This window comes from Triticum urartu, chromosome 3A, assembly GCF_056163025.1.
Source record: "Triticum urartu cultivar PI428250 chromosome 3A, HENAU_Tu73, whole genome shotgun sequence".
NCBI lineage: Eukaryota > Viridiplantae > Streptophyta > Magnoliopsida > Poales > Poaceae > Triticum > Triticum urartu.
Window position 1 is genome coordinate 583,502,225 of NC_141875.1, and position 72,089 is coordinate 583,574,313.

Sequence of the window (72,089 nt, forward strand, 5' to 3'; positions counted from 1 at the left end):
CAATGATCTTAAAAGCTTCAATTTCAATAGGGGTAAGATGATTGTAGTACGGTTGAAGGATGTCTTCAACTTCTGCTGCTGGAACTTGATCTTTCGCGGCCTTCTTGATCTTATCACCGTCGTTGGTTTCCCCAAGATCTTCTCTCTTCATCTCTATCTTCATTAGCCAAGCATCGTCACCCGCCTTGTTGGAGGGGGCGACATGATGCCTGGCCTTGAAAACTCTGGCAGAAAACAGCTCAAAACAAAAACATGTGATTTTGCCGTGGTACAGTGGTCAAAACCTTTGGGAAATTATATCATGAATTTTTACCGACCAAAAGAAGTATTGTGTAAGAAAACGGAGTCCGAAAGGCACACGAGGTGGCCACAAGGCAAGGGGGCACGCCCTCCATCCTTGTGGTCTCCTCGTGTCTCCTTCGGACTACTTTTAATTTTCCTAATTTTTTAAATTTTCCAAAACGGAGAAAAATTGCTATTGGAAATGTTTTGAAGTCGGTTTACTTACTGTACCACATACCTATTCCTTTTCGGAGTCTGAAACATTCTGGAAAGTGTCCCTTATGTACCCCTCCGTTGTTATGGTATTAATTATATTGGTCTCAACATTTATGGGAGTACCTGAGATATAATGGTTGATTCTTTGACCGTTTACCACCTTTGGATTTGTGCCTTCGGCGTCGTTGATTTTGATGGCACCGAAATGATAGACCTCCTCGATAATGTAAGGGCCTTCCCATTTAGAGAGAAGTTTTCCTGCAAAAAATCATAAACGAGAGTTGTACAGCAAAATGTGATCACCTACATTAAACTCATGCTTTTGTTTCCTCTTGTCATGCCATCTTTTAACATTTTCTTTAAATAACTTAGCACTCTCATAGGCTTGGGTTCTCCATTCATCAAGCGAGCTTATGTCAAATGACCTCTTCTCACCGGCAAGTTTGAAATCATAATTGAGCTCTTTAATAGCCCAATAAGCTTTATGTTCTAGTTCAAGAGGTAAGTGACATGCTTTTTGTCGTGGTTTTGTCATAGCAGATGTCCTTGTGGAAGGACTTAGTCGTGGAGCCATCGCTACGGGTTAGCTTAAAGGGGTTAAACCGGACAAGGGACACGAGGGTTTTTATACTAGTTCTGACCCTTCGATGAAGGTAAAAGCCTACGTCTAGTTGTGTTTGGTATTGCTTGGGTTTCGGTGACCAGGGAGCGAATCCGCTTTGCCTGGCTCTTTAGTTGTTGTCTGTTGTCCCTAAACCGCGGCCGGGTTGTCCCTTTATATACATAGGTTGACGTCCGCCGGTTTACAGAGTCCCGACGCCGGATCATAAACGTGTCCGGCTCAGTCTCTATCCTTCATATCTTACAATGCAAGTTACATGAGAAAGTCGGTTCACATCTATAGGCCTTAACTCGCCTTTGGGCCTTGGGCCTCCGTAAAGCGCCATCACCCTTACATCTTCATGGGCTTATAATCTTCATAGAGTTAATCCGGCAACTCCTGGCCGGTTTACGTCCAGTAGTAATATCCCCAACATTAGGCCCCAGATTGATTTGGACTTGTTCATGTCAATCTTCAATACTTAGAAAAATTCTTCCCTTGCATCTTCACCTTGATCTTGTAAACCGCCGTGACGTCACACTCTAGGATCATGATAAATCGCCTTGACGTCACTCTGTTATTTAAAAATGATACATCTCACCTTCAGTTAATGACCTTCCGACAATCAAGGTGACCGCTCCGTTAGATATCCAATATTCAGGCTCCTCGATTCTCGTGCCTGTCACCTCCCCCTTTACCTTATAAATAGGGCCAAGGGTCATTTCCTTTTTTCCCTCCGTCTCTTTGCTTCTTCTTCCTCCTCGCGACGCCCCTGCCTTCGAGCGTCGCCACCGTTGTCGAACTTCACCTCTGCATCACCAATGGCTTCTGCATCGACCTGGTCGCACCAGATAAACGCGGCGCACCTCCGCTTCCTCAACAACTGTTGCAAGCCCTTCCTTTTCCCTGTGTAGATCCATTAGGGTTCCCGCGTGTTCATGTTGCTCTTCGTCAGCCCATAGATGACAATGCTTGATCTCAACGTGTTCTACATCGCAGCCATGTCACTCCTTACCTCGTCCATTTAAACCAAGCCTAATAACTTGATCTGAACCTTGTGTGAACTGCTTCGGGACGAAACCTTCCCAATATTTTTCCTTTTCCCAACTTACGGTAGATCTAAAATTTCAACGCAATCTTGTGAAACCTGTTTTACCTTACTTAGTCATTCTTGCCTTAGATCTGTACCTTCTTTACCACATAGGCGGTTTACCTTTGTAGAAAGCAATCTATCACATACCATTAGTCCCCTTGTAAACCGGCAATCCCTTTATCTCTATTGTCATACTCCGGTTTAATAATATGTGTATATCTCTTTTTCCACTTATCGCTTTGTCATTCATAATTGTATCATCCTCCGGTTTACCAATTTCACATACTTGGATTCCTTTGTCCTGTTGCACCTTATGCATCACTATGAATGAATTGTAAACCAGCTTTTCTTTCCAGCTTTTCACTTGCAATGGCCAAGTAGTTTTATTCCTACAACTGGGCTCCCTCCCGGGTTATAGAGGAGCAATTGGATGGAATGGTCAAGATCGACACTTTACCAAAGAAGAATGAAATCCGGTGGCGAGTTCCTGGGCCGGAAAATCCTCCTACCCCTAAGCAGTGTGAGGTAGTGGTGTTTGTTGATCACATAGGCCGTGGTTTCAAACTGCCCGGATCAAAGTTTTTCCGGGATGTGCTAGCCAGCTTTCAACTCCACCCTCAAGATATTGGACCCAACTCGGTATCCAATATATTCAACTTTCAAGTTTTCTGTGAAGTGTACTTACAAGAAGAGCCAACTGTTGAGTTGTTCCAAGATTTATTCCATTTGAACCACTGTACTGAGTTTGTAGATGGCCCCAATACTGAACTTGGTGGCATCTCTATTCAGAAAAGAAAAGAGGTTGAATTCCCTCATGCCAAGCTGCACAGTCACCCCAAAGAATGGAAACAAACTTGGTTCTACTGTAGAGACACCTCCCCTGAAGATGAGAACCCTCTGCCGGGTTACCGTGCCCACCGGCTTGCCAATACTCATCCACTTCCACAACGACTAAGTACCCAGGAAAGGGCTCCATACACACCTCAACTCGCCAAGCTGAGAGCCTTCTTGGCCAATGGTTTAACAGGTGTAGACTTTGTCCGTTGCTGGATATCCTGGAGTATCTTGCCGCTAAGTCGCCGCTCCAACTTAATGTGCGAGTATACTGGTGAAGTAGAAGACTCCCAACGTCATATCAATATTCAGCTAACAGATGAAGAAGTCACTGAGGCTATCAAGAAAATATTAAATGAATAGGAAGTTGTCTGTTGTCAAATCAGATTAAGCCCCTTTTACACGCAAAACAAACCGCCCGTCGTAAGTATTGTTCTTCCGCTTTACACTTGATATCTTTAGACTGTACAATCTTTGAATACCCTTCTGCTTATTTTTAAATAGGGTGATGATCCGTTCTGGAAGAAGAAACCTCAAGAGAAAGCGGTAGAGCCTTCCCGCCCTAAAACAAAAGCCGTCAAGAAAACCACAAAGCGGAAGGCACCTGAACGCATCAGTATAGAACTGGATGACGACCCGGATGAACCGGAAGTTGAGGTAGAACTTGATTCACTTGGTTCCCTTTTCATGCATCTCATTGACAATGATACTTATCAGGAGGACGTTGAGGGCAGCCAAGCTGACGATGCGGAGGTAATTATCCTTTCCTCCGGTTTAGACTCTCTGCTAACACAAAAAATCCGTCAAGCGGTCCGGAAAGTAAGCTTTTCTCATCCTCTTGCTCACTTGGATCCAACATTTATTTTGAAGAAACAGCAGCACGAAGCTCGCCGCACAACCCGGCACAGCGGTCAAAAGGTCACATCGACCGGTTTATCGGACACCCCGGTTCGAAAACGCCGATCTGAGGTCTCACCCACTTCTGACACTTCTTATCCCAAGGCAGGCTATTTCCGACAACCCCTTAATTCGTCCGATTCAAATTATCAGGTGACATCTCCTTCATCCTCTGGCGAGTCAACAGTGACCCAACTCCCTCCTCTCAAAACCGTAGCTGGGTAAGTACTTCGCCCCCTTCTTTTGATGTTTCATACTTTATATGCTATGCTAACCTTTGCATCTTGTTCTGTTCAGAGCCAAAGCCAGATCCGGTAAAAAGGCTCAGGTGAATAATCCGCCCGAAGACCAGGTGGTTATTGAACCGGAGCAAACTGCGGAACCGGAGGGCCCAAATGCTGAGGCCACATTTGATGAACCACCCCCTCAAGATCATAACACTGATGAACAAGCAGAAGCTGATATAGCTGTGCCTGATGATGAACCGGCAAATCCAATCCGGACCAACGACAGACCTTCTAGTCCAGTGAGAACTGCTGACACTCCATCAACTCCAAAAAAGGCTGTTGGAGACAAAGAAGGCGAGGTTATCATTACTGGTATTGGTCACACCTCTCCTGGCCATCCTGTTATTTTGGCAAAACATAGTGCCAAGGAAGAGCGTGCTGTTATGGAGAAAGGCAAGCGGAGCACTGATTTATCCAGCTATGCCCATCTTAGTGCTCAAGAACTGCACTTTGGTTTCCTAAACCGTCTTCACTCAAACCGTGATTATGAAGCCGGTCTGGTGAATCTTATGCAGGAGCGCTATGAGGTATTTTCATCACCTTCCCTTTCGTAAATCCAATTTGTAAATAGCAACTCAAGTAGCCCCCAAGGGCCGGTTTATGATGATAATCATAAATCGGGACATTGTAATATCTCAATCCTTGCATGCTTATCCTCCATATGTCAGGTGATCCTTGGAAACAAACCGGTACTTTATCATTGTATTCCTGTAGTTTTTATCGGTGTAGCCCCCCAAGGGCCGGTTTATCTTTCCAAGGTAAACTGGGTCTTGAATCAATGCTTCAACTTTGAACAGATGTACATTAGCCCCCAAGTGTCAAAGATAATGCTTGCATTGTACTTGAGACTTGCAAAAAATATGTTGATGATAGAGCAAATAGGCATTAGCCCCCAAGTACAAAGTGCATAACTTGTTATACGCTTGGTACTTCATAGCCCATTGATGATATATCTTGCCTGTGTAGGCCGAGCTGAGTAAGAAGGATGCTCAAACCGCGGACCTTCAGGAGAATGTTAAATCTCAGCAAGCAGAAGCTTCCAAGGCCAAGGAAGAGCTGACAAATGCCTTAGCAGCCATGGAGAAGCTGAAAGAAACCTTGAACAAAGAGCGTGCAGACTAGGAGACAGAAAAGGCCGGTTTAACAAAGAAGGCCGAAGACATAGAAGCAGCCCTGAAGTCGGTGGTTGAAGAACTGACCGGCTTAAAGCGGCAGATTAACGCTATGACTTCTGCTGTGTTTGGTGAGTACCCTCTTATGAAGTTGTTCTAATTCATAATATCTTATCAATGACCGGTTTACTGATGTTTCACCATGACAGGGACCCGCATTACTCATCTGGGCTCCAACATGCGGATGAAGCTAAAAGCGGCCTACACTTTGATAGAACAGTTGTATTCTAGATCCTAGCGAGCGATTTGCACGGCAGCTTATAACAAGCCTCCTCCGATGCTGATAAAAGAAACCATCGAAAAGCTGGCCATGCTCCCTGCCCGGTTGGATGAACTAAAGCGATCAGCCGCAAGGTCTGGTCACTGACCGCACTAATTTGGGCTAAGGCGTGGATTCCAGATCTTGAACTGGCAGATATCGTGAAAGGCTATCCTGGTGTGAAGGAAGACGGTTCATATTTCAATAATGACGATCTCCGAAGGCTGACAAAGGAGATGCGGCCTATAGCAAGAAAATTGGCGGATGACATAGATCTATCTCATTTCCAGCCGGTTTATGATTTTGAGGGAAAAAGACAGCCCGCGCCGATTCATAATGTAGAAGATCTTGTCCCGCCAATCCGTAAGCATACTTACGCTCCTGACATTGACCCTTCCAACCTTATTCATGAAGAAGCCATTTTTCAAGCCTTAACTGGAATTGATTGGTCAACAATTGATTTCCAGCGACTGGGTAGGGATGAGGAGAATGCGACCGCTCAAGATGACCCTCAATCTTCAAGCCATCCAGAGGAGGAATCATAAACCAGAGGCCGGTTTATCATTTGCAGTCTGCCACTCTTATTAAAACAATTGTTCAATTTGGGCTATTAAAGCGCCTTGTAATAGGATAGCGTGAACACTTTATCTATCATGCCATCGAGCATGTTTGTCTCGCTTGATACTGAGAACTTGCCATGCCTTTGGGATTTATATGCATAGTCCATTATGGCTTTTATTTAACTTGCTCCTGTAGATAAAAACTTGAAAGTGTCCTAGTGGTTTACCACTGGACGGGTCATGATGCCCAAAATATATACATAACTTGGATGGATAACCAAGATTGTAATAACCAGATATAAAATAGATGATACATGTGATATATCTTGTTGGCTGTCCAACCGTTGGTATAGTAAGGGTGAAAACGCCAACCTGGAGTATTGATGACTCCTTTCCCTCTTGCCGGTTATGATAACCACCGGTTTGTTCGTATAATGCTGGTGACATCTAGTCAAAACCATACCGGAGCAACTTACTGTCGGTTTAGAACTGATCATGTACTAACAACTGAGCATTGAAAGCCACGCCGGGTTGTAATAAACACTGGTTTATCAAAAAATATTCACAAATCCCTTATCAAGATTTGTGTAAAAACAGCAAATCCAAAAGAAATATGCAAGGCTTTTCATGGGCTACCAGGCCCTAAATCAAGGCTTTTCATGGGCTACCAGGCCCTAAATCAAGGCTTTTCATGGGATGCCAGGCCGCTGAGCTAAACCATTTTGCAAAGCCTTTTAAGATGGACCTCAATCTTTAACCAATCACCGTTTTAACTTTGACAAGTTTAGGGTCTATGAGATTGACTTGCCAAACGTTCGATGGGTCATACCAAGTTTACCTGGACGGAGTGGCTTACTTAAAGAGGTAGGATAACCCGGGTTTTTAGGTGAATACACCTGGCTTCCAAGCCTAGCTTGATGGCCTAATACAAGGGTGCAAGCTCGTTGTTCTTTGAGAAGCAAGGAGCCCCTAAGTAATATTTGAGCTATGCTCAATGGTCACCTATGTTTGAGTTGCGCTTTATGCAACAGACTCTCTTTGGTTCCACATAATTTCCTTTTGGCTTTAAGCCTATCAAAAGGTGTGGCTATGGTGTAAATACAACCAAGCCCCCTAGTGATTTCCCTTTTTGGTTTTGAACCGATCAAAAGGTGTAGCTATGGTACGGATATGACCAAGCCCCCTAGTGATTTCCTTCATATCTGTGTGGCTTTATGGGCTGGGTTAATAGAACTCCGCTTTGTAAGTAGAAGCCCCCATGGAACCACACATGATGTAAAAAGAACAGAGACCCCGCTTTAGTTGAGGCTCCGCTTTATTATATAATATATACATTGTCATAAGTATGTACATAAGAAGAGCCTGTGGCTCAAGTATAGTAAGGCCGAAGAAGAGCTATATTCCACGGCCGCTGGGTCTCCTCCTCCGATTTGCGTGAGTCTTTGTGCTCTCGAACATCGATGAGGTAGTATGACCCGCTGCGTAGATTTTTGCTAACCACAAAAGGTCCTTCCCAAGGTGGGGATAACTTGTGCATATCAGTCTAATCCTAGATGAGCCGGAGCACTAGATCGTCTTCTTGAAAAGTTCTGGTCTTAACCCGTCGGCTGTGATAACGTCAGAGATCTTGCTGATAAATCGCTGAACGTGTTGCTGCTAAATCACGCTCCTCATCTAACAGGTCCAGTGAGTCCTGACGTGCTTTCTCATTCTCAGCTTCAACGTAAGCCGCCACACGGGGTGAGTCATGACGGATGTCACTAGGGAGAACCGCCTCTGCTCTGTAAACCATGAAGAAAGGCGTGTAACCCGTAGACCTGTTTGGTGTGGTGTTGATACTCCATAAAATGAAAGGTAACCCCTCCACCCAACAACCCGGCGTCCGCTTTAAAGGAACCATAAGTTGGGGTTTGATACCTCTCAAAATTTCTTGATTTGCCCTCTCTACTTCACCATTAGACTGGGGGTGAGCCACTGATGCTACATCAAGCCGGATGTGCTCACGTTGAAAAAATTCCTCCATATCTCCTTTGGACAGATTAGTACCATTATCAGTTATAATGCTGTGTGGAAAACCAAACCGGAATATCAAAATGCCAAGGGGCGCCCTTTCTCATTATCATCTACCGCCCATTTCTTCATCATCTGCTGCTGCCTTAAGTGCGTAAAGTAGGCTCAGCTTCTTAGGTTTCTAAATATCTTGTAGTAGCCAAAGGTAGTCCAGTCCGCTTGTTAGATTGATTTAATGAATTGAACCTCCATGGCTACATCACACTTACTAACTGGCTCTACCTCTACCCACTTGGTAAACTTGTTAACCGCCACCAACAGGTGGGTCTTTTTGTCCTTGGATCTCTTAAAGGGTCCAACCATATCGAGCCCCCAAGTTGCAAACAGCCAAGTGATTGGAATCATCCTCAACTCCTGAGCCGGGACATGAGCGCGGCGTGCAAATTTCTGACAACCGTCACACCTTTTTACTAAATCCTTAGCGTCAGCATGAGCCGTCAACCAGTAGAAGCCGTGACAAAAAGCCTTAGCCACCAAGGACTTTGAACCGGCATAGTGACCACAATCTCCTTCGTGGATCTCACGCAAAATCCCACAACCTTCCTAAGGAGATACACAATGCTAAATCGCCCCTTTCACGCTGTAATGATGTAACTCCCCATTGATAATGGTCATTGACTTGGATAGCCAGATTATCTGTCGGGCCAAGGTTTCATCCTCTGGTAACTCGCCCCAGTTCATGTAAGCCAGGTACGGGACTGTCTAATCTGGTATAACATGCAAAGTTGCCACCAACTGGGCCTTCGGGTCAGGAATAGGCAACTCCTCCTTTGTGGGTAGTTTGACCGACGGATTATGAAGTATGTCGAGGAAGACATTAGGTGGCACCGGTTTACGCTGAGAGCCTAGACGACTCAAAGCGTCCGCCGCTTCATTCTTTCGCCGGTCTATATGGTCAACTTGATAACCTTTGAAATGACAAGCCACTATGTCCACCTCCCGTCGATATGCAACCATTAGTGGATCCTTGGAATCCCAAGTGCCAGATACCTGCTAAGCCACCAGGTCCGAATCACCGAAGCACTTAACCCGGCTTAAGTTCATCTCTTTAGACATCCGCAGACTGTGGAGTAAGGCCTCATACTCAGCTCCATTGTTAGTACAAGGGAACATTAAGCGGAGAATATAACAAAACTTGTCACCTCGTGGGGAAGTTAATATGACTCCAGCCCCCGAGCCCTCCAATTGCCTGGACCCATCAAAGTGAATAGTCCAATAAGTGTTGTCTAGCTTTTCCTCTGGCGCCTGCAACTCGGTCCAATCATTGATGAAGTCCACGAGTGCTTGAGATTTGATCGTTGTGCGAGGTGTATATTTGAGTCGATGAGGTCCAAGCTCAATAGCCCACTTGGCAATCTGGCCAGTTGCTTCTCTGTTTTGAATGATATCTCCCAGAGGGGCTGAACTGACCACTGTGATAGGATGACCCTGAAAATAATGCTTGAGCTTCCGGCTTGCCATAAACACCCCATACACCAGCTTCTGCCAATGCGGATACCTCTGCTTTGATTCGATAAGCACCTCACTGATATAATAAACCGGCCCTTGAACTGAATACTCCTTTCCAGCCTCCTTGCGCTCCACAACAATAGCCACACTAACAGCCCGGGCATTAGCAGCCACATATAGCAGTAAAGGCTCTTTATCGACCAGAGCCGCAAGGACAGGAAGTTCAGCTAACTGCCTCTTCAAATCCTTAAACGCTTTATCAGCCGCATCGCTCCAGACAAAGTCATCCGTTTTCTTTAACATCTAATATAAAGGGATAGCCTTCTCCCCAAGATGACTGATAAACCGGCCCAAAGCTGCAATCCGGCCCGCCAGATGCTGAACGTCATTGATACATGTCGGTTTAGCCAGAGAGGTGATAGCTGTGATCTTCTCCGGATTAGCCTCAATGCCCCTGTTAGACACCAGAAAACCTGAGAGCTTGCCTGCCGAACACCAAAGACACATTTGTCCGGATTAAGCATCATCTTATAAACCCAAAGGTTGTCAAAAGTTTCTCTCAAGTCATCTATCAATGTTTCCTCCTTCCTGGACTTTGCCACAATATCATCCACATATGCATGAACATTGCGCCCAATCTGCTTATGAAGACAATTCCGAACACAGCGTTGAGAAGTCACCTGGGCACTCTTGAGCCCAAAGGGCATGGAGACATAGCAGAAGGCTCCAAAGGGGGTTATAAAAGCTGTCTTCTCCTGGTCCTTAACTGCCATTTTGATCTGATGATAACCAGAGTAAGCATCCAAAAACACAAACGGTCACAACCCGCCGTAGCATCAATAATCTGATCAATACGAGGGAGGGCAAAGGGATCTGCTGGACAAGACTTGTTCAAATCTGTGTAGTCCACACACAGGTGCCAAGTGCCATTTTTCTTAAGAACCAGCACCGGATTAGCCAGCCACTCCGGGTGAAAAACCTCCACAATAAACCATGCGGCCAACAATCGAGCTACCTCCTCACCAATAGCCTTACGTCTTTCTTCGTTGAAACGGCGGAGAAACAGCCTGACCGGTTTAAACTTAGGATCTATATTAAGTGTGTGCTCAGCAAGTTCCCTCGGTACACCTGGCATGTCAGAAGGCTTCCATGCAAAGATGTCCCAGTTCTCACGGATGAACTCAATGAGCGCGCTTTCCTATTTGGGATCCAGGTTAGCGCCGATGCTGAACTACTTGGATGAATCGCCAGGAACAAAATCAACCATCTTAGTGTCTGTAGCCGATTTAAACTTCAGTGCCGGATCATGCTCTGTAGTTGGCTTCTTCAGAGAAGTCATATCTGCCGGATCAACATTGTCCTTATAGAACTTCAGCTCCTCTGTGGCACAAACCGATTCAGCATAAGCCGCATCACTCTCTTCACACTCTAAAGCGATCTTCCTGCTCCCATGTACTGTGATGGTCCCCTTATGACCCGTCATCTTAAGCTGTAGATACACATAACACAGCCTTGCCATGAACTTGGCATAAGCCGGTCGTCTGAACAGGGCATGATACGGACTCTTGATTTTCACCACTTCAAAAGTCAACGTTTTTTATCTTGAGTCATGATCCTCTCCAAAAGCCACCTCTAGGGCTATTTTGCCCACTGGATATGCAGACTTACCAGGCACCACACCATGAAAAACGGTGTTCGACGGTTTAAGATTCTTATCTGTCAATCCCATACGGCGGAAGGTATCATAGTAAAGGATATTGATACTACTTCCCCATCCATAAGCACCTTGGTGAACTTATACCCCCCAACTTGAGGTGCCACCACTAAGGCCAGATGACCCGGATTATCAACCCGGGGTGGGTGATCCTCTCGACTCCATAAAATTAGTTGCTCAGACCATCGCAAATACTAAGGCACTGCCGGTTCAACAGAGTTCACGACCCTCTTGTGAAGCCTCTGATCACGCTTACACAAGCTAGTGGTGAAGACATGATACTGCCCACTGTTCAACTGCTTCAGATTGCTCTGATAACCCGACTGCTGCTGCTGCTGATTCCCCTGATGGTTATAACCTCCCTGATTGCCCTGGTTCCCTTGATTGCCATGTTCGGTTTGATTGCCTTGGAATCCTGAACCGGAGTTGCTGCCTCCATAACCCGGCCCATGAAAACCACCTCCTGAACCGCCGGGCGGGCCATTGTCGTATTGAAACATATTGGAGTTCTTGAACTCTCGCATGATAGAAACAATCCTTCCAAAGATGTGAAGCTGGCCTCTCCTTCGATCCATGCTTTGGACAAGGTTGATTTAACAGGCGCTCCAAATTGGGGCCTGAGCCTCCGCCCCTCTGGGGCGGTTAACCCTTACGACGCTGGCCGTTATCCTGAGCATTGGTGTTGGCCACAAAGTCCAAACTATTGTATGCCTTGTGCTTGCCATTATTCCCATGACCTACCGGATTGTGCTACTGCCCCTTGGTATTGTCGTTCTTTTTCCCCTTCCCCGGTTTGTCATCCTCAGACTCGGGGTCTTTAGTACTATCTGAATCGGCATATTTCACCAAAGCAGCCATAAGGGTTGACATGTCATTGTAGTGATGTTTGAGCCTCCCTAGCTTCAGCTTTAATGGCATAAACCGGCAATTGCCTTCCAATGTTAAAACTGGTGTATCCGCGTTGATGCGGTCTGATGAATGCAGAATGGCTGAGACTTGCTTCACCCAATGGGTCGTAGACTCCCCCTCTTCCTGAACACAAGCGGCTAGGTCCATAATTGACATGGGATGCTTACATGTATCCTTGAAATTCTGGATAAACCGGCACTTCAACTCAGCCCATGACGCAATGGAGTTAGCCGGTAGGCTCTTTAACCAGGTACGGGCCATTCCTTCCAACATCATGGTGAAATACTTAGCACACACCGCTTCATCCACATCCAGCATCTCCATTGCCATCTCATAACTCTCAACCTATGACTCTGGTTGCAAATTGGCAGTGTAGTTGGGTACCTTGCGAGGGCCTTTGAAATCTTTGGGCAGTCGTACATTGCGCAAGGCTGGGGTGAGGCAGGGCACCCCCAAAGAACTGAAGACCACCCCTAGCTCCACTGAAGCGGTAGGGCGAACCGGAGTAAGATGACGAGCCGCATGCTATGCTGCTAACTCGGCTTCTCGACGTGCACGACCATGATCCACCACATCATGCGCATTAGCACCGCCACCTGCCGGGTTATGCCCTCGCGGCGAGTTACGGTGACGTGCACTGCTTGACACGGCCAGTTCATCCTCAACGTGCCTGTTGTAGCTCCGACTCGGACGGGGGGTGGAGTGAATCCTCTCGCGACTATGCGAATAAGCCTGTTGTTGGTTTAAAGCTGTTTGAAGGAGCTCTCTGGCCCGTCGTGTCTCAATTGCCACTGGTGACTCGTCGTCAGTTGGGAGGGCGGCCAATCGTGAAGCGGCAGCCACAATGATATCCAATGGGTTGCAGTAATGCCCCGGGGGCGTCGGAACGTACTGTGGCACAATGTTGTTCTGATGAGGCGGGTTCATCGCCCACGGCTGAACCGGCGCTCCTGTTCCCGGTGCCTCAGTCCGGTTTATCACCGGCTGGTTACTGATTCCCGCTCCTGGTGTGTTGAAGAGGTTCCTTGGCTCATAACCCGGCGGGAGGTGCGACCAGTATCTCCTCCTCATGACATCATCTGAGGCACTCTGATCCAGCCTAAGCCGGTAGGCCAGAGCTTCTAACTCAGCCCGTTCTGTAGCCATCCTGGCGTTCTCTCCTGCCAGGTCTGCCTTAGCCTGAGCTATCTGATCCTTCACCTTCGCAATCTCTGCATTGTGCTGATCCCAGTTTGCTGCCTCCACCTCTGCTGCCAACAATGTTGCCAAGGTGTCGAACAAATCAGACAAAACCTGAGCCGGAGGCGGTGGCGAGCCCCCTGCTCCTGTTGGCGTTGTTGTTGCTGAACCGGAGAGCATTGCCGAGGCGGTAGAAGAGTGTTGCGCTGGTTGTGTACCGGTCATGAAGACCGCGACCCGGCTTGGCAGATCGAGGGGTCCGGAATACTGTTGCCATCGGAACCTCCACTAATCCGACCGTCCTGCAGCTGATACAGCGACTCGGTTTCTCCGGTTGAAGACTCGTCATCGGAACGGATAAGGGTTTCTCCTTCAGATGCCGGTCCATCCTCATACTCCGCTCCATGGATGACACCTACGAAAACATAGCTTACTGCGAGCAGAACTTGGGCAGGGCTTGCACGCTGAGCCGTCTCAATGATGTCGGTGCAGGTGTCCGGCTCAGGGGCCAGTTCACCGATCTTGCCGATGAAGACGTGAATCCCGCCAAAGGGGACCTGGTACCCATATTCAATTGAACCGGCCTCGGGACCCCATCCTGCGTCATCGATGTAGAGCTTGCCATGATGACTCTTAGTCATCCGGCCCACATCATATCCCTTGAGTCCTTCCAAGCTGCCCTTCAAGAACTCGAAACCATCATGCGATAGCCCCACGATGGGTGCCAACTGTCATGGTTTTGTCACGGCAGATGTCCTTGTGAAAGGACTTAGTCGTGGAGCCATCGCTACGGGTTAGCTTAAAGGGGTTAAACCGGACAAGGGACAAGAGGGTTTTTATACTAGTTCGGCCCCTTTGATGAAGGTAAAAGCCTACGTCTAGTTGTGTTTGGTATTGCTAGGGTTTCGATGACCAGGGAGCGAATCCGCTTTGCCTGGCTCTCGAGTTGTTGTCTGTTTTCCCTAAACCGCGGTTGGGCCGTCCCTTTATATACACAGGTTGACGCCCGCCGGTTTACAGAGTCCCGACGCCGGATCATAAACGTGTCTGGCTTAGTCTCTATCCTTCCTATCTTACAATGCAAGTTACATGAGAAAGTCGGTTCACATCTATAGGCCTTAACTCGCCTTTGGGCCTTGGGCCTCCGTAAAGCGACATCACCCTTACGTCTTCATGGGCTTCTAATCTTCATAGAGTTAATCCGGCAACTCCTGGCCGGTTTACGTCCAGTAGTAATATCCCCAACATTAGGCCCCAGATTGATTTGGACTTGTTCATGTCAATCTTCAATACTTAGAAAAATTCTTCCCTTGCATCTTCACCTTGATCTTGTAAAACGTCGTGACGTCACACTCCAGGATCATGATAAATCGCCTTGACGTCACTCTGTTATTTAAAAATGATACATCTCACACCCATGGCCGTATACTCATGAGCCAGTTCGGACAGCTGCCGCATACATGGAAGATTCCACAAGACTTGGTGATCAAGACAAGGACTCCTCCCCACCGGCGTATTCGGCTAGGACTCTTGTTATCCTAGGCCTCTGGTGCATTATATAAACCGAGGCCAGGCTAGTCGATAGATCATATACAACAATCATACCATAGGCTAGCTTCTAGGGTTTTAGCCTCTATGATCTCGTGGTAGATCAACTCTTGTAATACTCATATCATCAATATCAATCAAGCAGGACGTAGGTTGTTACCTCCATCAAGAGGGCCCGAACCTGGGTAATATCGTGTCCCCTGCCTCCTGTTACCATCGATCCTAGACGCACAGCTCGGGACCCCCTACCCGAGATCCGCCAGTTTTGACACCGACATTGGTGCTTTCGTTGAGAGTTCCACTATGTGATCGGCAAAAGGATCAATGGCTCGCCCGCAGGTCAACTACGACGCCGGCATCTTCGTCGCCGGCTCGACTGGTCACCTTGGCTTGACCGAGGACCGTGCTCCATCTCCGATCGTCATGTTCGGACGGGGGCCTTCTTCAACATCAACTCCGATCTCTATCATGATAATAGAGGAGTCATCCATGGAGCTCGAGGGCTCAACGTCAACATTGCCCTCGGGCGGCCGTGCTATTTTTATGGACAGCAAACTTGTATTCACCATCACCACCTCCTCAAGCGTCGGTTTGACGATTGCTTCGGTGGAATAGTGCAGGATTACGTCTACAACAGCCATGCAAAATTTCATCGAGTTCCGATGGCTGAATCTCCGACAATATATGATATACCGGAGTCCTATCAAATTTGGACGGGAATCTGGATGAGTTTAGGGCGTGGCCTCCAGAGCCCAGCTCGGAGGTCCTTTGGAAGATCCAACTATTCATATACTGCGGAATTCCCATATCTACCACCCCTCCAAAATTTCAGCTCGATGCGACGCTTCAAACTCCGGGAACCTTCCGATGAGTGGACCAATTTTCGGATCAATTTTCTGCGCGAATACGGATCGGACCCAAATTCATGTTTCTTTATGAACGTGATATTGGACAACCCTTTTAGAGGAATTCTCTTCTAGGGTATTGTGCGTTGTTTTTAAACACGTGCCCATAAATTTTTAAGCCTCCCCTGAGGTCATCTTCATCATCATGCTGGTGTCAAACCAGTCCGGCATTATTGCTCCAAAACTGCCGACCTGCGCTAGACACGTCGTCACTTTGTTGAGCCGAGCTCAACTTCTTCAGATCATCATCTCGGCAAGCCGAACAAGAGTCCGGCATCGCGAAGGATAAATCATCACCAACATCGCCGCCCCACGGATTACACGGAGCGGGCATACCGGCATCGCCGCACGGTCACTTCATCAAGCCGGCATCGACCACGTCACGACCTGCATCGGCAGGGCCGCACTATTGCTTCTTCAATCTGGTGTCCATCATGACGACCTACTTCAACTCATCGGCTGACATCGAGGCTTCAACATCTCGGCTGGACCGGGGACTTCGCCATATCTTCATCAACCTACTCCGGAGACTTCGGCGTCACTAGCCGACCAGCTCCGTCACATTAGATGGACCGAGGGCTTTGCCTCGGCGAGCCAACCTTTGCCAGCATCACCATACCGTCGCTTTATCGCCCATCAGGCAATGGGTGTGCGGATCGAGTCCCAATTTTTGGAATCACCTTTCTTTGGATTGCTACAACAAATAAACCAGGTGCTATTAATCCTAGTACTTTTTGCTTGTTTGGGTTCATTTTTCCCAAGGAATTATTACTCTGGTTTGTCCATTATATGCACACAGGTCTATCAAATGGTGGCTGCATTAATGACGGTCGCATGGCGGTTCGGTCAGTTTCCGTACATAGTCCGGCCAACGCCGTATCCAGAACTCGGACCGACCTGTGAATTCAGGCTTCGCCACGCCTTTACCGCATCACGCCGACGCACTGCATCGACATTGACTTCGGCGCCAGGCCATATTTCTTTTATTACTCACTTTGCATAAATTATTTATTATGCAACTATTTTTTTATTATTACTATTATCTCCGGTTTGCACTATTTTTTGTGCACAGGAAAATGATCCCGCCGGACTATATCCTTTGATGTCACCTCGGCTGGACGGGGGGCTTTGTCAACACTTCATTACCCCTTGCCGGGGACTTCGGCATCACTCTGCCAGCCTGCATTGACCGTGCTATGTCACCACTTCGGAGTGCCGAGCTCTTTGCTCCGCCACCTCGGGACCGGCTTGGGGGATGGAACCTTGTCCCGCATCAAGCTCGGGCTGCGTCATCAATACCGAACACATTAACCAGCTAAGTTTCCTTCATCCTCAAAGTTTTAAATTTTTAACTTGTGTTCGGCTCGACCAAGCATTATACTTTTTTGGAAAAAAGTTGCTTGTAAAAAAATTTCCTTGTCCAAACTTTGTTTATGACACACAAATTCAAATACCCCGTTTACTTGGGGGCTTCCTTTATGAAGCTTTTCCTCTTGCATATGATTATACTTGTACGGCTTCGTTCCTTGTTCGTGTATTATGCCACAATATGCACCATATTGACTTAAGCGATTTGCAAGCTGGGTTGCCTCGCTCCTATGTTTACCCCTACATTCCCGATTGTTCGGCTAGGGAGTAAAGGGAGCACCTCTGCGATTGTCACGATCGGGTCATCCGAGCCGGACCTCAAACTGGGTGAAGCCAAAAGCTAGCGCTCTTATTGTTTTCAATGATGGTCGGCACACAACGTAACTCATGAGTACAAAAAATCTATTGCACAAGTCTCATAGTAACAATGAGCACCGAAGAAAGGTATCGATGGGGGTACTATTTTCTTCGAAGATGCTTCTTACACTTCGCCGGTAATATAGCATAAGTTCCCTGAGCGTGCTTTGTCTGTTACAGCCTTATGGCCTGATTGCCTGGTTATTGGAAACACCGTCGATATTCTCGACAGGTAGAGTACATAACACTTTTCGGTCCTTGACCGAAGAGGGAGAAGCCGACGGTCGGTTAAGACGCGTTTAAAGTTCGGGTGAACACATATATGATATAAGTACTTTGGTACATACAATCATTATACATAAAATTCTTTTACCCAAGTCACTTGGGGGCTCTTAAATTTATATGAGCCGTTTTATAATAAGTGTTCTTCTTCTTAGTCGTTGCAAAGTTATTATTATTATTGTTATTATTTATCATTCCTTCTTTCGACACAAGTATGTGGTCACTAGCTGAGGAGCCTAATTTCTCTCTCAAAGCCGCTAGAGTTTAGTTTGCTAAACTAGCCTAATGAAAAGTACTCCGCCTTCGGAATAGGAGGTTGAAGCCGTAGGCTGACCCGCTTGAAGCCTTGAGATAGGATGTGTCATGTTAAAGCACGACAGAAGCATTTTTTTCTAAACATTTTCACATTGGTACCGAACACTTGATCTTGTTCGGACGTCAGGTTTTCACTGACGTTTTTTGGTTTTCCAAGCCTATGGCACTTTTAAACTATTTGTGTGTTTCCAACATTAGTCTCGTAGTGCAATGCCGGACACCTGTAGAGATTCGGCAAAAACACTCTCGGATATTGTCATATATGCATCGGTTTTGAATTGTGTCTTCGGCCAATAGTTGGGTTGCCCGGATCCTGTGCTTGCCTCCTACGTTCCACTTTGTTTGGCTAGGTGTGCAAAGGGAGAACCACTTCGATTGTGATTCCACCTCGCATGGTAAAGCACCTCAGTGGAGAAAGCCGAAAACTGACTGTCACAATAGGCATAAACTGGTCAGCGATCCGATGACTATGTTAAATGACGGGCCGTTCATAACATTGGCCGAAGTGTTTACGGCTTGACCTCGGATGTCGCCGAGCACTAACTGGGGGCTCATAGCTAGCTTCCCCAGTTTAAAACTCCTATGACTAAGCGAAAGTTATAAACCCCGCATATCTGATTGCCTCGTTTCCGCTAACACAACCACCTTCAGGCACCGAGACGTCGGCTAAGGGTTGTTTTGTTATTGCGGAAACAACCTGCGTAGTATCTAGCAAGGGGTAGATGTCGACGATGGGCCACTTTCAACTGATAAACGGTCGCAATGGAGTCAAAATAATGATGTAAAGTACTTGGATACATAGAATCATTACGCAGAATCTGTGATTTTACTCTGGATATCGAGACTTAATTCGGCCACCCGTGCCCACATTAAGGCTCAGGGGCTACTGGGCTTTGCGCTCATTATTTACAAATATTAAAGGGGCACATCGATCCCTTGATCTGGTGTTGCCACCCAACCAGTGTCTCGGGGGCTACTGCATTGCCTATTCAATGCAGAAAATTCAGAGGGCTCAGTGTTCGGCTTGATCGAACTATGGGAAGCGCGTCTTCAGACAGCAATAAGTACCATCTGGACCTATCTGGCATCAAGCTATATATCAAGGCGACTTCTCACGACCCTCTCTCAGGGGGCCCGTTCGCCGATCACTATTATTTCTAATATATTACACTGCGTTTTTATTCCTATGTATGCTGCCGAGCTAGGAGTTGATCCTCGGGCCAATTTCGCGCATCGACCTGAGTCTCAGGGGCTACTGGGAACAGTGGTTTTATGCTTGCCTTTAGGTGCATCTCGGGTTTTAGACTGATACATGCCTTGAGGGCTACTGGCTATACATCGGCAGAGAATAAACTGCACCAGTTAAAAATATTCACAAAAAATCAGCCCGCGGTGGGGGTGGTGCACCACCTTGGAAGCAGTCCGGCATAAAGCCCGGGCGCTAGCAGCTAGCTCCATAGAGGCCATTTCTGGCATTAAGCTCGGCTAAACTCCTTCAACTTTTTTGGATCAAGATGATCTATGACATCTTGAATATAGTCCGGCGTTGGAGCTTGGACACAGTCCGGCGTTGGAGCTCGGATACATTTCGACGTTGGAGCTCGGAAGCAGTCCGACATTGGTGCTCAGCTGCAAAAGATACCTCGAATGCAGTTAGAGCTCGGATGCAAGAAGACACTGCCTCCCGGGAACAACTTCAAACCCGAGGTGTGGCATAAAAATAACAAGGCATTGATAAAGGCCGGAAACTTAAAGGGGCTCCTTGGATACCCGACGTGTAAACTCGTCGAATGCATTTCGGCGATCCTCAAGATCGAAGATGAGAAGATTTGTTGAACCAGTTTTCAAGACCGACAACCGAAGATGAAGAACAGTTCGGAAGAATCGAGGAGCGTCCCTAACTTGAAGACCGGTTCAGGGGGCTACTGATGGTGTCCTGGACCAGGGGGTACTCACCATGTCGTCTCCCGATCTGTTAGATTGGGCCGAGTACCCCCATGGCCGTATACTCATGGACCAGTTCGGACAGCTGCCGCATACATGGAAGATTCCACAAGACTTGGTGATCAAGATAAGGACTCCTCCCTACCAGCGTATTCGGCTAGGACTCTTGTTATCCTAGGCCTCTGGTGCATTATATAAACCGAGGCCAGGCCAGTCGATAGATCATATACAACAATCATACCATAGGCTAGCTTCTAGGGTTTTAGCCTCTACGATCTCGTGGTAGATCAACTCTTGTAATACTCATATCATCAATATCAATCAAGCAGGACGTAGGGTGTTACCTCCATCAAGAGGGCCCGAACCTGGGTAATATCGTGTCCCCTGCCTCCTGTTACCATCGATCCTAGACGCACAGCTCGGGACCCCCTACCCGAGATCTGCCAGTTTTCACACCGACATTGGTGCTTTCGTTGAGAGTTTCGCTGTGTGATCGGCAAAAGGATCAATGGCTCGCCCGCAGGTCAACTGCGACGCCGGCATCTTCGTCGCCGGCTCGACTGGTCACCTTGGCTCGACCGAGGACCGTGCTCCATCTCCGATCGTCAGGTTCGGACAGGGGCCTTCTTCAACATCAACTCCGATCTCTATCATGATCATAGAGGAGTCATCCATGGAGCTCGAGGGCTCAACGTCAACATTGCCCTCGGGCGGCCGTGCTATTTTTATGGACAGCGAACTTGTATTCGCCGTCACCACCTCCTCGAGCGTCGGTTTGATGATTGCTTCCGTAGAATAGTGCGGGATTACGTGTACAATAGCCATGCAAAATTTCATCAAGTTCCGATGGAGGAATCTCCGACAATCTATGATATACCGGAGCCCTGTCAAATCTGGACAGGAATCTGGACGAGTTTAGGGCGTGGCCACCAGAGCCCATCTCGGAGGTCCTTTGGAAGATCCAACCGTTCATATACTGCGGAATTCCCATATCTACCACCCCTCCAAATTTCAGCTCGATCCAACGGTTCAAACTCCGGGAACCTTCCGATGAGTGGACCAATTTTCGGATCTGTTTTTCTGCGTGAATACGGATCAGACCCGAATTCATGTTTCTTTATGAACGTGATATTGGACAACCTTTTTAGAGGAATTCTCTTCTAGGGTATTGCGCGTTGTTTTTAAACACGTGCCCATAAATTTTTAAGTCTCCCCTGAGGTCATCTTCATTATCATGCTGGTGTCAAACCAGTCCGCCAATATTGCTCCAAGACTGCCGACCTGCGCTAGACACGTCGTCACTTTGTTGAGCCGAGCTCAACTTCTTCGGATCATCATCTCGGCAAGCCGAACAAGAGTCCGGCATCACAAAGGATAAATCATCACAAACATCGCCGCCCCACGGATTACATGGAGCGGGCAAACCGGCATCACCGCACGGTCACTTCATCAAGCCGGCATCGACCACGTCACGACCTGCATCGGCAGGGCCGCACTATTGCTTCTCCAAGCTGGTGTCCATCACGCCGACCTACTTCGACTCATCGGCTGACATCGAGGCTTCGACATCTTGGCTGGACCGGGGGCTTCGCCATATCTTCATCAACCTACTCCGGAGACTTCAGCGTCACTAGCCGACCAGCTCCGTCACGTTAGCTGGACTGAGGGCTTTGCCTCGGCGAGCCAACCTTTGTCAGCATCGCCATACCGTCGCTTTATCGCCCATCAGGCAATGGGTGTGCGGATCGAGTCCCAATTTTTGGAATCACCTTTCTTTGGATTGCTACAACAAATAAAGCAGGTGCTATTAATCCTAGTACTTTTTGTTTGTTTGGGTTCATTTTTCCCAAGGAATTATTACTCTGGTTTGTCCATTATATGCACACAGGTCTATCAAATGGTGGCCGCATTAACGACAGTCGCATGGCGGTTCGGTCAATTTCCGTACATAGTCCGACCAACGCCGCATCCAGAACTCGGACCGACCTGTGAATTCAGGCTTCGCCACGCCTTTACCGCATCACGCCGACGCCCTGCATCGACATTGACTTCGGTGCCAGGCCATATTTCTTTTATTACTCACTTTGCATAAATTATTTATTATGCAATGATTTTTATTATTATTACTATTATCTCTGGTTTGCACTATTTTTTGTGCACAGGAAAATGATCCAGCCGGACTATATCCTTCGGTGTCACCTCGGCTGGACGGGGGGCTTCGTCAACACTTCATTACCCCTTGCTGGGGACTTCGGCATCACTCTACCGGCCTGCATTGACCGTGCTATGTCACCACTTCGGAGTGCCGAGCTCTTTGCTCCGCCACCTCGGGACCGGCTTGGGAGATGGAACCTTGTCCCACATCAAGCTTGGGCTGCGTCATCAATACCGAACACATTAACCAGCTAAGTTGCCTTCATGCTCAAAGTTTTAAATTTTTAACTTGTGTTCGGCTCAACCAAGCATTATACTTTTTTGGAAAAAAGAGGCTTGTAAAAAAATTCCTTGTCCAAACTTTGTTTGTGACACACAAATTCAAATACCCCGTTTACTTGGGGGCTTCCTTTATGAAGCTTTTCCTCTTGCATATGATTATACTTGTACGGCTTCGTTCCTTGTTTGTGTATTATGCCACAATATGCACCATATTGACTTAAGCGATTTGCAAGCTGGGTTGCCTCACTCCTGTGTTCACCCCTACGTTCCCGATTGTTTGGCTAGGGAGTAAAGGGAGCACCTCTGCGATTGTCACGATCGGGTCATCCGAGCCGGACCTCAGACTGGGTGAAACCGAAAGCTAGCGCTCTTATTGTTTTCAATGATGGTCGACACACAACGTATCTCATGAGTACAAAAAATCTATTGCACAAGTCTCATAGTAACAATGAGCACCGAAGAAAGGTATCGATGGGGGTACTATTTTCTTCGAAGATGCTTCTCACACTTCGCCAGTAATATAGCATAAGTTCCCTGAACGCGCTTTGTCTGTTACAGCCTTATGGCCTAATTGCCTGGTTATTGGAAACACCATCGATATTCTCGACAGGTGGAGTACATAACACTTTTCGGTCCTTGACCGAAGAGGGAGAAGCCGACGGTCGGTTAAGACGCATTTAAAGTTCGGGTGAACACAGATATGATATAAGTACTTTGGTACATACAATCATTATACATAAAATTCTTTTACCCAAGTCACTTGGGGGCTCTTAAATTTATATGAGCCATTTTATAATAAGTGTTCTTCTTCTTAGTCGTTGCAAAGTTATTATTATTGTTATTATTTATCATTCCTTTTTTCGACACAAGTATGTGGTCATTAGCTGAGGATCCTAATTTCTCTCTCAAAGCCGCTAGAGTTTAGTTTGCTAAACTGGCCTAATGAAAAGTACTCCGCCTTCGGGATAGGAGGATGAAGCCGTAGGCTGACCCTCTTGAAGTCTTGAGATAGGATGTGTCATGTTAAAGCACGACAAAAGCATTTTTTTTCTAAAGTCCAATTTTCAGATTGGCACCGAACACTTGATCTTGTTAGGACGTCAGGTTTTCACCGACGTTTTTTGGTTTTCCAAGCCTATGGCACTTTTAAATTATTTGTGTGTTTCCAGCATTAGTCTCATAGTGCAACGCCGGACACCTTTAGAGATTCGGCAAAAACACTCTCGGATATTGCCATATATGCATCGGTTTTGAATTGTGTCTTCGGTCAATAGTTGGGTTGCCCGGCTCCTGTGCTTGCCTCCTACGTTCCGCTTTGTTCGGCTAGGTGTGCAAAGGGAGAACCACTGCGATTGTGATTCCATCTCGCATGGTTAAGCACCTCAGTGGAGAAAGCCGAAAATTGACTGTCACAATAGGCGTAAACTGGTCAGTGATCCAATTACTATGTTAAATGACGGGCCGTTCATAACATTGGCCGAAGTGTTTACGGCTTGACCTCGGATGTCGCCGAACACTAACCGAGGGCTCATAGCTAGCTTCCCTAGTTTAAAGCTCCTATGACTAAGCGGAAGTTATAAACCCCGCATATCTGATTGCCTCGTTTCCGCTAACACAACCGCCTTTGGGCACTGAGACGTCGGCTAAGGGTTGTTTTGTTATTGCGGAAACACCCTGCGTAGTATCTACCAAGGGGTAGAGGTCGACGATGGGCCACTTTCAACTGATAAACGGTCGCAATGGAGTCAAAATAATGATGTAAAGTACTTGGATACATAGAATCATTATGCATAATCTGTGATTTTACTCTGGATATCGATCCTTAATTCGGCCACCCGTGCCCACATTAAGGCTCGGGGGCTACTGGGCTTTTCGCTCATTATTTACATATATTAAAGGGGCACATCGATCCCCTGATCTAGTGTTGCCACCCGACCAGTGTCTCGGGGGCTACTGCATTGCCTATTCAATGCAGAAAATTCAAAGGGATCAGTGTTCGGCTTGATCGAACTATGGGAAGCGCATCTTCGGACAGCAATAAGTACCATCTGGACCTATCTGGCATCAAGCTATATATCACGGTGACTTCTCACGACCCTCTCTCAGGGGGCCCGTTCGCCGATCACTATTATCTCTAATATATTACACTGCATTTTTATTCCTATGTATGCTGCCGAGCTAGGAGTTGATCCTCAGGTCGATTTCGCGCATCGACCTGAGTCTCAGGGGCTACTGGGAACAACGGTTTTATGCTTGCCTTCAGGTGCATCTCGAGTTTTAGACTGATACACACCTTGAGGGCTACTGGATATACATCGGCAGAGAATAAACTGCACCAGTTAAAAATATTCACAAAAAATCAGCCCGCGGTCGGGGTGGTGCACCACCTTGGAAGCAGTCCGGCATAAAGCTCGGGCGCTAGCGGCTAGCTCCATAGAGGCCATTTCCGGCATTAAGCTCGGCTAAACTCCTTCAACTTTTTTGGACCAAGATGATCTATGACATCTTGAATATAGTCCGGCGTTGGAGCTTGGACACAGTCCGCGTTGGAGCTCGGATACATTTCGATGTTGGATCTCGGAAGCAGTCCGACATTGGTGCTCGGCTGCAAAAGATACCTCGAATGCAGTCCGGCGTTAGAGCTCGGATGCAAGAGGACACTGCCTCCCGGGAACAACTTCAAACCCGAGGTGTGGCATAAAAATAACAAGGCATTGATAAAGGCCGGAAACTTAAAGGGGCTCCTCGGATACCCGACGTGTAAACTCGTCGAATGCATTTCGGCGATCCTCAAGATCGAAGATGAGAAGATTTGTTGAACCAGTTTTTAAGACCGACAACCGAAGATGAAGAATAGTTTAAAAGAATCGAGGAGCGTCCCTAACTTGAAGACCGGTTCAGGGGGCTACTGGCGGTGTCCTGGACTAGGGGGTACTCACCATGTCGTCTCCCGATTTGTTAGATTGGGCCGAGGACCCCCATGGCCGTATACTCATGGGCCAGTTCGGACAGCTGCCGCATACATGGAAGATTCCACAAGACTTGGTGATAAAGACAAGGACTCCTCCCCACCGGCGTATTCGGCTAGGACTCTTGTTATCCTAGGCCTCTGGTGCATTATATAAACCGAGGCCAGGCTAGTCGATAGATCATATACAACAATCATACCATAGGCTAGCTTCTAGGGTTTTAGCCTCTACGATCTCGTGGTAGATCAACTCTTGTAATACTCATATCATCAATATCAATCAAGCAGGACGTAGGGTATTACCTCCATCAAGAGGGCCCGAACCTGGGTAAATATCGTGTCCCCTGCCTCATGTTACCATCGATCCTAGATGCACAGTTCAGGACCCCCTACCCGAGATCCGCCGGTTTTGACACCGACACTCGCCTTTGGGCCTTGGGCCTCCGTAAAGCGCCATCACCCTTATGTCTTCATGGGATTCTAATCTTCATAGAGTTAATCCGACAACTCCTGGCCGGTTTACGTCCAGTAGTAATATCCCCATCACTTTTCCATAAACCATTTTATATGGAGACATACCCATAGGATTCTTATAAGCAGTTCTATAAGCCCATAATGCATCATAAAGTTTCTTAGACCAATTCTTTCTAGATCTATTAACAGTCTTTTGCAAAATCAGTTTAACCTTTCTATTGGTCAATTCTACTCGACCACTAGACTGGGGATGATATGGAGATGCAATTCTATGGTTAACATCATACTTAGCAAGCATTTTATGGAAAGCACCATGAATAAAATGTGAACCGCCATCAGTCATTAAATATCTAGGGACTCCAAACCTCGTAAGAATAACTTCTTTAAGCATCTTAATAGAAGTGTTATGATCAGCACTACTAGTTGGAATAGCTTCTACCCACTTAGTAACGTAATCAACAACAACTAAAATAGGTGTATACCCATTAGAGGAAGGAAAAGGTCCCATATAATCAAAGCCCCAAACATCAAATGGTTCAATAGCAAGTGAATAATTCATAGGCATTTCCTGGCGTCTACTAATATTACCAATTATTTGGCATTCATCACAAGAAAAGACAAACTTACAAGCATCCTTGAAGAGAGTAGGCCAATAAGAACCAGATTGCACTACGTTGTGTGTTGCTCTATCTCCAGCATGGTGTACTCCATAAGACTCGGAGTGGCACTTGCATAGGATCTGTCCCTGTTCATGCTCAGGTACACAACGTCTAATAACACCATCTACTCCTTCTTTATAAAGGTGTGGGTCATCCCAAAAGTAATGTCTTCAATCATAGAAAAACCTTTTCTTTTGTTGGTATGTGAAACTAGGTGGTATAAACTTAGCAACAATGTAATTAGCATAATCAGCATACCATGGAGTATTACGAGAAGCATTTATGACAGCTAATTGCTCATCGGGAAAGCTATCATCAATAGGCAGTGGGTCATCAAGAACATTTTCTAACCTAGAAAAGTAGTCTGCAACAGGGTTCTCAGCTCCCTTTCTATCAGTAATATGCAAATCAAATTCTTGTAGCAAGAGAACCCATCTAATAAGTCTAGGTTTAGCATCTTTCTTTTCCATAAGATATTTAATAGTAGCATGATTAGTGTGAACAGTTATTTTGCAGTCAACAATATAAGATCTGAACTTATCACAAGCAAAAACAACTTCTAGGAATTCCTTTTCAGTAGTAGCATAATTTCTCTAGGCCTAGAAATTTTAGAGAAGCCTTTAATAAACCTTCTATAGAAACCATCATGACCAAGGAAACTTCTTATACCTTTGATATCTCTAGGACACGACATCTTTTCAATAGCATCTACTTTAGCTTTATCAACTTCAGTACCTCTTTCAGAAATTTTATGCCCCAAGACAATACATTCATTAACCATAAAGTGGCACTTCTCCCAATTCAAGACAAGATTAGTTTCTTCACATCTCTACAAAACTCAATCAAGGTTGCTTAAGCAATCATCAAAAGAAGTTCCGTAAATGGAGAAATCATCCATGAAAACCTAAACAATCTTTTCACAAAAGTCATAGAATATAGCAGTCATACATCTTTGAAAGGTAGCAGGTGCATTGCATAAACCAAAAGGCATACGTCTACACGCAAAAGTACCGAAAGGGCAAGTAAAAGTGGTCTTTTCTTGATCATCTTTTGACATAGGTATTTGAGAGAAACCAGAATAACCATCTAGAAAGCAAAAATGTGTATGTTTAGATAATATTTCTAGCATTTGATCGATAAAAGGTAGAGGGCAATGATCTTTTCTACTAGCTTTGTTCAATTTGTGAAAATCAATTACCATTCTATAACCTGTAACAATTCTTTGTGGGGTCAATTCATTCTTATCATTAGGAACAACATTAATACCTCCCTTCTTAGGGACACAATGAACAGGGCTTACCCATCTACTATCAGCAATAGGATAAATTATACTGCCTCCATAAGCTTTAGTATTTCATTTCTTACCACTTCTTTCATCTTAGGATTTAACCATCGGTGGTGATCAACAACTGGTTTAGCATCATGCTCTAGATTAATTTTGTGCTGACATAGAGTGGGACTAATGCCCTTAAGATCATCAAGAGTATATCCAATAGCAGCACGGTGCTTCTTCAGAGTTTTCAATAATTTATTTTATTCATGCTCTGAAAGGTTAGCATTAATAATAACTGGATATATCTTCTTTTCATCAAGATAAGCATATTTCAGAGTATCGGGTAATTGTTTAAGCTCAAACACGGGATCACCTTTGGGTGGAGGAGGATCCCCAAGGATTTCAACAGGAAAATTATGTTTCAAGATAGGCCCTTGATTAAAGAATATTTCATCTATTTCCTTTCTTTCATTTATAAACATATCATTCTCATGGTCTAGCAAATATTGTTCTAACGGATCAGTAGGAGGCACGTCAATAGAAGCAAGACCAATAATTTCATCCTTACTAGGAAATTCTTTATCATGGGGTTGTCTATGAAATTTAGAGAAACTAAAACCATGAGACATATCCCCTAAACCAACAGTAATAATATCCTTCTGGAAGTCTATCTTAGCATTAACAGTATTCAAGAAAGGTCTACCAAATATAATGGGACAAAAGTCATCTTGTGGGGAAGCAAGAACAAGAAAATCAGTAAGGTATTTCATTTTCCCACACAAGACTTCAACATCTCTAACAATCCCAATCGGTGATATAGTATCTCTATTGGCCAGATTAATAGTAACATCAATATCTTCTATCTCCGCAGGTGAAATATCATTCATTATTTTCTTGGTATAAGGAATAAGGAATTGCACTCACACTAGCACCCACATCACATAAGCCATGATAACAATGATCTCCTATTTTAACCGGAAACGACAGGCATGCCAACAACAGGTCTATGTTTATCTTTAATATCAGGTTTAGCAATCCTAGCAGATTCATCGTAGAAATAAATAACATGCCCATCAATATTATCAACCAAGAGATCTTTAACCATAGAAATACTAGGTTCAACTTTAATTTGTTCAGGGGGTGTAGGTGTTCTATTATAACTCTTACGAACCACAGTTGAAGCTTTAGCATGTTACTTTTATTCTAACAGGAAAAGGTGGTTTCTCAATATAAGCAGTAGGAACAATAGGATCAACATTATAAGTAATAGTTTCTTCTTCAACTTCAATAGGTTCAACTACTTTAACTTCAATGAGAGGATGATATTTAAACCACTTCACCTTAGGGAGATCAACATGAGTAGCAAAAGATTCACAGAAAGAAGCTACTATCTAAGAGTCAAGTCCATATTTAGTGCTAAAATCATGAAAAGCATCGGTATCCATAAAAGATTTAACACAATCAAACTTAAGGTTTATACATGACTCATTACCTTCGTCGAGTTCCCAATCTTTAGAGTTGCGTTTAATTATTTCCAATAAATCCCATTTGAATTCAATATCCTTCTTCATAAAAGAACCAGTACAAGAAGTATCGACCATGGCTCGATCATTATGAGAAAGCCGAGCATAAAAGTTCTGAATAATAATTTCTATTGAGAGCCCATGATTGGCGCATGAATATAACATTGAATTAAGCCTCCCCCAAGCTTGAGCCATACTTTCTCCTTCACGAGGCCAAAAATTATATATATAATTCCTATCACGATGAACTAGATGCATAGGATAAAACTTCTGATGAAATTACAATTTCAATCGGTTGTAGTTCCATGATCCAATATCATCACATAGCCTATACCATGTCAATGCCTTTCCCTTCAAAGATAAAGGTAATCCCTTCTTCTTGACAGCATCCTCGGGCATACCTGCAAGCTTAAATAATCCACAAACTTCATCCACATAAATTAGGTGCATATCGGGCATACCTGCATAAGGATTAGCTAGCAGTTTCTCTATCATACTTGAAGGAATTTCATAATAAATATTTTTAGTAGGTGTAGTAGGTTGAGGAGCGACTATTTGCTCTTGCGGTCAAGGTGAAGATACCCCGAACAAGCCCCTCAAAGGATTATTTTCCATAGTAACAAGTGACAGTAAATTTCAGCACACTACATAAATGTTTCCTTACCAAGTTCCACTTACCAAAGGCGCTTCACTCCCCGGCAACGGCGCCAAAAAAGAGTATTGATGACCCAAAAGTATAGGGGATCTATCGTAGTCCTTTAGATAAGTAAGAGTGTCGAACCCAACGAGGAGCAGAAGGAAATGACAATCGGTTTTCAACAAGGTATTCTCTGCAAACACTGAAATTATCGGTAACAGATAGTTGTGTGATGAGATAATTCATAACGAGTAACAAGTAACAAAAGTAACTCAAGTGCAGCAAGGTGGCCCAATCCTTTTTGTAGCAAAGTACAAGCCTGGACGAACCCTTATGTAAAGCAAAGCGCTCCCGAGGACACATGGGAATTATTGTCAAGTTAGTTTTCATCATGCTCATATGATCCGCGTTCATTACTTTGATAATTTGATAGGTGGGTGGACCAGTGCTTGGGTGCTGCCCTTCCTTGGACAAGCCTCCCACTTATGATTAACCCCTCCCGCAAGCATCCACAACTATGAAAGAAGAATTAAGATAAATCTAATCATAGCATGAAACATATGGATCCAAATTAGCCCCTTACGAAGCAACGTGTAAACTAGGGTTTAAGCTTCTGTCACTCTAGCAACCCATCATCTACTTAATTATTACTTCCCAATTCCTTCCCCTAGGCCCAAATCATGGTGAAGTGTCATGTAGTCGACGTTCACATAACACCACTAGAGGAGAGACAACATACATCTCATCAAAATATCAAACGAATACCAAATTCACATGATTACTTATAACAAGACTTCTCACATGTCCTCAGGAACAAATGTAACTACTCGCAAAGGATATTCATGTTCATAATCAGAGGAGTATTAATTATCATTAAGGATATGAACATATGATCTTTCACCAAATAAACCAACTAGCATCAACTACAAGGAGTAATCAAGACTACTAGCAACCCACAGGTACCAATCTGAGGTTTTGAGACAAAGATCGGATACAAGAGATGAACTAGGGTTTGAGAGGAGATGGTGCTGGCAAAGATGTTGATGGAGACTGACCGCCTCTCGATGACAAGATCGTTGGTGATGGCGATGGCTTAGATTTACCCCTCCCAGAGGGAAGTTTCCCCGGCAGGACAGCTCCGCCGGAGCCCTAGATTGGTTTGATGCGGCTTGAACTACGTCGGTATCTCCCCAAAGAGGAAGGGATGATGCAGCACAGCTACGGAAGGTATTTACCTCGGTGCTGAGACCAAGGTTATCGAACCAGTAGGAGAACCACGCAACACCATGTAAACAACTCCTGCACACAAAGAACAAATACTTGCAACCCGACGTAAGAGAGGGATTGTCAATCCCTCACGGGTAAAAAGATAGGTAAAATTGTAGTAGATTGGATAAATAGATCATGCGGGAACGTGATATAAAATAAATAAATGAAAATTGCAGCAAGGTATTTTTGGGTTTTTGGATCAATAGATCTTAAAATAAAAGCAAATAAAAATAGATCGCGAAGGCTAATATAATAAAGAAGAGACCCGGGGGCCGTAGGTTTCACTAGTGGCTTCTCTCGACAAAAATAGCAACGGTCTAAACAAATTTCTGTTGGGCAATTGATAGAACTTCAAATAATCATGACGATATCTAGGCAATGATCATTATATAGGCATCACGTCCAAGATTAGTAGACCGACTCATGCCTGCATCTACTACTATTACTCCACACATCGACCACTATCCAACATGCATCTAGTGTATTAAGTTCATGGAGAAACAGTGTAATGTAATACGAACGATGACATGATGTAGACAAGATCTATTTATGTAGAAATAGACCCCATCTTGTTATCCTTAATAGCAACGATACATACGTGTTGGAACCCCCTCTGTCACTGGGATCAAGCACCGTAAGATCGTACCCATCACAAAGCACCTCTTCCCATTGCAAGATAAATAGATCAACTTGGCCAAACAAAACCCAAATATCGAAGAAGAAATACAAGGATATAAGTAATGATGCATATAAAAGATCAAAATACTCAAATAACTTTCATGGATAAAAAGATAGATCTGATCATAAACTCAAAGTTCATCGGATCCCAACAAACACACCACAAAAGAGTTACATCAAATAGATCTCCAAGAGACCATTGTATTGAGAATTAAAAGAGAGAGAGAGAGAGAGAGAGAGACGAAGCCATCTAGCTACTAACTACGGACCATAGGTCTACAATGAACTACTCACGCATCATCGGAGAGGCACCAATGAGGATAATGAACCCCTCTGTGATGGTGTCTAGATTGGATCTGGTGGTTCTGGAACTTGCCGTGGCTGGAATTGATTTTCGTTGACTCTCCTAGGGTTTCTGGAATATTGGGGTATTTATAGAGCAAAGAGGTGGTGCGAGAGGCCACCGAGGTGGGCACAACCCACCTGGGCGCGCCTGGCACTGGGCACTATGTCAATAGGTTTCTGGAATTGATTTTCTGTGATGTAAAAAACAAGCAAAAAAATATCAACTAGCACTGGGCACTACGTCAATAGGTTAGTACCAAAAAATGATACAAAATAATAATAAAATGATTGTAAAACATCCAAGAATGATAACATAACAACATGGATCAATCGAAAATTATAGATACGTTGGAGACGTATCAGCATCCCCAAGCTTAATTCCTGCTCATCCTCGAGTAGGTAAATGATAAAAACAGAATTTTTGATGTGGAATGTTGCCTAACATGTTCATCACATATTATTTCTTTTATAGCATGGACAATTGGACTTTCATATGGTTCAAAGCAATAGTCTAGTTTTAACATGAGGACTTTAATACTCAAGCATATCAACAAGCAACCATGTCTTTCAAAATATCAATGCTAAAGCAAGTTATCCCTAGCCCATTATGCTCGATCATTGATCCATTCACGAAACACACTCGCATATTAGCTACACCCAACGCTCAAGTACGATCATAGTGCCCCTTAGTTGGTGCTTTATAAGAGAAGATGGAGACTCAAGTAAAAAATAAGAATCACATAAAGTAAATAAAAAGGCCCTTCGCAGAGGGAAGTAGGGATTTGTAGAGGTGTCAGAGCTCAAAGCGAAAAAGATAGAGATAAAACATTTTGGGTGGCATGCTTTTCCTATCAACGAAAATGATCGAGTAGTTCCCAATACTTTCCATGCTAGATATATCATAGGCGGTTCCCAAACATAAAATAAAGTTTATTCCTTTTCCACCATACTTTCACTTTCCATGGCTAACCATATCCACGAGTGCTTTCCATACCAACACTTCCCAAGGAATTTATTACTTGACAACATAAAGGAAATTCATTTTTCATTTTGGGACTGGGCATCCCTAATACCTTTTGCCATACTCTCGTGCTATGACAAGTGAATAAACACTCAGCTTGAGAATAGCACATCTACCATGGAAATATATCAGACACCCCCTACCGTTTCATGAGCGGTATGAGCACACAAAAGAGAAGTTTATTTTGAAAATTAGAGATGGCACATACAAATTTGCTTAGAAGGGCAAAAGAATACCACATGTATGCAGGTATAGTGGACTCATATGGCAAAACTAGTTTAAAGGATTTTGGATGCAGAAATAGTGATCATACTTAGTGCAAAATGAAGGCTAGCAAAAGATTGACAAGCGACCAACCAAGAAACGAAAAATCTCATAAGCGAGCATTAAGCATAACTAACACCGAATAATGCACCACAAGTAGGATGTAATATCATTGCATAACTATTGACTTTCGTGCTTGCATAGGGAATCACAACCCTTAACACCAATATTCTTACTAAAGCATAATTACTCATCAACATGACTCACATATTATATCAACATATCTCCAAACTATTACAAGGAATCAAGTTTATTTTCTCCAATGATCTTCATGAAAGTTTTTATTATATCCTCCTTGGATATCTATCACTTTGGGACTAGTTTCATATGTTGCTTTTGATATCTCAAACAAATCTAAGTGAAGAACATGCGCATAAAAAAATTATTCTCTCAAAATAATTTAATGAAGCAAGAGAGAATTTCTTAAAAAAATTACTAACTCTCAAATAAATCTAAGTGAAGCATGAGATCATTTCTTCAAAAATACTAAAGCACACCGTGCTCAAAAAGATATAAGTGAAGCACTAGAGCAATTCCATAGTTCATAAAGATTTAGGTGAAGCATAGAGAGCAATTCTAACAAGTCATGGCATAATTTTGGGTCTCTAAAATAGGTGTGTCCAGCAAGGATTCATGACTAAAAACACAAAGAAAAAAAAGCAAAGACTCATATCATACAAGACGCTCCAAGCAAAACTCATAATATGTGACGAATAAAAATATAGTTTCAAGTAAAATACCGATGGTTGTTAGAAGAGAGAGGGGATACCACTCGGGGGCATCCCCAAGCTTAGTTGCTTGATACTTCTTAAATATTATATTGAGGTGCCTCGGGCATCCCCAAGCTTAGCCTTTTGCTAATCCTTATTCCTTCATCCATCGTAAAATCACTCAAAACTTGAAAAGTTCAATCACACAAAACTCAACAAAACCTTCGTGAGATCCGTTAGTATAAGAAAGCAAATCACTACTATAAGTACTGTTGCAAACCCATTCATATTTTATTTTTGCATTATATCTACTATATTCCAACTTTTCTATGGAAAAAACTCTTCAAAGTAACCATAGAATCATCAAAACAAGAACACAACGCAAAGAAAACAGAATCTGTCAAAAACAGAACAGTCTGGAGATTTCGAATAGTTTTGTAACTCAAAAAATTCTGAAAAATTAGGACAAAGTGAGAAATTTGTATATTAATCTTCCACAGAAACAATCAGTATTTTATCATGCTTCTGTTAAAAACGAAAATTATTTTTCTAGGTGTAAAAGTTTCTATTTTTCAGCAAGATCAAATCAACTATCACCCAACAAGATCCTAAAGGCTTTACTTGGCACAAACACTAATTAAAACACAAAAAACACAATCATAACAGTAGCATAAATGTGCAAACACTCAAGAACATAAATAAAAAGACAAAAATAAATTTTATTCATTGGGTTGCCTCCCAACAAGCGCTATTGTTTTATGCCCCTAGCTAGCCATAATGCAAAGGATCTAAATGGTGTCATCTTTGTTTCTATTTTAATTAGAGGTGTCCTTGTCAGGGGTTTTTGTAAAGACAACATAGAACATCTTATCCATACAGACCTTAGAGCAACTCTAGCAGACCCCGCAAAATCTCGACCCACAAAACGCATTTGCAGTTTCACGAAGAGCTCGTTTGCGGGTCAAAAACTAGCGTGGCCGAATAGAAACCATAGATGATACTGCACAATTTGAAAAAACAGTTTCGCCGGAGAAATTGCACCTCGTGGACGCAAGTAGTTCATCACGTACTACATATGTTTTACATGCTCAAGCACTACAAACACTAGTTCATACTACATACTACATCAGTACTAGTACTAGGGGTGGGGATCTCACGGCGGTGAGCTCGCGGCCATGGACGACGCCGTGGAGGAGCTCAATCCTCCTCGCCGGAGCTGCAGAGGTCGCTGTACTTCGCCCTCTGCTCCTCGCGGATGCACCGCCACTCATCGTCCTTCTCCTTGGCGGCGAGGTTGGCTGTGACCGCCTGACGCCACTGGAGGTCTTCGAGCTCCTCGGCGTGGCGCCGACGCTCCGCCTCCTCGCGCACGCTTCGCTCAGCGATGGCGGACGCAACCGCATTGACGTCGGTGACGAAGTCCTCCGGCCCGACAACTCCACGGCGACCGAGCTCCTCGGATTCCTCCTTGATGGGGACGAACTCGAAGTCCTCCAGCTACTCCGACCACTCCCTCTTCATGGGGAGAAGGACCGCGCCGGAAGAGGAGGAGCTCCCGGCGTAGGAAGATCTCACCGCGGAAGAGAAGGAAGCGGCAGAGGACGGGGTACGGCCGTGCCGACGGTCGTACTCCTCCATCTCGCGGACGCTGAAGCTCGCCGGCGGTGACAGGCCGCGGTTGGTCCACTTCCTCGCCGCGCGCTTCCTCACGCCGTCCGACCGGACGCGCCGCTCGCGCTCGGGGTCGCTTCCGCCGCCGAATCTGCTGCCAGAGCTGCGTCCAGAGCTCCACATGCGCCCCCACATGGCGGCTGGAGGCGGAAGGTGGTCGCCGGCGGCGAGAAATGTGGATAAGGGGGGTGGGGAATTGCGTGGCTCAACGGCGGTGGGGGATAGGGTTTCGACCCACAAATGCGCCGTGGAACCATAGATATAGTGGTCGGAGCGTGCGGCTTGAGGGCCGCGGCAAATTTTTTTACGGGCCGGGCGAGTATGCAGGCTCTGTTTGGCCAGAAAATTGGGCCGAGCCCGCATACTCGCCGGAATTTTGTGGTTTCACGTCTTTTGCGGGGTCTCCTAGAGTTGCTCTTAGCACTATCAGGTTGCTTATCATCATATCCTTTTTTATTTCCGGCAACAATCCAAGAATAGTGTTGACTAACATCATTGAAAACTTGTTGGATTATACCTAAAATAGGGACTTCCTTTTTAAGATTCTCATCAAAGATTTGATTATCCCCAAGCAAATTTCTTAGCACATAATCACTATTGTAAAGAATTTCATCTATCACCGGTTTTCCATGATTCATACCATATAAATCAAAAAATTCTCTAGCTTCCTGTATTATGTAATCAAATTCATTCATAAGAACAAGGGTTGATAACTTTTGAGCTTTAGGATTCTTTATAATGGGTAGCTCAAAAAATAATCTCTGCAAGGTAGGATGGTTACGGATAAATTTATTTTCAAGTTTTAGAATTAGTATTGAAATAGCTTCCGCATAAGATTTAGTCCTATTAACAATAGGAGCATCATCAAGACTTAAATTTCCAACACAATTGAAAAATTCTTGGATACGTTCTTTTCCTATAACATTACATTGCCCCAAAATAAAAGTTTTAGCATCCAAATTGCCAGATCGTCCAATTTTACGAGTTAGGGCATCATCTATTTCTGCAGTACCGAAATCATTCATGATTGCAAACAAAAAGATATATCTGACGAGAAAATGGCGAACGAAAAAGTGGGCGAATAAAACGGCAATTTTTGTGAAGTGGGGGAGAGGAAAACGAGAGGCAAATGAAAAATAATGAAAATTTCAAGGATATGAGATTTGTGATTAGGAACATGGTAGATGTTATTGATGTCTCCCCAACAACGGCGCCAGAAATTCCTTTTGATGTGGCTTGAAATACGTCGGTATTTCACCAAAGAGGAAGGGATAATGCATCACAGCTACGGTAGATATTTCCCTTAGGGATGAGACCAAGGTTATTGAACCAGTAGGAGAACCACGCAACACCACGTAAACAGATCTTGCACACAAAGAACAAATACTTGCAACCCGGCGTAAGAGAGGGGTTGTCAATCCCTCACGGGTAAAAAGATAGGTAACATTGTAGTAGATTGGATAAATAGATCTCGCGGGAACGCGAGATGAAATAAATAAATAAAAATTGCAGCAAGGTATTTTTGGGGTTTTTGGATTAATAGGTCTGAAAATAAAAGCAAATAAAAATAGATCGCGAAGGCTAATATAATAAAGAAGAGACCCGGGGGCCGTAGGTTTCACTAGTGGCTTCTCTCGAGAAAAATAGCAACGGTGGGTAAACAAATTACTGTTGGGCAATTGATAGAACTTCAAATAATCATGATGATATCCAGGCAATGATCATTATATAGGCATCACGTCCAAGATTAGTAGACCGACTCATGCCTGCATCTACTACTATTACACCACACATCGACCGCTATCTAGCATGCATCTAGTGTATTAAGTTCATGGAGAAACAGAGTAATGCAATAAGAATGATGACATGATGTAGACAAGATCTATTTATTTAGAAATAGACCCCATCTTGTTATCCTTAATAGCAATGATACATACGTGTCAGTTCCCCTTCTGTCACTGGGATCAAGCACCGTAAGATCGAACCCATCACCAAGCACCTCTTCCCATGGCAAGAAAAATTGATCTAGTTAGACTAACTAAACCAAAGGTTTGAAGAAGAAATACGAGGCTATAAGTAATCATGCATATAAGAGATCAAAAGACTCAAATAACTTTTATGGATAAAAACAAACACCTGATCATAAACTCAAAGTTCATCGGATCCCAACAAACACACCGCAAAAAGAGTTACATCATATAAATATCCAAGAGACCATTGTATTGAGAATCAATAGAGAGAGAGAGAGAGGAAGCCATCTAACTACTAACTACGGACCCGAATGTCTACAAAGAACTACTCACGCATCATCAGAGAGGCACCAATGAGGATGATGAACCCCTCCGTGATGGTGTCTAGATTGGATCTGGTGTTTCTGGAACTTGCGGCGGCTGGAATTGATTTTCGTCGACTCCCCTAGGTTTTCTGGAATATTAGGCTATTTATAGAGCAAAGAGGCAGTGCGGGAGGCCGCCGAGGAGGGCACAACCCACCTGGGCGCGCCTGGGGGCCAGGCGCGCCCTGGTGGGTTGTGCCCCCCTCGGGGCACACCCCCAGGTGGTTCTCCGGCCCATTGGGTGTCTTCTGGTCCATAAAAGTTCCACACAAAGTTTCACTACATTTGGACTCCGTTTGATATTGATTTTCTGCGATGTAAAAAACAAGCAAAAAACAGCAACTAGCACTGGGCACTATGTCAATAGGTTAGTACCAAAAAATGATATAAAATGACATGATTACAAAATGATTGTAAAGCATCCAAGAATGATAAGATAACAGCATGGTACAATCAAAAATTATAGATACGTTGGAGATGTATCATGGTTCTGTCCAAGTTCCGCCTCGAGATGGTGGCGCTTCATCTCGAAAGCTTCCTTCTTGTTTTTTTCCAGGTCAAAACACACCATATAGCAGAAGATGGGCGTCGGGGGCCTGCTAGGCGCGCCCTCTGCCCTTGTGGATGGCAGGTAGCCCCCCTCTGGTGCTTTCTTCGCCCAATATTTTTTATATATTCCAAAAAATTTCTCCATAAAGTTTCAGGACTTTTGGAGTTGTGCTGAATAGGTCTTTAATATTTGCTCCTTTTCCAGCCCAGAATTCCAGCTGCCGGCATTCTCCCTCTTCATTTAAATCTTGTAAAATAAGAGAGAAAAGGCATAAGTATTGTACCACAATGTGTAATAACAGCCCATAATGCAATAAATATCGATATAAAATCATGATGTAGAATGGACGTATCAGGACCGTGGGCGGTCATGGGGGATTTCAATATTTTGCTAAATCCGAAGGACAAGAACAATGCCACGATTAACCGCAAGATGATGGCAAGATTTCGAGCACTGCTAAAGAAACTTGAGCTTAAGGAGCTCTACTTGAATGGCAGGCGCTTGATACGTCCATTTTGCATCATGCTTTTATATTGATATTTATTGCATTATGGGATGTTATTACACATTATCGTACAATACTTATGCCTTTTCTCTCTTATTTTACAAGATTTACATGAAGAGGGAGAATGCCGGCAAGTGGAAATCTAGACCGGAAAGGAGCAAATCTGAGAAACCTATTCTACACAACACCAAAAGTGCTGAAAAATTACGAAGAATTATTTTGGAATATATAAAAAATATTGGCGAAGAAAATACCAGAGGGTACCTACCAAGTGGCCACAAGCCCTAGGGGCGCGCCCACTTGTGGTCCCCTGATACGTTCCAACGTATCTATAATTTTTTATTGTTCCATGCTATCATATTATCTGTTTTGGATGTTTTATATGCATTAATATGCTATTTTATATTATTTTGGGACTAACCTATTAACCTAGAGCCCAGTTACAATTTATGTTTTTCCTTGTTTTTGAGTTTTGCAGAAAAGGAATATCAAACAGAGTCCAAATGAGCTGGAAATTTACGGTGATTTTTATGGACCAGAAGAAGCCCACGGAGTATCGGAGATGGACCAGAGGAGTCCCTAGGCAACCACAAGGGTGGAGGGCACCCCCCTAGGGTGCGCCCCCTGTCTTGCCGCTGCCTCATGGACCCCCCCCCCCCCCCCGACGTGAAACCACGCCAAAAATTCCTAAAAATCCCGAAACCCCCAGAAAGAAACCTAGGTCGGGAGTTCCACCGCCGCAAGCCTCTGTAGCCATGAAAAACCAATCGGGAGCCCATTCTGGCACCTTGCCGGAGGGGGAAACCATCACCGGTGGCCATCTTCATCATCTCGGCGGTCTCCATGACGAGGAGGGAGTAGTTCATCCCCGGGGCTGAGGGTATGTACTAGTAGCTATGTGTTTGGTCTCTCTCTCTCTCTCTTTCTCGTGTTCTTGATTTGGCACGATCTTGATGTACCGCAAGCTTTGCTACTATAGTTGAATCATATGGTGTTTCTCCCCCTCTATATTCTTGTGATGAATTGAGTTTTACCTTTGAGGTTTCACTATTATCGGATTGAATACTATTATGGATTTGAGAACACTTGATGTATGTCTTGCGTGGGATACCCGTGGTGACAATAGGGTGTTCTATTGATTCACTTGATGTACATTTTGGCACTCAACTCACGGATTCCCGAGGTGACATTGGGCTAATCTATGCATAGGGGTTGATGCACATTTTCGTCCTTGTTTCTTCGGTAGAAATCTTGGGGCATTCTTTGAGGTTCTTTGTGTTGGATTGAATATTATGAATTTGAAGTTGTTTGATGCATATCGTATAATTGACCCACAGATACTTGTGGTGACATTGGAGTATCTAGGTGACATTAGGGTTGATTGATGTGTATTATATGGTGTTATTTTACTACAAACTCTAGGGCTTTTTGTGACACTTATAGGAATAGCTCAATTGATTGATCGGAAAGAATAACTTTGAGGTAGTTTCATACCTTACAAGCAATTTCATCTTATATTCTCCGTGATAGGAACTTTTGAGTGACTCTTTGTCGCACGTTGAGGGATTGCCATATGATTTAATTATGTTATCGTTGTTGAGAGAACTTGCACTAGTGAAAGTATGAACCCTAGGCCTTGTTTTCAAGCATTGCAATACTGTTTTTTCTCACTTTTACTACTAGTTACCTTGTTGTTTTTATATTTTCAGATTATAAAAACCTATATCTACCATCCATATTACACTTGTATCACCATCTCTTCACCGAACTACTGCACCTAATTTACATTGTATTGGGTGTGTTGGGGACACAAGAGATTCTTCGTTATTTGGTTGTAGGGTTGTTTGAGAGAGACCATCTTCATCCTACGCCTCCCACGGATTGATAAACCTTAGGTCATCCACTTCAAGGAAATTTGCTACTGTCCTACAAAACTCTGTGCTTGGAGGCCCAACACGAGTCTACAAGAAGAAGGTTGCATAGTAGACATCAAGCTCTTTTCTGGCGCCGTTGCCGGGGAGGTGAGTGCTTGAATGTATATCTTTAGATCTTGCAAATGAATCTTTTATTTTCTTGTTTTATTACTAGTTTAGTCTATAAAAGAAAACTACAAAAAATGGAATTTATGTTGCCTCATATGCTTCATCTTTTTAATGTCTTTCGTGAAAATGATGGAAAGGAAAATTGTGCCAAAGTGTTAGAATAAGAAGTCAATAAAATGTTTGGCACTAAATCTTTGAATGATGAGCATGATTGCAATGTTGTTAGTGTGAATTCTTTGAATATCCATGATGCTAATGGTATGCAAAGCCATAAGCTTGGGGATACAATGTTTGATGAAGATGATATTTTTGTCCCCCAAGTTTTGATGAGAATATTTATTATGATGATAGCATGCCTCCTATTTATGATGATTATATTGATGAAAGTGGATTTGGAGAGGTCATGACTTTATTTAGTGATGAATCCACTATTTTGGAAGAGGTTCCAATTGATTATGAGAACAAAGTTGCTATCTATGATGATTATTGTGATAACATGTATGCTATAAAGAATAATGATAACCATGAAGCTTGTCATCATGATTTTAATTTTCAATTGGATTATGCCTCCCATGATAGTTATTTTGTTGAGTTTGCTCCCACTACTATTGATGGGAATAAATTTGCTTATGTGGAGAGTAGTAAATTTTGTATGCTTGTGGATCATGAAAATAATGCTTTGTGTGATAGCTATATTGTTGAATTCATTCACTATGCTACTGAAAATTATTATAAGGGAGGAATATATGCTTGTAGGAGTTGTAATAATATCAAGTTTCCTCTCTATGCGTTGAAAATCTTGAAGTTGTGCTTGTTTTGCCTTCCTATGCTAGTTGATTCTTGTGCCCATAAGTTCTTTGCTCACAAAATCCCTATGCATAGGAAGTGGGTTAGGCTTAAATGTGCTAGTCATATGCTTCATGATGCTCTCTTTGTGTTTCAATTCTTTACTTCTTTGAAATTATCAAGGGTAGCTAAAAAGGCATTACAGAAAAGCGCTTGTTGGGAGACAACCCAATACTTATACCTACTATTTTTGTGAGTTCAAATGATTAGGCTACTGTAGTAATCATGTTTTATAGCTTTTGTTTCAATAAAGTGCCAAGTAAGACCTTTGGGATGGTCTATGGTGATAGTTGATTTGCTCTTGCTGAAAAATAGAAACTTTTGGGCTCATTGCCAGACTTTTAGAATTCACAGAAGCATGATTTTGATCTGAATTTTTCACACAAGATTGATATACAAATTTCCCAGATTGTCCTAATTTTTCAGAATTTTTGGAGTTACAAAAGTATACGAAGTTTCCAGATTACTACATACTGTTCTGTTTTTGACAGATTCTGTTTTCATTGTGTTGTTTGCTTATTTTGATGAATCTATGGCTAGTATCGGAGGGTATTGATAACCCACAAGTATAGGGGATCGCAAGAGTTTTCGAGGGTAAAGTATTCAACCCAAATTTATTGATTCGACACAAGGGGAGCCAAAGAATACTCTCAAGTATTAGCAGCTTAGTTGTCAATTCAACCACACCTGGAAACTTAGTATCTGCAGCAAAGTATTTAGTAGAAAACTAATATGATAGTAGTGATAACGGTAAGAAAAGGTAACAGTAGTAAAAATAATGTTTTTGGTATTTTGTAGTGATGATAGCAATAGCAATGGGAAAGTAAATAAGCGAAGAACAATATATGGAAAGCTCATAGGCAATGGATCGGTGATGGAGAATTATGCCGGATGCGGTTCATCATGTAACAGTCATAACCTAGGGTGACACAGAACTAGCTCCAGTTCATTGATATAATATAGGCATGTATTCCAAATATAGTCATATGTGCTTATGGAAAAGAACTTGCATGACATCTTTTGTCCTACCCTCCCGTGGCAGCGGGATCCTTACGGAAACTAAGGGATATTAAGGCCTCCTTTTAATAGAGTACCGGAACAAAGCATTAACACATAGTGAATACATGAACTCATCAAACTACGGTCATCACCGGTAAGTATCCCGATTATTGTCACTTCGGGGTTAATGGATCATAACACATAATAGGTGACTATAGACTTGCAAGATAGGATCAAGAACACTCATATATTGATGAAAACATAATAGGTTCAGATCTGAAATCATGGCACTCGGGCCCTAGTGACAAGCATTAAGCATAGAAAAGTCATAGCAACATCAATCTCAGAACATAGTGGATACTAGGGATCAAACCCTAACAAAACTAACTCGATTACATGATAGATCCCATCCAACCCATCACCGTCCAGCAAGCCTACGATGGAATTACTCACGCACGGCGGTGAGCATCATGAAATTGGTGATGGAGGATGGTTGATGATGACGATGGCGACGGATTCCCCTCTCCGGAGCCCCGAACGGACTCCAGATTAGCCCTCCCAAGAGGCTTTAGGGTTTGGCGGCGGCTCCGTATCATAAAACATGATGAATTCTTCTCTCTGGTTTTTTTCTCCCCGAAACACAATATATAGAGTTGGAGTTGGAGTCGGAGAGGCACCAGGGGGCCCACGAGGTAGGGGCGCGCCCTAGGGGGGCAGGCGCGCCCCCACCCTCGTGGAAAGGTGGTGGGCCCCCTGGCCTTCATCTTTTGTAGGTATTTTTTATATTTTCCAAAAAGTTGCTCCATGAAGTTTCAGGTCATTTCGAGAACGTTTGTTTCTGCACATAAATAACACCATGGTAATTATGCTGAAAACAGCGTCAGTCCGGGTTAGTTCCATTCAAATCATGCAAGTTAGAGTCCAAAACAAGGGCAAAAGTGTTTGGAAAAGTAGATACGACGAAGACGTATCAACTCCCCCAAGCTTAAACCTTTGCTTGTCCTCAAGCAATTCAGTTGAAAAAACTGAAAGTGATAAAGAAAATCTTTTACAAACTCGGTTTTCTCTTGTTGTTGTAAATATGTAAAGCCAACATTCAAGTTTTCAGCAAAGATTATAACTAACCACATTCGCCATAACGCTTAGGTCTCAAGTTTACTCATATCAATGGCATAATCAACTAGTGAGCAATAATAATAAATCTCGGATGACAACACTTTCTCAAAACAATCATAATATGATATAACAAGATGGTATCTCGCTAGCCCTTTCTAAGACCGCAAAACATAAATGCAGAGCACCTTTAAAGATCAAGGACTGACTAGACATTGTAATTCATGGTAAAAGAGATCCAGTCAAGTCATACTCAATGTAAATTAACAGTAATGAATGCAAATGACAGCGGTGCTCTCCAACTGGTGCTTTTTAATAAGAGTCATGAACATGCATTAAAATTAATCAACACCAAATGCAAGCATGAGTAGGATATAATCCACCATGAACATAAAACCGTGAAGGCTATGTTGACTTTGTTTGAACTACATGCGTGAACATGCGCCAAGTCAAGTCACTTAAATCATTCAGAGGAGGATACCACCCTATCATACCACATCACAACCATTTTAATAACATGTTGGCACGCAAGGTAAACCATTATAACTCATAGCTAATCAAGCATGGCACAAGAACTTTGATCTCTAGTTGTCATTGAAAACATGTTTATTCATAATAGGCTGAATCAGGAACGATGAACTAATCATATTTACAAAAACAAAAGAGGTCGAGTTCATACTAGCATTTCTCATCTCAGTCAGTCCATCATATATCTTCATAATTGCCTTTCACTTGCACGACCGAACGATGTGAATAATAATAATAGTGTGCGTGCATTGGACTAAGCTGGAATCTGCAAGCATTCAATAAACAGGAGAAGACAAGGCAATATGGGCTCTTTTGTCAGATCAACAATTATGCATATAAGAGCCACTTCAACAATTTAATCATGGTCTTCTCCTATCGACCCCCAAAGGAAAGAAAAGAAATAAAACTATTTACACGGGAAAGCTCCCAACAAGTAAAAGAAGAACATGAAATATTTTTGGATTTTCTTTTTAATTGCTACTACAAGCGTGGAAAGTAAACTAATTTTTTTGGTTTTTTCTTAAGGTTTATTAAACACACAAGAAGAAAGCATAAAAAGGAAATAAACTAGCATGGATGATACAAATGAAAAAGTATAAGCACCGACATCTAGCAATGAGTGTGTGAACATAAATGTAATGTCGGTGGGAAATACGTACTCCCCCAAGCTTAGGCTTTTGGCCTAAGTTGGTCTATGGCCATGGCTGGCCTGGCGGATATCCATAATAATAGTTGGGGTCATACTGAGAAGAAGAAGAAGAGGACTCCGATTGCCACTGGCTGGCGATATTCTCCGGATCCCACTGGTAATTAGACTGTCGTGAAGGATCAAATTGTGGTTCCGGCTCTGGCTCCATGGCTGGTGCAGGGTTCCGGTAGGCGTGAATAGCCTTCAACGGAACAAGGTACTGGCCTGCAGATAAATCAAACAAAGAAGGAGCAGGAAGGGTAATAGTCTCAGGATGATGTTTATCAAAGAACAATTTGTATTTAAGCTCTACTTCCCTATTCTTAATAATAAAATCATGTGCCACCATACTTTTATAATCTAAATAAACACGAGGCAGCACCTTTTCTTCCTTTTCATAATGCCTAATAGGTATGTTAAAATGTGCAGCTAGGCGTGAAGCATAGATGCCTCCAAAGATGGGGCCCTTGGTACGGTTCAGACTTAACCGTTTAGTAATAATGCCGCCCATACTAACAGAGTTATCACCGTATAAACCGTGGAGCAAAATAATAATATCAGGGATACTAATGTTTCCATAGTTTCCGCGACCAATTAAACAACGACTAGCAAATAATGCAAAATGGCGTAAAACAGGGAAATGTATGCTGGTGATTCGTGCATCAGAAACCTTCCTTGTTTCCCCTACAGTGATAGTATCAATAAACCCATCCACATCCTCGCGATGTGGTTCCTCTGTCTTGCCCTCGAAAGGGACTAAACAAACCCGACAAAAATCATAAAGTGACATCTCCTTACGCTCATCATATAAATGAAACTCCACCGAAGGTGGGGAGCTCCTAGAATGGAAATGAAAGTTTTGCACAAAGATATTTGTGAGTAAGAGATACTGATCGCATTGGTCGTGGAGGAAAGCGGTGAGGCATGCATTCCTAGCCAATTCATGAAAATCTTCATAAATCCCGGCTGCTCTCAAGAAATCATTGGAAGGCCATTCACACGCCCGAACCTCCGCGGTGCGAGGCAGATTATACTTAGGCTTCGGTGCCTTTTCCTTCGAGCTTCGCCTCGATGAGCCCCTCAAAAGTCTCTTCATCATTTTCTGAAAAATTCTGAAATTTTTAGTAACTTCAAAATAAAAGTAAACCAAACTCAATAATATTGATAGCAACTACTCCTACAAGTGCCTAGGGCCTATAACATGCATCAAAACTACTTTTGACCATATAAATTTGACATGCAAGCTCAAGAATAGGGTCACCTAAGCAGCAAAAATTTGCAATGAATAAAGCACTGGAACAAAAACTAATTGGACCAATGGAGGAGTCACATACCAAGGAACAATCTCCCCAAGCAGTTTTGTGAGAGGTGCTTTGAGCAAGGAGATCGAAAACGGCAGCAAAATGAGCTTGAACTCGTGCTTGAGCTGGATATTCGTGTTTGGGGGAGGAAGAAGGAGTGTGTGGGTGAAAGGATAAGTGGAGGAGGGACACCGTGGGCCCATGAGGCAGGGGGCGCGCCCAGGGGGTAGGGCGCGCCCTCCACCCTCGTGAGCAACTGGTTGACCCCCCCCCCCCTGTTGTGTTCTCAGTGCCAAATATTCTCAAATATTCTAGAAAAAAATCATATTTAAATTTCATGGCATTTGGAGAACTTTTATTTTTAGGGTGTTTTTATATTACACGGATAATCAGATAACAGACAGAAAAGTATTTATTTTTATTTATTTAATATAAATAACAGAAAGTAAAAGTGGGGTACAGAAGGTTGTGCTTTCTAGTTTCATCCATCTCATGCTCATCAAAAGGAATCCACTAACAAGGTTGATCAAGTCTTGTTAACGAACCCATTCCGAATAACATGGAACCGGAGAAATTTGAAATAACACTGTGTTACCTCAACGGGGATATGCACATCCCCAATAATAAGAATATCATATTTCTTCTTGACAGTAGGAAGAGGAAATTCAAAACCTCCAAATATAATCGATGGAATTTTTCCAATAGAGTTGATACTATGAACTTGAGGTTGTTTCCTCGGAAAGTGTACCGTATGCTCATCACCATTAACATGAAAAGTGACATTGCCTTTAGTGCAATCAATAACAGCCCCTGCAGTATTCAAAAAGGGTCTTCCAAGAATAATGGACATACTATCGTCCTCAGGAATATCAAGAGTAACAAAGTCCGTTAAAATAGTAACGTTTGCAACTACAACAGGCACATCCTCACAAATACCGACAGGTATAGCAGTTGATTTATCAGCCATTTGCAAAGATATTTCAGTAGGTGTCAACTTATTCAAATCAAGTCTACGATATAAAGAGAGAGGCATAACACTAACACCGGCTCCAAGATCACATAAAGCAGTTTTAACATAGTTTCTTTTAATAGAGCATGGTATAGTGGGTACACCGGGATCTCCTAGTTTCTTTGGTATTCCACCCTTAAAAGTATAATTAGCAAGCATGGTGGAAATTTCAGCTTCCAGTGTCTTTCTTTTATTTGTAACAATTTCTTTCATATACTTAGCATAAGGATTCATTTTGAGCATATCAGTTAATCACATACGCAAAAAGATAGGTCTAATCATTTCAGCAAAGCGCTCAAAATCCTCATCATCCTTTTTCTTGGATGGTTTGGGAGGAAAAGGCATGGGTTTCTGAACCCATGGTTCTCTTTCTTTACCATGCTTCCTAGAAACAAAGTCTTTCTTATCATAACGTTGATTCTTTGATTGTGGGTTATCAAGATCAACAGCAGGTTCAATTTCTACATCATTATCATTACTAGGTTGAGCATCATGATGAAAATTATCATTAACATTATTACTAGTTTCAGGTTCATTACCAGATTGAGTTTCAGCATCAGAAATAGAAATATCATTTGGATTCTTAGGTGGTTCAATAACAGGTTCACTAGAAGCATGCAAGGTCCTATCATTTTTCTTTTTCTTCCTTTTAGAAGGACTAGGTGCATCCATATTATTTCTTTGAGAATCTTGCTCAGTTCTCTTAGGGTGCCTTCAGGATACAAAGGTTCCTGATTCATTCTACCAATTCTAGTAGCCACTCTAACAGCATTATCGTTATTCTTACTATTCAATTCATTGAGCAAATCATTTTGAGCTTTAAGTACTTGTTCTACTTGAGTGGTAACCATAGAAGCATGTTTACTAATAAGTTTAAGTTCACCTTTAACATTAGCCATATAATCACCCAAGTGCTCAAGCATATTTGAATTGTATTTCAATTGTCTACCAAAATAAGCATTAAAGTCTTCTTGCTTAGCCATAAATTTATCAAACTCATCTAAGCATGGGCTAGCAAATTTTAGTAAATGGGATTTCAGCTTTATCATATCTATAGAGAGAATTTACCTTTACTACCTGTGTCGGGTTATCAAGACCATGAGTTTCTTCAATAGGTATAGGATTAAGATCATATGTTTCTTCAACGGGTGGTAAATTAAGACCATGTATTTCTTCAATAGGAGGTAAATTCTTAACATCTTCAACTTTAATACCTTTTTCTTTCATAGATTTATTTGCTTCTTGCATATCTTCAGGACTGAGAAATAGAATACCCCTCTTCTTCGGAGTTGGTTTAGGAATAGGCTCAGGAATTGGCTCCGGAGGTGTCCAATTATTTTCATTTGTCAACATATTATATAATAGAATTTTAGCTTCATCCGGTATTCTTTCCCTGAAAACAGAACCAGCACAACTATCCAGGTAATCTCTGGAGGCATCTGTTAGTCCCTGAAAAGATATCAAGTATTTCATTTTTCTTAAGAGGATGATCAGGCAAAGCATTAAGTAATTGGAGAAGCCTCCCCCAAGCTTGTGGGAGACTCTCTTCTTCAATTTGCACAAAATTATATATATATATCCCTTAAAACACCTTGTTTCTTATGAGTAGGGAAATATTTAGCAGAGAAGTAATAAATCATATCCTGGGGACTACGCACACAACCAGGATCAAGAGAATTAAACCATATCTTAGCATCACCCTTTAATGAGAAAGGAAATATTTTAAGGATAAAAAAGTAACGAGTTCTCTCATCAGTAGTGAAAAGGGTGGCTATATCATTTAATTTAGTAAGATCTGCCACAACAGTTTCAGATTCATAGCCATGAAAAGGATCAGATTCAACCAAAGTAATTATATCAGGATCAATAGAGAATTCATAATCCTTATCGGTAACAAAGATAGGCGAAGTAGCAAAAGCAGGGTCATGTATCATTCTAGCATTTAGAGATTGCTTATTCCATTTAGCTAATAACCTCTTAAGTTTGTATCTATCTTTGCAAGCCAAAATAGCTAAGGAAGCTTCTTTATCAAAAACATAACCCTCAGGAATAACAGGCAAGTCTTCATCATCAATTTCATCACTATTATCAGATTCAATATTTTCAATCTCTCTAGCCCTAGCAAGTTGTTCATCAAGAAATTCACCAAGTGGCACGGTAGTATCAAGCATAGAAGTAGTTTCATCATAAGTATCATGTATAGCAGAAGTAGCATCATCAATAACATGTGACATATCACAACGAATAGCAGAAGCAGTTTTAGGTGTCGCAAGCTTACTCAAAACAGAAGGTGAATCAAGTGCAGAGCTAGATGGCAGTTCCTTACCTCCCCTCGTAGTTGAGGGATAAATCTTGGTTCTTGGATCTTTCAAGTTCTTCATAATGATAAGCAGATATAAATCCCAAGTGACTCAAAGAATAGAGCTATGCTCCCCGGCAACGGTGCCAGAAAATAGTCTTGATAACCCACAAGTATAGGGGATCACAACAGTTTTCAAGGGTAAAGTATTCAACCCAAATTTATTGATTCGACACAAGGGGAGCCAAAGAATACTCTCAAGTATTAGCAGCTGAGTTGTCAATTCAACCACACCTGGAAACTTAGTATCTGCAGCAAAGTATTTAGTAGCAAAGTAATATGATAGTAGTGATAACGGTAACAAAAGGTAACAGTAGTAAAAATAATGTTTTTAGTATTTTGTAGTGATGATAGCAATAGCAACGGGAAAGTAAATAAGCGAAGAACAATATATGGAAAGCTCGTAGGCAATGGATCGGTGATGGAGAATTATGCTGGATGCAGTTCATCATGTAACAGTCATAACCTAGGGTGACAGAGAACTAGCTCCAGTTCATTGATATAATGTAGGCATGTATTCCGAATATAGTCATACGTGCTTATGGAAAATAACTTGCATGACATCTTTTGTCCTACCCTCCCGTGGCAGTGGGGTCCTTACGGAAACTAAGGGATATTAAGGCCTCCTTTTAATAGAGTACCGGAACAAAGCATTAACACATAGTGAATACATGAACTCCTCAAACTACGGTCATCATCGGTAAGTATCCCGATTATTGTCACTTCGGGGTTAACGGATCATAACACATAATAGGTGACTATAGACTTGCAAGATAGGATCAAGAACACTCATATATTGATGAAAACATAATAGGTTCAGATCTGAAATCATGGCACTCGGGCCCTAGTGACAAGCATTAAGCATAGCAAAGTCATAGCAACATCAATCTCAGAACATAGTGGATACTAGGGATCAAACCCTAACAAAACTAACTCGATTACACGATAGATCCCATCCAACCCATCACCGTCCAGCAAGCCTACGATGGAATTACTCACGCACGGCGGTGAGCATCATGAAATTGGTGATGGAGGATGGTTGATGATGACGATGGCGACGAATTCCCCTCTCCGGAGCCCCGAACGGACTCCAGATCAGCCCTCCCGAGAGGTTTTAGGGCTTGGCGGTAGCTCCGTATCATAAAACGTGATGAATTCTTCTCTCTGGTTTTTTTCTCCCGAAACACAATATATAGAGTTGGAGTTGGAGTCGGAGAGGCACCAGGGGGCCCACGAGGTAGGGGGGCGTGCCCCACACCCTCGTGGAGAGGTGGTGGGCCCCCTGGCCTTCATCTTTTGCAGGTATTTTTTATATTTTCCAAAAAGTTGCTTCGTGAAGTTTCAGGTCATTCTGAGAACGTTTGTTTCTGCACATAAATAACACCATGGTAATTCTACTGAAAATAGCGTCAGTCCGGGTTAGTTCCATTCAAATCATGCAAGTTAGATTCCAAAACAAAGGCAAAAGTGTTTGGAAAAGTAGATACGACGGAGACGTATCAGGTATGAACCATGGAGAAGTTGGAAAACAGTAGATATTACACCAATATAAATAAAACATGAGTTCACAACAGTACCCAAGTGGTGATTTGCTTTATTATACTAACGGAGCTTACGAGTTTTCTGTTGAGTTTTGTGTTGTGAAGTTTTCAAGTTTTGGGTAAAGTTTCGATGGACTATGGAATAAGGAGTGGCAAGAGCCTAATCTTGGGGATGCCCAAGGCACCCCAAGGTAACACTCAAGGAAAACCAAGCATCTAAGCTTGGGGATGCCCAAGATGGCATCCCCTCTTTCGTCTTCGTCTATCAGTAAATTTACTTGAGGCTATATTTTCATTCACCACATGATATGTGTTTTCCTTGGAGCGTCTTGTATGATTTGAGTCTATGCTATTTAGTTTTCCACAATCATCCTTGCTGTACACACCTTTTGAGAGGGACACACATTAATCGTGAAATTATTAGAATACCCTATGTGCTTCACTTATATCTTTTGAGCTAGGTGTTGATCTAGTGCTTCACTTATATCTTTTTAGAGCACGACGGTGGTTTTATTTTGAAGAAATTGATGAACTCTCATGCTTCACTTATATTATTTTGAGAGTCTCTCTAAACAGCATGGTAATTTTCTTTGGTTATGAATTTAGTCCTAATATTATGGGCATCCAAGAGGATATAATAAAAACTTTCATATAAAGTGCATTGAATACTATGAGAAGTTTGATTCCTTATGATTTTTTTGAGATATAAAGATGGTAATATTAGAGTCATGCTAGTGAGTAATTGTGCATTGGTAGAAATACTTGTGTTAAAGTTTGTGATTCCCGTAGCATGCACGTATGGTGAACCATTATGTGATGAAGTCGGAGCATGATTTATTTATTGATTGTCTTCCTTATGAGTGGCGGTCGGGGGACGAGCGATGGTCTTTTCCTACCAATCTATCCCCCTAGGAGCATGCCTGTAGTACTTCATTTCGATAACTAATAAATTTTTGCAATAAGTATGTGAGTTCTTTATGACTAATGTTGAGTCCATGGATTATACGCACTCTCACCCTTCCACAGTTGTTAGCCTCTCTTGTGCCGTGCAACTTTCGCCGGTACCATACACCCACCATATACCTTCCTCAAAGCAACCACCATACCTTCCTATTATGGCATTTCCATAGCCATTCCAAGATATATTGCCATGCAACTTTCCGTCGTTCCGTTTATTATTACACACTTCATCATTGTCATATTGCTTTGCATGATCATGTAGTTGACATCGTATTTGTGGCAAAGCCACCGTTTATAATTCTTTCATACATGTCACTCTTGGTTCATTGCACATCCTGGTACACCGCCGGAGGCATTCGTATAGAGTCATATTTTGTCCCAGAATCGAGTTGTAATTCTTGAGTTGTAAGTAAATAAAAGAGTGATGATCTTCATTATTAGAGCATTGTCCAATGTGAGGAAAGGATGATGGAGACTACGATTCCCCCACAAGTCGGGATGAGACTCCGGACAAAAAATTAAAAAAGAGGCTAAAGAGCCCAAAATAAAAAAATGAGAGAAAAGAGAGAAGGGGCAATGCTACTATCCTTTTACCACACTAGTGCTTCAAAGTAGCACCATGATCTTCATGATAGAGAGTCTCCTATTTTCTCACTTTCAAGTACTAGTGGGAAATTTTCATTATTGAACTTGGCTTGTATATTCCAATGATGGGCTTCCTCAAATTGCCCTAGGTCTTCGTGAGCAAGCGAGTTGGATGCACACCCACTTAGTTTCTTTTTGAGCTTTCATACACTTATAGCTCTAGTGCATCCATTGCATGGCAATCTGTAAGTGCATCTAGTGCCCCTTAGTGATTTTGGTGTATTGAAGACTTATAGGTTAAGGGACTAATGTGTTTGTGAGTGTAAACAGGTCTATAAGTCTATGAAGAGTTTGATATTTACAGACAAAGTCGACCCCTAAAAATGAATGTCTTCAACTGAAGACTTTGGTTTTCTGAAGACTTTGAAAATGAAGAATTTGGTGTGATCCTGAAGACTTGGTATTGATGCGAGGAATACGAAGCGTGAAGACTTTTGTTTTCGTAGTTTCATTTTCTCCTTCTTGAATCATAGGAAACACCGTACTGTTAAAGGGGGTTGAGGTAAAACTAAGGAAAAGTTTACATGTGATGCTCAACTCAAAATCCTACACCTACTAATCCCTTCGAGTGAAGCCGTTGGAAATCTCATACAGTTCAGTCAAATTTCTTCAGTAACAGAGACGAAGTTCTTCTGGTCTCTGAAGAATTTGTTCTGACTAAGGAGTTAGGAATTTGCCAGTGCGGATTGCCTACAAGTGAGGAACATGATAGCCCTGAGGAATTTGAACCTCAAATTTCCGACCGTTGTTGTGCTATGCGCCAGCTGTCCCAAAATATCTTATCCACCTAACGGTCATATCATTGAAGGGCATTTATGTCTTATCATGTCAGGCTGTTCCCTAGGCTATAAATAGCCGCCCCCTACAACCACTAGCTGGTTGGCTGCTCCGCGAGAAACTGACACTTGTCATTAAGAGCATCCCATCCTCCTAGGACTTTGAGCGAAAATGTTCAAGTGAGGAAAAACCCAAAACCCCAAATCAAACACCTACAAACCCAAAGTGATTGAGCATCAGTGAAGAGATTGTTCCTGTGTGGAACCGACGCTTGTTACCTTTGAGGATTGTGCATCCTCCAGACGATTAGGCGTCATGGTCTAGAGCATCCAAGAGGAAATTGTGGATCGCCGGATGACCAAGTTTGTGAAGGTTCAGAAGTCACTTGAAGACTTACCATGAGTGATTGGGTGAGGTCTGTGTGACCTTAGCTCAAGGAGAATACGGTGAGGACTGTGTGTCCTCAAGTTTAAATACCTAGCGGCTCCAACCAGACGTACAACTGTCACAGCAGTTGGAACTGGTCTACCAAATCATTGTCTTCACCGAGCTAACTGATTCTATTTCCTCAACCCCTTCATTTCCTCATTACTGTGTGTGAACTTGATCGTTACTGCTTTAAGATTTTGACTGAAGACTTTCTCAATTTCCTCAGTTCAATTTCTTCAGTCAGTTTGTCTTCAGCCTGCTTATCCTGTGCTTACGCTTTCTGTACTTTGTACTTGTTTTCATTTCATCATGATGACTGTGCTTTTGTTCTGTTATGTTTGCACCTGAGTACTTATTCCAGTGCTAGTCATTCGTGACTTAGGAATTACTTCACCCTGAAATTTCTCAGAGACAAATTTGTAAAAATTGCCTATTCACCCCCCCCCCTCCCCAGTCGACTTAACGCACTTTCACAATCCCTACTCACTCACATTATATCTATTGATGGGCATCTCCATAGCCCGTTAATACGCCTAGTTGATGTGAGACTTTGTCCTTTTTGTCTTCTCCTCACAACCTCCACAATACTCTATTCCACCTATAGTGCTATATCCATGGTTCATGCTCATGTATTGCGTGAAAGTTGAAAAAGGTTGAGAACATCAAAAGTATGAAACAATTAATTGGCTTGTCATCGGGGTTGTGCATGATTTATAATACTTTTTGTGATGAAGATGGAGCATAGCCAAAGTATATGATTTTGTAGGGATAACTTTCTTTGGCCATGTTATTTTGAGAAGACATGATTGCTTTGTTAGTATGCTTGAAGAATTATTGTTTGTATGTCAATATTAAAGTTTTATTTTGAATGTTATGGATCTAAATATTCTTGCCACAATAAATAATATTACATGGATAAATATGTTACGTAGCATTCCACATCAAAAATTCTGTTTATATCATGTACCTACTCGAGGACGAGCAGGAATTAAGCTTGGGGATGCTTCATACGTCTCCAACGTATCTATAATTTTTTATTGTTCCCATGCTATTATATTATTTGTTTTGGATGTTTTATATGCATTAATATGCTATTTTATATTATTTTTGGGACTAACCTATTAACCTAGAGCACAGTGCCAGTTTATGTGCTTTCCTTGTTTTTGAGTTTTGCAGAAAAGGAATATCAAACGGAGTCCAAACGAGCTGAAAATTTACAGTGATTTTTTATGGACCAGAAGAAGCCCACGGAGTATTGGAGATGGATTAGAGGAGTCCCAAGGAAACCACAAGGGTGGAGGGCACCCCCCCTAGGGTGCGCCCCCATGTCTTGCCGTTGCATCATGCACCCTCCTGACGTGAAACCGATGCCAAAAATTTCTATAAACCCCGAAACCCCCAAAAAGAAACCTAGATCAGGAGTTCCGCCGCTGCAAGCCACTGTAGCCACGAAAAACCAATTGGGAGCCCATTTCGGCACCCTGCCGGAGGGGGAAACCATCACTGGTGGCCATCTTCATCATCCCGGCGGTCTCCATGACGAGGAGGGAGTAGTTCACTGTCGGGGCTGAGGGTATGTACCAATAGCTATGTGATTGATCTCTCTCTCGTGTTCTTGATTTGGCACGATCTTGATGTACCGCAAGCTTTGCTACTATAGTTGAATCATATGGTGTTTCTCCCCCTCTATCTTCTTGTGATGAATTGAGTTTTACCTTTGAGGTTTCACTATTATCGGATTGAATACTATTATGGATTTGAGAACACTTGATGTATGTCTTGCGTGGCATACCCGTGGTGACAATTGGGTGTTCTATTGATTCACTTGATGTATGTTTTGGCACTCAACTCGCGGATTCCCGGGGTAGCATTGGGGTAATCTATGCATAGGGGTTGATGCATGTTTTCGTCCTTGTTTCTCCGGTAGAAATCTTGGGGCACTCTTTGAGGTTCTTTGTGTTGGATTTAATATTATGAATCTAAATTTGTTCGATGCATATCGTATAATTGACCCATGGATACTTGTGGTGACATTGGAGTGCCTAGGTGACATTAGAGTTGATTGATGTGCTATTTTACTATGAAATCTAGGGTTGTTTGTGACACTTATAGGAATAGCTCAATGGATAGATCAGAAAGAATAACTTTGAGGTGGTTTCGTACCCTACAAGCAATTTCATCTTATGCTCTCCGTGATAGGAACTTTGGAGTGACTCTTTGTCGCATGTTGAGGTATTGCCATATGATTTAATTATGTTATCAATGTGGAGAGAACTTGCACTAGTGAAAGTATGAACCCTAGGCCATGTTTCCAAGCATTTCAATACCAATTTCACTCACTTTTACTACTAGTTACCTTGATGTTTTTATATTTTCAGATTACAAAAACCTATATCTACCATCCATATTACACTTGTATCACCATCTCTTCGCCGAACTAGTGCACCTATACAATTTACCATTGCATTGGGTGTGTTGGGGACACAAGAGACTCTTCATTATTTGGTTGTAGGGTTGTTTAAGAGAGACCATCTTCATCCTACACCTCCCACGGATTGATAAACCTTAGGTCATCCACTTGAGGGAAATTTGCTACTATCTTACAAAAATCTGCGCTTGGAAGCCCAACACGAGTCTACAAGAAGAAGGTTGCGTAGTAGACATTAGCCCCCTGGCAGGTCTCCGTGCCCATCTTTTTCTATATGGAGGCTTTTGACCTAGAAAAATCATAAGGAAGCTTTTAGGATGAAGCACTACCATCTCGAGGTGGAACCTGGGAAGAAGCAATCTAGGGCTCCGGCGGAGCTGTTCTGCCGGGAAAACTTCCCTCCGGGAGGGGGAAATCGAAGCCATCATCATCACCAACAATCCTCTCATCGAGGAGGGGTCAATGTCCATCAAGATATTCACTAGCACCATCTCCTCTCATGTAACGCCCATGATGCGGCTACATCTCCCACGTGTCGAGGCACGACTTAAAGGCATAACCGCATGGTGGTTTTGTCGCAAGAGGGGTAATCTTTGCACGATCCCATGTATTGAATAAGAAAGGGATAAAGAGTTGGCTTACAATCGCCACTTCACACAAATAACAAGTAAACATACATCATCCAAAATACAATCAAGGTCCGACTACAGAACCAAAATAAAAGAAGACAACCCCAAAAGCTAGATCTCCGATCGTCCCAACTGGGCACCACTACTGATCATCCAGAAAAGACACATAACAACGACCAAGATCTTTATAGAGCTCCCACTTGAGCTCAGTTGCGTCACCTGCACTGGTATCATCGGCACCTACAACTGTTTGGAAGTATTCGTGAGTCACAAGGACTCAGCAATCTCACACCCGCGAGATCAAGACTATTTAAGCTTATGGGTAGGATAAGGTAATGAGGCGGAGTTGCAGCAAGCACTAAGAAAATATGGTGGCTATCATATGAATGCAAGAGTAAGATGAGAAGCTACACAATGGTCGTGAAGGTATAAGTGATCAAGAAGTGATCCTGAAACTACTTACATTCAAACATAACCCAAGACCGTGTTCACTTCCCGAACTCTTCCGAAAAGAGACCATCACGGCCACACACACGGTTGATGCATTTTAATTAAGTCAAGTGTCAAGTTCTCTACAACCAGATATTAACAAATTCACATCTGCCACATAACCGCGGGCACGGCTCTCGAAAGTTTATACCCTGCAGGGGTGTCCCAACTTAGCCCATCACAAGCTCTCACGATCAACAAAGGATATTCCTTCTCTCGGGAAGACCCGATCAGACTCGGAATCCCGGTTACAAGACATTTCGACAATGGTAAAACAAGACCAGCAAGACCGCCTGAATGTGCCGACAAATCCCGATAGGAGATGCACATATCTCGTTCTCGGGGCACACCGGATGAACACTATGTACGGCAACCGAAGATACCCCAAGTTGCCTAGGGGAGGCACCGCAAGTGGCTCTATTTTGGACCAACACTCAGAGGAGCACTGGCCCGGGCATTAAAATAATAAAGATGACCCTCGAGAGCGCAACTCCCAAGGGAAAAGTAATAGGTGGAAAATGTTAAAACCAAGATTGGGCCTTGCTGGAGGAGTTTTATTCAAAGCGAACTGTCAAGGGGGTCCCATAACCCCAACCGCGTGAGGAACGCAAAATCAAGGAACATAACACCGGTATGACGGAAACTAGGGCGGCAATAGTGGAACAAAACACCAGGCATAAGGCCGAGCCTTCCACCCTTTACCAAGTATATAGATGCATTAAAATTAAACAATAGATAAATGATATCCCAACATATCCATGTTCCAACATGGAACAACCTGCAAGGCACCTGCAACTAGCAACGCTAAAGGAGGGACTGGGCAGAAGCAGTAACATAGCCAAACAACGGTTTGCTAGGAAGGTGGATTAGAGGCTTGACATGGCAATAGGGGAGGCATGATAAACAAGTGGTAGGTAGCGCGACATAGCGGTAGAGTGAACAACTAGCAAGTAAAGATAGAAGTGATATCGAGGGTATGGTCATCTTGCTTGAAATCCCGCAAGGAAGAAGAACGAGTCCATGAAGAAGACAAACAGACGTAGTCAAACGAATCCTCACAAACGCGACGTTACCGGAACTAACAAGAAGAAGCAACACCGGAAAGGAGCAAACAACATGGTAAACCAACAAGCATAAACATGGCATGATGCACAATCAAGTATGATGCATGTCCGGTTTAAAGAGGCATGGCATGGCAAAGTGCAACAAACAATACTACAAATTAAGTGGAGCTCAATATGCAAAGAGTTGCATATTGACGAAACACCACATTTGATTATTTAGTTCACTCCCGGTTATGTACCCAACAATATTAAATGATATTAAACATGACAAGAGGTGAGGCAAAAGTAAACCACACATTTTAGGCAATTTTTTAAGTGAGGCCGGAAACAACAAATAACCATTCCGGTAAATCCCCACATGTCATTTAGCAATTGAAGCAAACAACAATTTAAACATTCTTGATGTTGTTATCATGATGCGGATGACATTTGCAAGTTTTATGCAATATTTATGAAAATGTTGATAAGAGCATGTTATGAAGCATTTGTCATCATGGCGGAAACGAAAGGGGTGCCACGGCAACGAATCCGAAAATGATGTCACGACAACATATCGGTTCCGGTAGCTCATGGAGATACCGGTGCAAAAGGAAATGTGACGGGAGCGTGTCATGCAAGTATGGTGGGGTGCTCCCGGTTACCGGGTGTCCCATGTGTCAGTGGCATGGCAACCGAGGGACGTGCACGAAACAAACGAGCACGGCGCAAACACGGGGTTCATCTCATACATCACACAACATTCATCCCCGGTGGTCATCTCGACGTTATACCTTCAAATCGTGCAAACGGGACGGTTCAGGTTCAGTGCAATGTAGAGGAAGTAGACGTTTTCGGGACGGTCATAGTGGAAGTAGTCGTTCACGGGTCGTCATGGGAAGTAGTCGTCCTCATGGCGACGGTAGTGGAAACAGTGGTACTATCGGTCCTCGGCGATGGTAGTGGTACTAGCGATCTTGGCGACAGTAATCGTTCACGTTCTTAGTCGCACAAGTTTTCGTAGATGTTCGGGGTCACGGCGAGGAACTTGACATCCATGGAGTCTTCGAGGGCCGACGGTAGTCGTTCACGTTGTAGTCGGACTTGAGAAGTGCACTAGTAGTTGTACGTTGTTCGAAGAGAAACTTGGCGCAACTAGGGTCTTCGTGGATCATCATTGTACTTGGCGCCCGGTGCGGTACTTTGCGATTTCGAAGACGGCGGAAGACGAACTTGACGGTCCTCGTTGACCTGGTACTTGTGTTATTCCCTGTTCGGTGGTCGAACGAGGTGCATGACGCGGGGCGCTGATGGAGGTGGAGCAGGGGAAGTCAACGCAGGCTCGCGTGTGGCCTCTTGCGGGACTTGGCGGACGATGCAGAAGCAAGGCAGCAGCGGCACTGCTCCTGCGGCTTGGCGGGTGGCCTGCGGTGGAGGTCAACTCCGACGGGGACGGGCCACCGGGGTCAGAACCGGCCGGGAACGGGCAAGGGCGGCGGAGGCCAGCCAGAGCTGGACGGGGTTGGCCTGCATCTTGACGATCCCGTGACAGCAGGCGATGGAGCTCGGGCAGAAGAAGCGATGGAGCGAGGCGCGCTCGAGAGAGAGCTCGGGCGACTGCCACTCCGGCAGCTCGACAAGGAGGCAGGGCCGGCCGCGGTGCAGTTGAGGGGACGGAGCAGAGGTGGTCGGCGGGTGCTGGGAGGAGGTTGAGGATGGTGCGTCCTTGGGCACGAGGTGGCGGACGACGAGCTTGCTCCGGCGATGGTGGGGTACAAGGCGAGGACGTCGCCGGACGTTGGTGATGGCCGGAGGCGGAGGCGCTGCGAGCGGCGGGCGCGGTCTTGGAGCACCCCAGCCAGAGGACGAGGCAGGGGCATGAGGTAGGAGAGGGAGACGAGCGCAGGGAGATGGCGGCTCTGGCCGGTCGTCCGGGTCGCGGAGGACGATGGGGAGGCGCGGCACTGGGACCTGCTGGTCGGGTGCTCGAGGTGGCTGGTGGGAGAAGGAGGGCACGGGTAGGGAGGAGAGGCTGCGAGGGAGAGATGGGGTCGGGCGCGTGCGCTCTCCTAGCGGCGCTAGGAGGAACGAAGGAGGAGGAGGGGTTCGATCGAGATGTGGCTAGGGTTAGGAAGGGGTGGTTGGGTCGGCCTGGGTGCAGGTGGCCTAGGTAGGCCGGCGCGGATGGTTGGGAGACCCAGAAGGCCGGTGGGCGCAAGCTCTCTCTCTCTCTCCTTTTTATTCTCTCTCCCTTTTATTCTTAAACTTTAACCGAAAGACCATTAAAGAGAAGAAAAAGAAGGAGGGGGTTAGGGGAAGAATTTGCGCACGGGGATAATTTTTCCGGACTCACAAAAATGTGCTTGTTCCGAGAAAATAGGAATGGCCAAGATTGCAAGGTTTAAAATTCAAACTCATTTGAATTTAATTCAAATGGGTTTGGTTAGAAAGTGGGCGAGGAAGGTCCAGAATTGATGAGGTTTTAGAGGAGCCTCCATAAGAAGTGACAAGAATTGTTGGGAAAGTTTGAGGAAGAACTTGAGATAGAATGGGCATGAGAATTAAATTGCAAGTGTGTTAAGTTGAACTCCAAAATAGTGGAATATTTATTATAGCTCCCTAATAATAGTAGGAGACTTTGGTATGTTTTAAAGAGAATTTCACCATGTGAATTCCCTCGATTTAAATGGATCGAAGATCCATGAAATTTATTTAGCTGAGATTTAAAAACTAAAAGACATGATGGCATGATGACATGATGCAATGCACAAATAAATAAATAAAGGAGCAAGCAAAAGAAACACACGATAACATCAAAATATATGGAAGTCTTGTGGAGCGTCGGTCTTGGGGTGTCACAACTCTCCCACACTAACAGAGGATCTCGACCCGAGATCCTAGGGATGGCACCGGAGAGAAACGGAAAAGGAAGAGGTAAAACAAAGTTGCTTCTTTGACAAACGAGTGAAACGAATGAACCTTGAGAGGTTGAAAACTTGAAATAAGAACACAACAGAGTTGAACGAAATTGAGAGCACTCCGGTAGAAAAGAGAAACAAGGAACACCATGTGAACCTTGGAGGTTGCAAAGCTATGAATGACGAGCACAATGGATAAGAAGGAATTGAAACCACTCTGGTTGAAACGAGATAAACAAGGAACAGGGAATAACATATTCGAACATCACTCCGGTTGAAAAGAGATGCAAGACTTGATCGGATGAAAAGGACTTGAGCAGAGGACACACCACTCCTGCTAAACGGATAAGCAAGGAAAAGAACATGATATTTACAAAACAAGATGGTGGGTGAAGAGAGCAACATCACAATGCCTCCGGAACAAATGTAAGAATGGAATCAAAAGAACGAAGAATAAAACAACATGTTCTACCTGAAATGAATTTAAAAGAGCATCCTTAAAAAGAAGGATTGAACGGAGTTGTTGGAAGATGTCACAGCCCTAGCTTTGGCCTTTGCTTGTCTTTGCATATGCATACATGCATCATCTTAAATTTAAGGAAATTGAATTGAGGGAATTCCCAAGCCTCAGAAATCTTTTAAAAATGATCAACATTAAAATATTTTCAAATGAGCCCAACAAAATGTTCCTGCTAATCTCTAAGAATATTGGCAAGAGCTAAAACTCAAACCAATATTTTCGGAATCACAGAAATAATTATTCTTGGGCCTTTGAATTAATTCACTAGCTATTTGAATTGGGTTTATATTTACTATAAAATAGATATAAGCCCAATAATTTTGAAATTTTGCATGTGGCCCTGAACTAGTTTCCTAAGTCCACATAATAATTTTGAGGAGTTTATGAAATGATTTGGTATAAAAATCAAATCAAAACAAATTAAACAAAATAGAAAAGAGAAATAAGAGAGAAGGAGAGAAGTACCTGGCCTTACCTGCCTAGCAGCCCAGCTGGCGGCCCAGCTCCTCCAGCCGGCCCGGCCCACTGGCAACTGCCAGTCCTCTCCCACCTCTGCCAGAAGGCAGAGGCGTGTCGCCCACGCACGCACCGGACGCCACCTCCTGCTTCCACCTCCTACTTCCTCCCCCCATCCTCGACCGAGCGCCTGGAGACGCCCCAAGCCCCCTGGTCCTTCTCCCTCACTCTCTGCTCTCCCCCCTCGCCCTCTAGCCCCCTTCCCCGACCTCACCAGAGAGCGCTCCGCCGTCGCCGTGTTTCACCCGCGTGGCCACCGTCCTCCTTTCACCGTGCCGCCGTGTCCGGCATCTCCGATGTCGAGCACCACGTCTCCACGCCGAAGGAAACAAGCCGGAGGGCTCCGCTTCATCGCCATCGTCATCGCCTTCGCCATCGGCCACGGATATCCGCCTCGCCGCCCCGCTCGCTCCGACGCTCCCCCGGCCCCACCGTCTGCACCGGCCAACTCGTCGTGAGCCACTGACCCTCTTCCCTCCGCCTTTTCCCTCACACGCGTCCCGTACCCGCCGTCCCGCAAGCTCCCGAGCTCACCATCGGCGTCCTTGCCGCCGTCGTGGCTTGAGCTCGACACAGCCGAGCCCTTGCACTGCATCGAGGTCCTGATGACCCCAGGAGGCCGCCTAGCCCCTTTGCTCGCTCGCCTGCTTGCTCTAGCACCGTACCCGTGCAGGAAGTAGCTCCAGCCACTGCCCTGCTCACCGCCGTCAGCGACTCCGGCCACCCTGCGTCCTCCCGCTGGTCTCCCCGGATGCGCACGGGCACGGGCTTCCTTCTGGTGCCCCTGACGCGTCGACCCGTGGCCTCTGGCGAGTTCCGAGTGGGCTCCGCCGTGGTTCGAGGTCGCCGCCGGCTGAACTCCGGCGAGCCGACGTGGCCGCGTGATTAGCGCTAATCACGGCCAGCTAACCCTCCCCAGAGCCACTGACTACTGGGCCCCACAGCCTAATTAACCCTGCTTAGCTCCTATTTAGACTAAACTAACCCCACGGGCCCCATAGGTCAGTTTGACCTGGCCACGTCACCGTTGACCGGACCACCTATCTGTGACACTAAGTGTCTCAGGGTCACTGACCAATGGATCCCACTGGTCAGGTTTGACCAGGACCCGTCTAGTTGACCTGCTGACATCACCTTGACGTAGTGCTGACGCAGTAATCCTTTTCTAGAATTTAAATAAATCTTAAATGATTTATTTATTTCAGAAAATATCCAAAACATCTAAAAATCATAGAAATTCAACTGTAGCTCAGAATGAATTAAATTATATATGAAAAATGATCAGAAAAATCCAATCTATCAATCTGTACCATTTTCATGCATGTTAGAACAACTTAAGGCCACTGTTTAGGACAAATCAAATGAATGGTATTTAAATAACCACATGTGGAGTTTGAATTTGAACTTTGGGTTCAAACCAACTTCATTTAATTGTGTTGCTACTTGCATTAGCTCAATCAACAACATATTGTCATGTCATTATCATGCATCATGTTATGCGTTGCATTGATTGTGTTCTTTCTCAGTTGCCGGTGTTTGTCCCCAATCGGTAGACGTGTACCGACGACGAGAACGATGACACCGATGAAGTGTGTTCCTCTTCAGAAGTGTCGGGCAAGCAAAACCCCCTTGTTCATTCCGATACAATCCCCTCTCTCGCTCCTGCTCTCTTTTACTGCATTAGGACAACAACGATTCAACTATTACATGCTGCGGTAGTTGAACCCCTTTCCCCTGCATGACCTGTCATTGCCACAGTAAATAGATGAAACCCACTAGCATGAGTAGGAGTTGTTTGAGCCCTGATGTGCCTACTCATTCATGCTTGTTTGTCATGCCTGCTACTGCTTAGAGTTGAGTCAGGTCTAGTTCATCGGGAATGAATTGGAACGTGGTGAACATGTCCTACCGTTGAGAGCTAAGTGTGTGAACACGATTTGGTAAAGGTAGCGGTGAGAGGCCATGTAGGAGTACATGGTGGGTTGTCTCATTGCAGCCGTCCTCAGGAACTGAGTTTTGTGTTTGTGATCAATGAACAGTTACTACCACACATTGGGCTCCGGGCGCTCCAAGCTCTCTCGACTTATTAATCAACTCGATCTCTGTCCAGGAGTTGCAACTAGTTTCTGGTGTTTGTAGGTAGTGTTAGTAGTCTACCAAGTGGCACCCGGTATAGGTGGGCTTGGGACAAACTAGGCACAGTGGCCCGGTGTACCAAGTGGCACCCAGATGGTGGGCTTGGGAACCCTGTACACATTGTTTGGGGCCGTGAGCGACACCCCGGCCGGATCTCCTTGCGGATGGAACCCGAATAGGCGATAAACCTGGACGAGAGACTTGTGTGGTTAGTCAGGTCGTGGCCGACTCCCTCACCAGGCTTCCGCTTGAAGGTTGCCGAGATACACGACGTGTACATGGTGGTAAGTGGCGAGAGCGTGTGTGAAGAAGTACACCCCTGCAGGGTTATCATTATCTATTCGAATAGCCGGATTCATCGGATATGGAAACTTGGACCCCTTGCATAGTTCATAGACAAGTGAAAGTGGATACTCTAAAATGCGCAAGATAAGCATGAGTGCTATGGATGGCGTTCTCGTAGGGAGACGGGAGCGGATCCATAGTGGTGTATTGGTATGGTGAATATGTGGACTCGTGTGCGCCACCTCAAAAGAGTTACTTGCAGTCATAGTTTAGGTTAGCCACTGAGTCAAAGCTGGCTTGCTCCAGTCAAACTCCACCACCCCCTTTATTGATACCGATGCATATGTAGATAGTTCTGATGTAAGTCTTGCTGGGTACATTTGTACTCACGTTTGCTTATTTTATGTTTTTGCAGAGAGACTTCAGTCTCGCTAGTAGTTCCGTGTGGACTTCGACGTTTAGCTTGATACCTCAGCTACGATCTTGTGCCCTCGACAGGATCTTGTAGATAGTCAGGTTTCTCAGTCTTTTTCATTTTGTAGATGTCTGTACTCAGACATGTTAAGCTTCCGCGTGTGCTTTGACTTGTATGCTCTGAATGTTGGGTCATGAGACCCATGTTTGTAATATCTCGCTCCTCGGAGCCTAATGAATAAATACTTTGAGTCGTAGAGTTATGTTGTGATGCCATGTTGTATTTACACATATCGAGCATATTGTGTGTATGATTGAAATGCTTGGTATGTGTGGGATCCAACAACCTAGTTGTTAATCCTTGGTAGCCTCTCTTATGGGGAAATGTAGTCTTGTGCTTCCATGAGCCATAGTAGTCCGCTACAGCCCCGTTCACCGGAGTCCTGCTAGCCCAGCACTACTGCTCCGGAACACTTAGACTGGCCGGCATGTGATTCACTTCGTTCCTGTGTCTGTCCCTTCAGGGAAACGTCACGCGGTGACATCCGGAGTCCTGCCTAGCCTGCTATAGCCCAGGTTCCCGGAGTCTTGTTAGCCCAGTGCTACAGCCCGGATTCGCATGCTGCTGACCGACATGCTCGATGTTGATTCATGTATGCCTGTCCCCGTAAGTTAGTGCCACTTTGGGTTCACGACTAGTCATGTCGGCCCGGGTTCTCTGTCATATGGATGCTAGCGACACTATCATATACGTGAGCCAAAAGGCGCAAACGGTCCCGGGCCATGGTAAGGCGACACCCATGGGAATACCGTGCGTGAGGCCGCAAAGTGATATGAGGTGTTACCGGCTAGATCGATGTGACCTGGAATTGGGGTCCTGACAGCTTATTTGGAAGATCAATACGAAAGGATATGATCCTCGTGGGCTTATGGAGACATCACAAAATTATGAGGTGACAACCAGCCACTACCAAAAGATTGATTGGCTGAGAGGAATGAAGAGATGGGAAAACTTCTTTCACCAAGATGAATAGGACGAAACTTGGGTCATTAATAAGCACCATAAATAACAACAATCCTTAGGGAAAGCTTTAGGTGAAATATAACTCAAGATAACTCCAATGAAGAGATTGATGGGTTGCAAAGGATCTCATGAATGAATTGAAAATGATGGGTTTAAAATATGTCATTCTGGACAACTTGTGAATCATGAAACACGAAGGAAAATTGTCAAGAGTGACATAACACCACCTCAAAAGATAAGAGAGAAAGAATTGCACTTCAGAATGCAAGATGAAGAATGCTTGAACTCCTCAAAAAAAGACATGTGTTGAACACCATGTTTATTTTAGAGTATAGCTTGGTGGAACTTAACTTTGAGAGACATCTTGAAGAACAATTGAAGAATGAAAGGAATCCTTGACGAACCACCATGTAGCCTCCATGAAGAACTCCGGTAATAAAAGAATGATAAAAAAGAAAGAGAAGTTGAAAACACAAGGTGAAGCCTTGCGATGATTTAGATGGGTTTTGCGACGAGATAATGTGGAAAACTTGGAACTCCGGAAAAGAAAGATGAACAAATGAAATCAAGAATTTTGATGAACCTCCGGAATAAGGAATTAATCAGTCAAGCACCAGTCCAAGTAAGTCATAAGTGGGAGGCTTGTCCAAGTAAGTACATCACCCAAGCACCGGTCCACCCACATATTAAATTATCAAAGTAACGAACGTGAATTATATGAGCATGATGAAAACTAACTTGACAATAATTCCCATGTGTCCTCGGGAGCGCTTTGCTTTATATAAGAGTTTATCCAGGCTTATCATTTGCAACAAAAAGAATTGGGACACCTTGTTGCACCTTTCTTACACTTGTTACTTATTACCCGTTACAAATTATCTTATCACAAAATTATCTGTTACCGATAATTTCAGTGCTTGCAGAAAATACTGCTGAAAACCGCTTGTCATTTCCATCTGCTCCTCGTTGGGTTCGACACTCTTACTCATCGAAAGGAGTACGATGGATCCCCCTATACTTGTGGGTCATCAAGACTCTTTTCTGGTGTCGTTTCCAGGGAGTGAAGCGCCTTTGGTGAGTGGAATTTGGTAAGCAAAAATTTATATTACGTGCTGAAATTTACTATCACTTGTCACTATGGAATATCATCCTTTGAGGGGTTTGTTCAGGGTATCTTCACCTCGAATGGAAGAGCAAAGAGTTGCTCCTCAACCTACTGCACCTACTTAAAATATTTATTATTGAATTCCTTCAGGTATGATAGAGAAACTGCTAGCTAATCCTTATGTAGGAGATGGAACACTACATCCTGATATGCATCTAATCTATGTGGATGAAGTTTGTGGATTATTTAAGCTTGCAGGTTTGCCCGAGGATGATGTCAAGAAGAAGGTATTCCATTTATCTTTGAAGGGAAATGCATTGACATGGTATAGGAAATGTGATGATATTGGAGTTTGGAACTACAACCGACTGAAATTGGAATTTCATCAGAAGTTTTATCCTATGCATCTGGTTCATCGTGATCGGAATTATATATATAATTTTTGGCCTCATGAAGGAGAAAGTATCGCTCAAGCTTGGGGGAGGCTTAAGTCAATGTTATATTCATGCCCCAATCATGAGCTCTCGAGAGAAATTATTATTCAGAATTTTTATGCTCAGCTTTCTCATAATGATCAATCCATGCTCGATACTTCTTGTACTAGTTCTTTTATGAAGAAGACTATTTAATTCAAATGGGATTTATAGGAAAGAATTAAACACAACTCCGAAGATTGGGAGCTTGATGAAGGTAAGGAGTCAGGTATAAACCTCAAGTATGATTGTGTTAAATCTTTTATGGATACCGATGCTTTTCGTGAATTTAGCACTAAATATGGACTTGAGTCTGAGATAGTAGCTTCTTTCTGTGAATCTTTTGCTAATCATGTTGATCTCCCTAGGAGAAGTGGTCTAAATATCATCCTCGCATTGAAGTAAAAGTAGTAGAACCTATTAAAGCTGAAGAAGAAACCATCACTTATAATGTTGATCCAGTTGTTCCTACTGCTTATATTGAGAAACCACCTTTTCCTGTTGGAGTAAAGGAACATGCTAAAGCTTCAGTTGTGGTCCATAAGAGTTATACTAGAACACCTACACCTCCTGAACAAATTAAAGTTGAACCTAGCATTGCTATGATTAAAGATCTCTTGGTCGATAATATTGATGGGCATGTTATTTATTTCTGTGATGAAGCTGCTAGAATTGCTAAGCCTGATGATAAAGATAAACATAGACCTATTGTTGGCATGCCTCTTGTTTCTGTTAAGATAGGAGATCATTGTTATCATGCCTTATGTGATTTGGGTTCTACTGTGGGTGCAATTCCCTTCACTTTATACCAAGAAATTATGAATGATATTGCACCTACTGAAATAGAAGATATTGATGCTACTATTAAGCTTGCTAATAGAGATACTATCTCACCGATTGGGATTGTTAGAGATGTTGACGTCTTGTGTGGGAAAATAAAATATCCAACTAATTTTTTTGTTCTTGGTTCCCCACAAGATGATTTTTGTCCCATTATATTTGGTAGACCTTTCATGAACACTGTCAATGCTAAGATAGATTGTGAGAAAGAAACTATTAGAGTAAGTTTCGGGGATGTGTCTCACGAGTTTAATTTCTCCAAATTTCATAGAAAACCTCGTGATAAAGAATTTCCTAGTAAAGATGAAATTATTGGTCTTGCTTCTATTGTCGTACCTCCTACTGATCCTTTAAAACAATATTTGCTAGACCATGAAAATGATATGTTTATGAATGAAAGGAATGAAATAGATGAAATATTCTTTAAACAAATGCATGTCTTGAAACACAATTTACCTGTTGAAACTCTTGGAGATCCTCTACCACCCAAGAGTGATCCCGTGTTCGATCTTAAACAATTGCCTGATACTTTGAAATATGCTTATCTTGATGAAAATAAGATATACCCTGTTATTATTAGTGCTAACCTTTCAGAGCATGAAGAAAAGAAATTATTGAAAACTCTAAGGAAGCATCGTGCCGCTATTGGATATACTCTTGATGATCTTAAGGACATTAGTCCCACTCTATGCCAGCACAAAATTAATACGGAACCTGATGCTAAACCAGTTGTTGATCACCAGTGACGGTTGAATCCTAAGATGAAATAAGTGGTAAGAAATAAAATACTAAAGCTTCTGGAAGTAGGTATAATCTATCCTATTGCTGATAGTAGATGGGTAAGCCCTATTCATTGTGTCCCTAAGAAGGGAGGTATTACTATTGTACCCAGTGATAAGGATGAATTCATTCCATAAAGAATTGTTACAGGCTATAGAATGGTAATTGATTTTAGAAAATTAAATAAAGCAACTAGGAAAGATCATTATCCTCTACCTTTTATTGATAAAATTCTAGAAAGACTATCCAAACATCCACACTTTTGCTTTCTAGATGGTTATTCTGGTTTTTCTCAAATATCTGTGTCACAAGAGGATCTAGAAAAAAATTACTTTTACATGCCCTTTTGGTACTTTTGCTTATAGACGTATGCCTTTTGGTTTATGCAATGCACCTGCTACCTTTCAAAGATGTATGACTACTATATTCTCTGATTTTTGTGAAAAGATTGTTGAGTTTTTCATGGATGATTTCTCCGTTTATGGAACTTCTTTTGATGATTGCTTAAGCAACCTTGATCCAGTCTTGTAAAGATGTGAAGAAACTAATCTTGTCTTGAATTGGGAGAAGTGTCACTTTATGGTTAATGAAGGTATTCTCTTGGGGCATAAAATCTCCGAAAGAGGTTTTGAAGTGGATAAAGCTAAAGTTGATGCTATTGAAAAAATGATGTGTCTTAAAGATATCAAAGGTATAAGAAGTTTCCTTGGTCATGTTGGTTTCTATAGGAGATTTATTAAAAAATCTCTAAAATTTCTAGGCCTCTTACCAATCTCCTGCAAAAAGATGCCCATTCATTTTTTATGATGATTGTGTAGAAGCCTTTTAAATACTTAAGAAAGCCTTAATTTCTGCACCTATTGTTCAACCACCTGATTGGAACCTACCCTTTGAAATTATGTGTGATGCTACTGATAATGTTGTTGGTGCTATTCTAGGACAAAGAGTTGATTGAATGGTATTCATTATGCTAGTAAAACTCTAGACAGTGCTCAAAGAAATTATGCTACTACTGAAAAAGAATTTTTAGCAGTTGTGTTTGCTTGTGATAAGTTCAGATCTTATATTGTTGATTCCAAAGTAACTATTCACACTGATCATGCTGCTATTAAATATTTAATGGAAAAGAAAGATGCTAAACCTAGACTTATTTGCTACAAGAATTTGATTTGCATATTATTGATAGAAAGCGAGCTGAGAACCCCATAGCAGACAACTTTTCTAGGTTAGAAAACATTCTTGATGACCCACTACCTATTGATGATAGCTTTCCTGATGAACAACTAGCTGTCATAAATGCTTCTCGTAGTACTCCATGGTATGTTGATAATGCCAATTACATTGTTGCTAAATTTATACCACCTAGGTTCACATAGCAGCAAAAGAAAAAGGTTTTCTATGATTTAAGACATTACTTTTGGGATGACCCACACCTCTATAAAGGAGTAGATGGTGTTGTTAGATGTTGTGTACCTGAGCATGAACAAGAACAAATCCTACACAAGTGTCACTTTGAAGCTTATGGAGGACACCATGCTGGAGACAGAACTGCACACAAGGTATTACAATCTGGTTTTTGTTGGCCTACTCTTTTCAAAGATGCTCGTAAGTTTGTATTATCTTGCGATGAATGTCA

The 72,089-nt window shown here is 43.4% G+C and overlaps 1 pseudogene; it reads left to right on the forward strand.

Annotated features, from left to right (window-relative positions):
* Positions 1–14,939: 14,939 nt before the first annotated feature.
* On the forward strand, positions 14,940–36,488 carry LOC147980644 (uncharacterized; annotated as a pseudogene).
* Positions 36,489–72,089: the final 35,601 nt, after the last annotated feature.